Source organism: Hevea brasiliensis, chromosome 18, assembly GCF_030052815.1.
Source record: "Hevea brasiliensis isolate MT/VB/25A 57/8 chromosome 18, ASM3005281v1, whole genome shotgun sequence".
Taxonomy (NCBI): Eukaryota; Viridiplantae; Streptophyta; class Magnoliopsida; order Malpighiales; family Euphorbiaceae; genus Hevea; species Hevea brasiliensis.
Window position 1 is genome coordinate 43,792,167 of NC_079510.1, and position 72,089 is coordinate 43,864,255.

Here is a 72,089-nt window from a genome sequence, read left to right on the forward strand (position 1 = left end):
TACTCCTATCAAGCTGCCCAAATTTCAGTTTGGTCCCTCTCCCATGTTTGTTTCATTTAAATCAAGTTCTAAGCTCACTTAATTACCTAAACATGCATTTAAATGGAAAAATAAAGAGTTTGATATGCTAACCTCACTTAAAGCTTCAAAACCCTAACCTTTGCTCTTCTTTCTTCTTGAAATCTCCTTCTTAAGTAGTAATAACAAGCTTTAGTAGTATTTTTAGGGGAGTTATGAGAATTGAGTGGGAAAATTAAAGCTTGTATGCAAGCTTTAATAGTGGCTTTCCATGGAGGAAAATGAGAGGGGATGGGGGCGGCACAAGGAAGAAGAAATGAGACTTTTCTAATTTTTTTTTTCTTTTGTTTCCTTTTGTTTATTTTGCTTTGGAAGACCATAAATATCAATTTAATAAATATTTAACAAATTTGTTTATGACATCATTAGTGATGTCATCAACTTTGACTTTTCCATCCTTTTTCTCTTTTTTTTTTCTATTTATTTTTCTATTAGTTCTTTAATTTAATTGTCGATTTCGAAATTTTCTTTTCTCCGATTTTATTTGACAGTTAGGTCAGGAGTCAGCTCTCGGGGTCAATTGACCAAATTGCCCCTCGCCGGTTCATCCCGGTTTGCAAATAATCCCATATTTCTTCCGGCTCCCTGACCTAATTATTTGACTGGCTTAACAGTTCTTTTTCGTGATTTTCTCTTTTCCACTGTGTTCATAAGGGTCCTAAGGACCGCAGCGTCGCTTTTTACGGTTCGAAATTTGAGTTTAAAACGACTTCGCAGTCGTTCCCGAGGAGGTCACTCATCGCTGTGACTCTCGGCTCGTTAAACCTCTTATGTTCTGTTTTTCTTATTTATAGTCAACTAATTAAACATTACTAATTATTTGTGTTTATGGCTTCTCAAGTTGTCTTAAGTGTGGCCCTAATCCCATTAATTGTCCGGACCGACACCGGTCACCGGAATAGTGAAATATACTAGGCTATACAACGGGGGTGTTACAGTTAGCATTTATCCGTCCACTGAAATTGTTAGTAGTATGCCCTAGAGCATATCATTTAGTATGTATCTTGTACATATTTTATTGATAAAAGGTATTTTCACTTTTCCGTTTACATAATATATTTATGTGTAATAGAAAAAGTTCACTGATATTTTGTTAGAAATATTATTCTTAAGTTGTTAAGAATATGAGTGATAATATTTCTAGCACAAAGTATCATAAATAGGTTCACAATCGAGGATACTTCATAATAAGGACATAACTTATCCAGAAAGATTGTATTCATGTTTGTTTCCAAGTTATTTATATGAGATATAAATAAGATGGAATGGTGAGTTTCATGCCATATAACAAACATGATAGGCACTTATACATGATAAGTAGGCCGAACTAGTGACACTCATGATAAGCACGTGGAGTTTACTCTTGTCAATGTTTTGTCATAAATCATATCAGTGCATATAATCTTTAGACCTGAGATAGCACAGTTATCTTATATATAGGTAGTTTGAGTTTGATACTGCTTTCATACTTATACTGTGTATGGGTATATGGGCATGTGTTGGCTCCTACTAGTTATATATGGAGGTAGGTGTTGATCAAGATGGAATCTGTTCCTCTAAGTAAATAGAGATAAAATCCTATGTTCATTTAATTGTTCTTGATGTTTCAAGTTCCTAGCCAGGACAGATAGATTTATTCAAAAAGATTTTCTGATGAGAAAATCCTTTTAATCAAGAACTGAAATTAAAAGAGAACATAATATTCATAGCAAATGGGGTTTGACATAAACCATGACTTCAGCTTGAGTTGGGATTTTGTAACAGAGAGATTCTAGTGCATGATAACATATGATTATAGGTTCATTTAAGGTAAACCTTATTACTAATTGGGTGTCCATGGCATGCTATGCTAGGTGTTAACCATGGTCTATGAGGTGCATAAAATGATTTAGAGAAATCATTTATGGTAAGAAAGAGTTCTGATGATATTAAGAGTTGATATCATGTCTCATTGCCAATTAGTGATGAGCCTAGTAAGTCACACACATACACAAGTTATCACCTATTTAAATATGATTTAATTAATTAATTAAAGAGTTTAATTAATTAATTAAATAGGTTTGATTTGCAATTAGATTGCAAAGTCTCTAGCATGACTTGAAACTAAATCTAAATTATTGGATGCATAGTATAAGTTAAATTTATATTTAAAGTGTTTAAATATAAATTTAATTAATAAGAAATTAATTAATAGAGATTAATTAATTAATTAATTTATATTTGATATAAATTAATTAGAAGAAGAGAAATAATTATTTTGGGTTAAGAACTCAAAATTAAGACACAGGGGCATTTTGGTTATTTCGTAGTGTGACACGTGGCACCATGAGATGGTGACACATGGCATTACACATAAGCTTACCAAATGTTTTTTAATCATGTAAGATGATTAAAATTAATATTAAATATAGGTTTGACACTTGGCACAATGTGATTGGGTTACTTAAACCTAGAGCTAATCAAAGGGTGACATGTGGCAAGGGTTTAATGTGTTAACCTAGCTATATAAGTGTTGTTATGAGAAAATAAAATACAACCAGTAGCCACACTCCTTTGTCACGCCATTTTGAAGCTCTCTCTCTCTTCCTATTCATCTCTCATCAATTCAAAGAGATTAGCCATCAATCTCTTGAATTAAAAATACTAGAAATTGTTTCTAGTGTCCTATTTACATCTCTATTATCTTAAAAGGCAGAACTTGAATTTCTAATTAATAGAAAAAGCTTTAGAAGCTGTTCAAGGGCTGCCATAGGTGTTCTTGGTGTGGACAAGCTAGAGGGACAACATTTAGTGTCCTGAAGACGAATTTCAAAGGCGCAAATACGCTGTAGTGCATCAAGAGGTTAGTGTAATCATTCTTGATTTAATATAGGGTTCTAAAATTAATCTAATTAATTTTAAAATCTTAAATGGTAAATGCAGATAAAAAAAAACATATTAAAAGAAAATCTTAAATGGCAAATACAGATAAAAAAAATATATTAAAAGAGTTTTAATATGTTGTTTATCATTGAAATCAAATAGTTAAAAATAAATCTTGCATGATGCATGTGACCCTAGGTGAAAATTTTTGAATTCAATGGTATAAACTTGTGTTTTTCACGCTTCCGTTCCTTCAATTGGTATCAGAGCCACTATATTTGCTATTTAGATTATTGATTATATGATTTAATTGTGTGTTTTGATCATGAGATGATTTATCCATTGCTGGTTGCAATGGAGGTGTGGCTGCATGCTTGAAAAAACACCATCAATGGTTCGCATGGTTTGGCTTCCATGGGTAATTCAAGGTTTGACTTTTAATTATGAAATTATTGTATGATCTAAGGCCTATTATTTGACTAATTAAAGTGTTTAATTAGTAGTTTTAATCACACAATTAAATTATGATTCAAATCAGAATTTTAAAAATTGTTTGAATGAGATTCAAATCTGAATTTTAAAAGTTGTTTGAATGTGATTCAAATCTAAATTTTTAAAGTTGTTTGAATCATATTCAAATCTGAATTTTTAAAGTTGTTTGAATAATATTCAGATCTGATTTTTTTAAAAATATTTGAATGTGATTCTAATCTGATTTTTTAAAAAATGTTTGAATGTGATTCAAATATGAATTTATAAGATTGTTGGAATGTGATTCAAATCTGAATTTTTAAATTTATTTGAATAAGATTCAAATCTGAATTTTTAAATTTATTTGAATCATATTCAAATCTGGATTTTTAAGTTGAATATGAGATATTCAATTTAATTTAAGTATGTATGTTTTATTTAATTGTTAAATAGTGATATGCATGATGGATGATCATGGACTATAAAAGACCAATGTGATTGGATTTATTCTTTTATGTTTCTTTGGTATTGTAAATTAATTAATTTATTTTGGGCATGTATTATTAAGTTTGTAATAATTTTTGGGTTATAATTTCATTTATTTAAGTTCTTGTAAATTCGCCTTAATATGCCAAGGATTACTATGTAATGTTGGATTGCAAGAAGTTGAAGGAGGTCAAGAGCATTGGTGGGACCAGTGGGAGGAATTCAAGATCAAGTGTTGATTATGTACTCCTTCAGCAACTCTTATAAAATGAATGAATAAAATGCACCTAGGAATGCCCTAATTCAATTCTTGGTGGCTCAGAATTGAATCCTGTAACACCCTCATTATAGCAATTCCGTACATTCTACTGTTCCAGTGACCGGTGTCGGTCCGGACAGCTAGAACGTCTGGAAAAATAATTAGACTAGAGTGAGGAGTCATAAATAACTCAAATATTAATAAGAAAAATTTAGAAAAAAATTTTAAAAATAAAATACAACCAAGTTAAATGAGCCGGTGCCCTAGCGATGGGTAACCCAGTGGGAAGTTGCGGTTCTCGCAACTAGGAGCCCTAGACCTGGGAGAAAATTCATAAAATAATTTTTGAGACTCCAGAGAAGAGTCATTGAGGGTTCTATAGCATTAGAATGCCAAGAAAAGGTTTAGAAAAATTTTTCAATCGGTACAGACAATTTTAGTCTGTTAAGCCAAACGGAGGGCATTTTGGTCATTTCGTCTTCAGAGATGATTTTTGACCGACTTGTCCAGTTAAGTAAATAATTATTATGATCTAAAATATGAATAAATATTGCTAAAAATTGAATTAGAAATGAGTAGAAAAGAAAAGAAAAGAAAAATAAAAGAAATTAGGAATTATGACATCATATGATGTCATTAAACACTCTCCACCCAATCACTATTTGACAAGCAAATTAAAAAGGATTAAAATGACATAAAATGAGATAAAGAATGAAACAATTCCAGCAGCCCCTTCTTCCTATTCCCGCACCAAAGAGAAAAAAAAAAAGGAAGACTACCATTAAAGCTCCAAATGAGCTTGATTCCCTAGCCAACTACACCATAAAACCTCACCCTCTCTTCACAAAAAATTTCCCTTACCACTAGAGCTAAATTTGGGCAGCCATTAGAAGAGGAGAGAGTGAAGGAAAGTGAAGGGTAAAAATTCATCCAAGAGGTTAGTGCTAATTTTCTTGCTTCCATTCTTTTCTAAGCATGAATTTAAGTTGAGTTAAGTTGAAAATTTGATGAAAAATGAATTAAAGATGCATGAACTTGCCCCATGAAATTTTGGCAGCCTTAGGGTACCTAGGGTTTCAACAATTTGATTGCATAATAGTTATGTATGGCTGCCATTAAACATGATTTTGGTGTTTTAATTCATGGATTGTATGTATATAGAGAATTGAAATTGATGGAGTTAGGGTTAGGGTTTGAGTATAAAATGAAGACTTTGAACATGTAATGATGAAAGTGAGTTTTAATGGTCAATTAGTGACCATTTGGTTATTGGAAAACAAGAAATTGAGTATGTTTAGCGATGGGATTTAGGTTTAGTGTGGCTGCCCTAGGTGACCTGCAGAATTGGATATGAGTCCAGCAGGTTTGGCCAGCCATAACATGAATTGTAGAGGTTCAATTGGTGTTTGGCCAATTGGACATGAAACTAGACACATAATGGCACAACTTTTGTGAAGAAACCATGCTCATAAGACCAAACCAAGTAGACCAAAAGGTTGCCCCAATTCGGGTGACCTGCAGTCTGTTTCTGCAGAATGACCAAATGTACAGTGATTGTTCATTTGGCCATAACTCAGCGTAGAATGGTCCAATTAACCTGAAATTTTACCCACAACAAGCTGAGATATAGACCAACAACTTTCATGAAGAAACCTAACCAAAATTATGACCAGAACCTATCCAACAAGTGAGTTAAAGTCATTGTTCACTGCACTATAGATATGGTCAGTCCAGAAAAATTTCAATCCGGCCAGTTATGGTTTTTGGACCATAACTTGAGCTACAAAACTCCAAATGTAGTGATTCAAAAAAACAATTCAACTAGACAAAATAAGGAACAACTTTCATGTTGATCATTTTGCCAAATTCCCACTGCAAAATTGACCAATGAAATAGTAAACACAAGGCATGAAAACTGAAAATTCTGCCCAATTAACATTAAGCTTGGAAATAGTATTGGCAACCAATACCAACAAATTTTGAATGCAAAATGTGGTATCTTTGAGAACTTAGGTTCAATAAATTTATTATGTAATAAAAAGTCAACAATTTGAGTGAATAGTAATATAAATAGTAATACAAAGACACAAAGTATAATAACTAAATTAGTAGAGGAAATTAAGGTATGAAATTTGGAATCCATGAAACATTCATGGATTACTTGAAATAGAAATAGTAATTCACCTAAATGACTTAATGAACATTTAAGTTATGTGAGTATATAGTTAAGATTTATTCCCATTACTAGTAGGTCTAATAAAACATAAATAATACCACTTGAATATGAAATGACATTAACCTAGATGGATTGTTGAGTATAAATGGGATGAGGTTCACATTAGGATTTATGTTTCCATTACAAATAAGATAATAACACCTTGTATGAGTTATGATTTCATATAAATATTGTAATGAATAAATGAATCATATGAAAATATGAATGGAACATTAGTTTTCTTTATAAGAGAAAGGAAAAATATTTTGAGTACAATAGTATATGAACACCATTGTTGTGAATTGTGATCAGTAGGAATGATGTAAGGAATGTATGAATATTATGATGAATGTATAAATTATGAAATTTATCATGAAATAATAAAGTCATAAAACACAATATATTAATATTTAATGATATTATGTGCCCTTCTATTGCCTAGACATGTGTGTCAGATTGGATAGTTTGGCATGCCAATAGGGTATTGTTTTAGCAGTACTGCAAAAGGCTTTATGCCCGTATTCATGGCTTTATGCCAACATTCATGGCTTTTATGCTCGATTATGTGTTATCATGGCTTTTTAGCCATACTGACTGCATACGTGGTTGACGTTCCACGTCCCATGGTATGACAGCCCGAGGCACCGCGGTGTCCAGTGCCAACGACCCGTTATCCAGTTTAGTCAGCCTGTCATAAGTTGCTTGGGCAGTGAAATTTATTGAAATAAGTTAAGAATATTAGCAATTAAAAATATTAGAAATTAAATAAAATAAATGAGTAAGATGACCTAAAATAAATTAGAATAGTTATTTATTAGAAAGAATCGAAATGAACTGGACCGATATTAAAATTTACTTATTATGAGATAATCTGAGACAACCTAGCAAGTATTGAGAAAATGCTAAAAGATTAGAAAAGAGAATTATAACATAAATAAATATTGCAAATGTGACTTATATAATAATATAAGCATAAATTTATTATTTTATATCATTTTTCTTTGTATATTATTACTGTACATTGGCGAAATAAACACTTCCAAAGAAGACTAAATTAGGATAAAACGTATTAAATTTTAGAAACCGCATGTGAAGTATAAATAAATCTTAATTATCTAAATTTTGTTTTTATTTGTATATTATTTCCTTATTATATTATTGCACCACTAAGCAGCAATGCTTAGCGCGATGGAATTGTTTCCTCGCGTAGGTACTGAAGGTAAAGCCCAGATAAAAATATTAAACAGAGATTTTGGAGTTTTGATCTGCAGAAGTGTCTGAAGTATTCAAGGTTGTCACCTCCTCAGCAATGCATATAGATAGGGCCCATATAGATTATATTTTATATTTTGTATAAAATGCTTAGATATTGTATTGTGATTTATATTATGAACAGGTAATTAATAGGAATGCGATGTAAATTAATTAATTAGCTTTTTCATATGTAATTAATTTATATATCATGTAAATTATAAAATTTTGTAATTATTTTCTAAATTATGTAAATTAAGGAAATTTGAAAATTTTGCTTATGTAATTTGAGAATGTTTACATATGAATTGAGTATGAATGGAAATGTATGGAAATGATTATGAAATTGAAATGTATGAATGAGATTTGAAATATGAGAAAATTATGAGAATGATTGATGAGATAATTATGATTAGCATGGATAAGATTTTATTTTGAAAATATTATTGAATTTCAAACAGGTGAATATTGAAATATACCAAACGATAATAAAATAGGGGAAACTCCGCTGGTTTCTCCGTCGAAAAATAATTGATATTAAATTAAACGAATTCAAAATTATTAAAAAAAATAAAGTAAGATAAGTTAGGGTGCTCCAGCACCGATTGTAGCACGCCTTGCTCGGCTACACTGTAGTCGGGTGAGGGGTGTTACAAATCCCATAGAAAGTCCATGATCATTCCATATTTACTACTTATCCATGAATGCATGAGATGTATGGGAATGTATGCAATTATATGATATATACATGCTAAATGGATAATGTGCAAAGTGAGACCTTAACAGTAATTAGGATGACTATAAAATCTTCCAAACAAATGATTAAGTTGCAAATGCTATAATTAAAGTAATTATAACATGGTCCCTCCATTGGGGCAAATATTTTAAGAAATTTTAAATAGTTGCATAAGATGCAATTAATTTAAGAGATTTTCTTAAGAATAATTGTTAAGTATGAGATATTGTAAATATGTAAATGGTTTGGTGGCCAATATTGATGTACCTGAGGACATTAAAATTATTTGCATAATTACTGCCTCAATGGGATCAACTTAACTAATGCAAGATAAGTCAATAATAGATGTACCTGAGATTTTGAGCATTAGGGGCTAGGTAAAGGATTGAACCTCACATGAGATGTGATGGGCAAGGAATTGCTCACTTATAGTTTATTGTAATTCCAATAACGGATGTACCTGAGGATGATCAATAGAATTATAAGAATTCAATCACCCACTAGAAATCCATCCAACTAGGATTTCCGTTTTATACTTTGGAAGTGTAGGATTCGCTAAGTTAGTGGGAGGAACAATTTGATTAAAATACCATAATCATTTTGGTTAATTACTTGATACATTTACTAATTAATCTAGTTATTTTCTGCAATTAATTTTCTGATAATAATGAGCACAGAACAACCAATACCATCCAATATACTTACAAGCATACTTGATCGCAATAGGTTGACAGGACCTAATCTCTCTGATTGGCTAAGAAATTTGAAACTTATCCTGAACCTTGAACATATAGGATATGTTCTAGATTCAAATGTTCCTAGTCCCTTACCTCCAGAGGCCATTCAAGAGGAACATGAAACTTTGGACAAGTGGAAGGAGCATGATATGAGAGCTAAGTGTTACATGTTTGCTTCCATGAGTAATGAGTTACAGATGCAGCATGAGAACATGCAGGGTGCGAGTGAGATCCTCCTTCACCTACAAGAGTTATATGGTGAGCACAGTAGGAATGCTAGGTATGAGATATCTAGACAGTTGTTCCGCATGAGGATGTCTGAGGGACAGAAGATTGGGGACCATGTCCACAAGATGATTCGGCTGGTTGAGCAGTTAGAACATCTTGACTTCAACATGGATTTCCAACTATAGATGGATTTGATCCTTCAGTCCCTTCCTGAGTCTTTTGGGAATTTTGTGACAAATTTTCATATGACTAAATAGGAATGCACCTTAGCTGGTTTACTCAACATGCTGGTTATTGCCCAAAAGAATATGTCGGGCAATAAAGGAAAAGAGGTAGCTTTGATTGCATCTTCTTCTACTGGAAAGTCCAACAAGAAGAAGGGCAATAAGAAAAAGAAACCTCAGATTCCTGGTCCTTCCAAGAAGATAGCCAAACAGAAAAACAAAGATCAAAGTTGACAAAGGTAAAGGAAAGTGTTTCCACTATCAGCAGGAAAGTGTTTCCACTGCCAACTGGAAAATGTTTCCACTATCCAGAGTATAGCAATATAAAAGAATGCAATGCCATGATGAAAATCAACTCAAAATTCAAAATATATTTGGCACTTAAGATTAGGTCATGTTGTAGAAGATAGGATTGCAAAATTAGAGAAAATGGGGATTTTATTCTCATTGGGCTCTGAGCCTACTCCAACTTGTGAATCTTGCCTTCAGGGCAAAATGACTAGATCACCCTTTGTTGGACAAGGGCTAAGGGCTAAAAATATTTTGGAGCTAATACATAGTGATGTATGTGATCCATTTAAGAAAATGGTTAAAGGCGATTTTCATTACTTTATTACCTTTACTGATGATAAATCAAGGTTTGGGTATTTGTATTTGATGAAATACAAACATGAATCCTTTGAAAAGTTCAAAGAATTTAAATCTGAAGTAGAAAATCAAACAGGAAAGAGTATTAAAGCTCTTCGATTAGATCGTGGAGGAGAAAATTTAAGTACTGAATTTGATGAATACTTGAGAGAGCATGGCATTGTTTCCAACTGACTCCTCTAGGAACACCACAATTGAATGGTGTATTTGAAAGGAGAAATCATACCCTATTGGATATGGTATGTAGTATGATGAGTTATACTGATATGCCAATCTCCTTTTGGGGATTTGCATTAGAATCAGCTTTGTATATTCTGAATAGGATTCCATCAAAATCAGTTTCTTCCACACCTTATGAGATATGGCATGGAAGAAAACCAAGTCTTAAGCATGTTAAGATTTGGGGTTGTCCAGCTTATATCAAAAAGCTGAACACTGATAAATTGGAAACCAGATCAGAAAAGGGTCGATTTGTTAGATATCCAAAAGATAGTTTTGGATATTATTTTTATTTGCCTACATCACAAAAGGTTATGGTGAGTAGAAATGCCACATTTCTTGAACAACAATTTGTCCAAGAAGGAGGCAAAGGAAGGCAAATAGAGTTAGAATTAGAGAATTCTGACCAACCAACAGATCAGATGGATATAGATCCATCTAGTCAACCTACACCCATTGATGAAACATCTACAGCTGTTCCTCGTAGAACAACCAAGGTATCTCACCCACCAGTGAGATATGATTTCCTTCATGAAGAAGAACAAGAGTTGTCTACTTATGAAGAAGTAAATCATGGAGATGATCCACTCACCTATGAAGAAGCTATATCAGATATAGACTCTTCAAAATGGATTGATGCTATGAAATCCGAGATTGATTCTATGTATAAGAATCAAGTTTGGGATCTTGTTGACCCACCTGAAGGTATTGTATCTATAGGGAACAAATGGATTTTCAAGAAGAAAATTGGTTCTGGTGGAAAGGTAGAGACCTATAAGGCAAGGCTAGTAGCGAAAGGGTTTCGCCAAAGGCAAGGAATCGACTATGAGGAGACTTTCTCGCTTGTTGCCATGCTTAAATCAATTAGGATTCTATTAGCAATAGCTGCATACTATGATTATGAGATTTGGCAAATGGATTTCAAAATAACTTTTCTCAATGGATACATTGAAGAAAACATTTTTATGGACCAATCTAGGGGTTTTGAATCCCAAGATGGTTCCAAGTTATGCAAGCTAAAGCAATTCATTTATGGGTTGAAGCAAGCTTTAAGGAGTTGAAACATCCATTTTGATGAAGCCATTAAATCCTTTGGTTTTATCAAAAATGAGGATGAGCCATGTGTATATAAGAAGGTTAGTGACAGTGCTATCACTTTCCTTGTCTTATATGTGGATGACATACTGTTGATGGGTAATGACACAGGTATGTTGACAACTGTAAAGATATGGTTGTCAAATACATTCTCCATGAAAGACTTAGGGGAGACGACCTATATTCTTATGATTCGCATCTATAAAGATAGAGCGAAAAGAATAATTGGTTTATCCCAAAGTCTATACTTGGAGAAGGTGTTAAAGAGGTTTAACATGCTTGATTCCAAGAGAGGATTGTTACCAGTGAGACATGGTATCCATCTTTCTAAAGAGATGTCTCCAAAGACACCTGAAGAAATAGATAAAATAGCCAGGATTCCATATGCTTTGGCTATTGGAAGTTTAATGTGTGCAATATTGTGTACTAGGCCGGATATCGCATATGCTGTTAGTTTGACTAGCAGGTATCAATCCAATCCAGGTTTGGAACACTGGATAGCTGAGAAGAATATCCTTAAGTACTTGAGAAGAACTAAGGATTTATTCTTGATCTATGGAAGTGGAGACTTGCAATTGGATGATTATACTGATTCTGATTTCCAATCAGATATCGATGATAGAAAGTCTACATCTGGATATGTGTTCATTTATAATGGAGGTGCAGTCAGTTGGAAGAGTTCCAAACAGAGCACGACAGCAGATTCCACTACAGAGGCTGAGTATATTGCTGTATCAGATGCTGCAAAGGAAGCTGTTTGGATAAAGAAGTTCCTGATAGAACTTGCAGTAGTTCCTTCCATTGAGTCAATAGTTCCACTACACTGTGACAATAATGGAGCAGTCATACAGGCTAAGGAACCAAGGTCTCACCAAAAATCCAAACACATAGAAAGGCGCTACCACATTATCAGAGAAATAATTGGGCGAGGGGATGTAGCCATGCAGAAAATAGCATCAGCTGATCCATTCACTAAGCCTATGTCACAGACTTAGCTAGACCGACATCTTGAGAAGATAGGTCTAAGATATTGTAATGAATGGCTCTAGTGCTAGTGGGAGATTGTTAGTAGTATGCCCTAGAGCATATCATTTAGTATGTATCTTGTACATATTTTATTAATAAAAGGCATTTCCACTTTTCTGTTTACATAATATATTTATGTGTAATAGAAAAGGTCCATTGATATTTTGTTAGAAATATTATTCTTAAGTTGTTAAGAATATGAGTGACAATATTTCTAGCACAAAGTATCATAAATAGGTTCACAATCGAGGATACTTCATAATAAGGACATGACTTATCCAGAAAGATTGTATTTATGTTTGTTCCCAAGTTATTTATATGAGATATAAATAAGATGGAATGGTGAGTCTCATGCCATATAACAAACATGATAGGCACTTATATATGATAAGTAGGCCAAACCAGTGACACTTATGACAAGCACATGGAGTTTAATCTTGTCAATGTTTTGTCATAAATCATATCAGTGCATATAATCTTTAAACCTGAGATAGCACAGTTATCTTGTATATATGTAGTTTGAGTTTAATACTGCTTTCATACTTATACTGTGTATGGGTATATGGGCATGTGTTGGCTCCTACTAGTTATATATGGAGGTAGGTATTGATCAAGATGGAATCTATTCCTCTAAGTAAATAGAGATAAAATCCTATGTTCATTTAATTGTTCTTGATGTTTCAAGTTCCTGGCCAGGACAGATAGATTTATTCATAAAAGAGTTTCTGATGAGAAAATCCTTTTAATTAAGAACTGGAATTAAAAGAGAACATAATATTCATAGCAAATGTGGTTTGACATAAACCATGACTCCAGCTTGAGTTGGGATTTTGTAACAGAGAGATTCTAGTGCATGGTAACATATGATTATAGGTTCATTTAAGGTAAACCTTATTACTAATTGGGTGTCCATGGCATGCTATGCTAGGTGTTAACTATGGTCTATGAGGTGCATAAAATGATTTAGAGAAATCATTTATGGTAAGAAAGAGTTCTGATGATATTAAGAGTTGATATCATGTCTCATTGCCAATTAGTGATGAGCCTAGTAAGTCATACACATACACAAGTTATCACCTATTTAAATATAATTTAATTAATTAATTAAATAGGTTTGATTGACTAATTAAATAGGTTTGATTTGCAATTAGATTGCAAAGTCCCTAGCATGACTTGAAACCAAATCTAGATTATTGGATGTATAGTATAAGTTAAATTTATATTTAAAGTGTTTAAATATGAATTTAATTAATGAAAAATTAATTAATAGAGATTAATTAATTAATTTATATTTGATATAAATTAATTAGAAGAAGAAAAATAATTATTTTGGGTTAAGAACTCAAAATTAAGACACATGAGTATTTTGGTCATTTCGCAGTGTGACACGTGGCACCATGAGATGGTGACACATGGAATTACACATAAGCTTGTTAAATGTTTTTTAATCATGTAAGATGATTAAAATTAAGATTAAATATAGGTTTGACACTTGGCACAATGTGATTGGGTCACTTAAACCTAGAGCTAATCAAAGGGTGACATGTGGTAAGGGTTTAATGTGTTAACCTAGCTATATAAGTGTTGTTATGAGAAAATAAAATACAAATAGTAGCCACACTCCTTTGTCATGCCATTTTGAAGCTCTCCCTCTCTTCCTATTCATCTCTCATCAATTCAAAGAGATTAGCTATCAATCTCTTGAATTAAAAATACTAGAAATTGTTTCTAGTGTCCTGTTTACATCTCTAATCTCTTAAAAGGCAGAACTTGAATTTCTAATTAATAAAAAAAGCTTTTGAAGCTGTTCAAGGGCTGCCATAGGTATCCTTGGTGTGGACAAGCTAGAGGGACAACATTTGGTGTCCTGAAGATGAATCTCAAAGGCGCAAATACGCTGCAGTGCATCAAGAGGTTAGTGTAATCATTCTTGATTTAATTTAGGGTTCTAAAATTAATCTGATTAATTTTAAAATCTTAAATGGCAAATACAGATAAAAAAACATATTAAAAGAGTTTTAATATGTTGTTTATCATTGAAATCAAATAGTTAAAAATAAATCTTGCATGATGCATGTGACCCTAGGTGAAAATTTTTGAATTCAATGGTATAAACTTGTGTTTTTCATGCTTTTGTTCCTTCAGAAATTTCACATCTTTTCTAAGTAGCTTGGTCAATGGAGATGCCAACATGGAGAATCCCTTCACAAATCGACGGTAGTATCCAGATAAACCCAGAAAACTGCGAATCTCCGTGATGTTTCTGGTGGCCTCCAATTAAGGACAGCTTCAATCTTACTTGGATCTACCTTGATGCCCTCTTCTGATACTACATACTCTAAGAAAGATATTTCCTTCAGCCAAAATTCACACTTCAACTATTTGGCATATAGTTGTTTTTCCCTCAAAGTCTGCAGTACGATCCGTAGATGTCTATCATGCTCTTCTGCATTCCTCGAATAGACCAATATATCATCAATAAATACCACAACAAACTAGTCGAGGTATAGTCTGAAGATAGTGTTCATCAGATCCATAAAAGTAGCCAGAGCATTAGTTAACCCGAATGGCATGACCAAGAACTCATAATGGCCATAGCGGATTCTGAAGGCAGTTTTAGAAATACTCTGCTCTTGTACTTTGAGCTGATAATAACCCAATCTCAGGTCAATTTTGGAGAACACAACTGCACCCCTTAACTGATCAAATAAGTCATCAATGGCGGGCAATGGATATCTATTCTTTATTATCACCTTATTCAACTGCCGATAGTCAATGCATAAGCGGAGAGTGCCATATTTCTTCTTAACAAACAACACTGGCGCTCCCCAAGGTGACACACTAGGGCAGATAAAGCCCTTGTCAAGTAATTCTTGCAACTGTACTTTCAACTCTTTCAATTCTGCTGGTGCCATTCTATATGGCGTTATGGAGATTGGGTCTACACCAGGCATAATATCAATCTCAAACTGCACCTCTCTTTCTGGAGGTAATCCTGGCAATTCATCAGAAAACACATCCGGAAAATCACATACCGTAGGGATGTCCCTTAGTGCTGGACTCCCCACTTGGGTGTCTATCACATGTGCCAAGTATGCTTCACACTCCTTTCTGATCATCCTTCTGGCTAGTGCAGCCAAAATGATGTTTGATGGCAGTAAATGCCTTTCCCTATGTATTACCACATCATTGTACAAAGGGAGACCAAAAGTGACTGTCTTCAGTCTACAGTCAATCATGGCGTGATGTCTGGCTAACCAATCCATGCCCAAGATGATATCATACTCTCTGAAGGGCATTTCAATCAAATCTGACAAGAAAACATGTCCTTGGATCACCAAAGGACAGTCTCTATAAATTCTGTTGACTCGAACCTCTTATCCTAACGGACTAGTTACTAGCACTTCAAAACCCATTTGCACACATGTAACAGCAAGTGAACTGACTATGCTAGCACTAACATATGAATGGGTTGAACCCGAATCAAACAACACAAGTACATCTTGATCAGAGATAGAGAATGTATCAGCTACCACATCAGAAGTCTCAGCCTCTTCTCGCTGTCTCATTGTGTAGACTCTGACTGATGCACTTCCTTGTGCTGACTGAGCAACTGCGCCCTGACTGCTAGAAGCAGTGCCTCTACCTCTGCCTCTTCCTCTGCCAACAGACTGTGAACCTCTGGGAGCAGGACTCTGAATAGATCCCTCGGCAGTAGTAGGAGCTGGACCATATCTCGGAGCATTAGTGCAGTCTTTAGCTATATGGCCCTTGCCTCCACAATTAAAGCAGGCTCCAGTGGCCCAATAACATTCCCCCCCATGAATCTTGCTACAAGTCTCACGGTAGGCGGGAATGTGAACCCTCGCCATTCTTGACCAGACCTAGGGGGTCTCTGTCCAGAAAATCTGCCCTAATTAAATCTTCCACCTCGACCCCTGCTAGGTTCACTAAATTTCTTCTTCTTTCTAGAGGTACCACCAGAACTCGGCTCTACTGACTTTTCCCACTTGTCTTTCTCTGATTTCTCAGCTTTCTCTGATTTTTCTTTTATTGGGGTCGCCTCTGATTCAATCCTTTCTAGCTCAAGTGCTTGAGACATGAGTTCTGAAAAATTGCTGTGCCTGAATCCCACTACTTGCATTCTCAAACTGAGCTTCAAACCAGTCTCAAATCTTTTGCATCTTGCCTTGTTGGAAATAAGGAGACTCCCTGCATAGTGACTTAAGAGGGAGAACTCCCTCTCATACTCTGCCACTGTTTTGTTGCCTTGTTTTAGACTCAGAAACTCTTGTAACTTCTGATCCACATATGCGTCTGGGATGTATTTCATGCGAACTCTCGATGAAGTCATCCTGTGTCAAGATCTTAGTGGTTCACCAGCCGTGTGGGGATGGTCTTCCACCAATCATACGCATCCCTTTGCAGTAGAGACATAGAGTATTCAAACTTCAGTTCATCTTGACAATGCAGCTTCTTAAATACTCTATCCATCCTTTCAAGCCATTGTTCTGCCTCTAAAGGGTCCACTGTACCCTTAAATTCAGTAGCCCCATACTTCAATAACTTATCATACTGTCTAGCTAGAGGCAGTAGTTGTGCCACAAGTGTCTGGGGTGGAGCTTGATTAGTCATACCCCCAGCCATTTGTTGAAACATCGCAGCCATATCTGCTGGTAAAGTGTGGAATCGGCATTGCTGGGTGGCCACGATCCATCGACATTTTGCAAAGCTGGGGCTCTTGTGCCTCAGCTTCAACAGATTGCTCAACTGAGCGATCCCCTTCTTCCATTTCAATCTAAAGTTAGAGTATCTCCTGAACAAATAACACATGGAGATTTCCCTCCGTTAGTTCATATTTATAATGTAATGCACTGTATATAAAAAATATGGACATTGAGCAGTTGTACTTAACAAGGAAAAACACAAATTCTCAAGTTAAAACATACTTCAAAAATTTTTGCTTTGATACCACTATAACATGTCACACCTTACCCCTCTGTAAGGCATAACATGATCCCATAGAATACCTAATGAACTATCGAACTTCACCTACCGATAACTCATTAACTAGCCTACAAGGGATTTTAAAACAATTTTCTTATTTTTAACAATTTGCTAAACATTGCCATTTCAAATATACACAATAACTTTCAACAATTTAATTCAAAATATCATAAATAATGTCACAAATAAACTTTCAACAATTCAAAGCAAAAGTTAAATACATATTTCATTCACTTTATCAATGAATTTTAAAGCATAGTGACGTTGTGCACAAGCGAATCGCCTCTTGGCCTTGACTCTATTCTTCGGGTTCTTTCCCGGTGTTCTTTTCAACTGAGACACATAATTTTACAGTGTTTCAGTACCATAACTTAGCATAAATCCAAAAATAAATTTAACTTCATTTTTACCTAGCTCTAATGTGCTAAACTTGGCGTTCTTTAAATTTTTGTGTTTCGAATTACTATTCACTGCACTATTCAAGTCAAGTTGTTGACTTTCTAAGGCTTAATAGGTATGGGAATTCCAACTTCACCCACATACCACATTTTGGTCACTAAATTTGTTGGTTTTGGTTGTTTATTCAAATTCTAAGTCTTTTAGGTAAATTTGATAATTTTCAGTTTTGGAGTCTAAGGTTGCATTGTTCCATTGGTCACCTTTCTGTTAGAATTCAGCAAAAATTCCTTCATAGAAAAATTTCCTATTGTCTTAAGTTTATTCTCCTTTTTGAATCACTCCAATTGGAGTTTTGTAGCACAAATTATAGCCATTTGAACCATGGCTGCCAGATTGGACTCAACCCAGTTTTCTGGGCAATTTTTGGTTCTGGCAGTTTTAGATCACCAAATTTGGGTGTCCAAATGACTTGGTTACTGGCATAATTTGGGTTGGTGTTCTTTATAAAAGTTTTAGGTCTATATCTAAACTATCTACTGGTAAAATTTCAGGTCATTTAGACCTACCTAGCTCAAGTTATGACCAAATGAACAAACACTGTTCATTTGGTCAGTTTGTACAGGGCAGACTGTGATTTTCCAAGTTTGGTCAATTTGTTCACTAGGTTTTGGTCACTTTTTGGGCATGCTTCCTAAATGAAAATTGTGTCATTTAGTGTCTATTTTCATTCCCAATTGGTCTCATACCTATTGGACTTGTAAAATTTCATTTTTGGTCCCTTAAAGGTAACTTGGTCATGCTGCCAGTAGCATGACCATACTCAATCCGAATTTGCTTTTGATTCAAACACTCCTAACACACCTCATTAGGTCACAATTGACCATTTCTCTCCTTAAACTAGGTCCAAGACATCATTTGCAAGTTTCTCACATTTTTGTCTCTAACTCTAAGTGTCCCAAAATCCTAACTTACTAAATTGTTGCATTTAACCACATTTAAGCATTCCAATCTCATTAGCACATCCATACAAGCTTGCCTACCATTTAAATTCAATCAAAACTCAAAAATATGCATAGTAACCCTAGCTGGCCGAAATTCAGTTTGATCCCTCAACAATGTTTTTATTTCATTTTAAGTTTATTTCTAAGTTAATTAGGTTATAAACACAAGTAATAAACTCATTTTGCAACTTAAATCACTAACCTTTGTGTAGCAACTTCTAACTCCCCTTTTCTCCAATTTTCTTTCTTTTTCTTGCTCCTCTATACTCTTCAAGATGCAAAGATGAGGTTTAAGTGGAGAATTTAAGGGGAATCATATTTAATTTAGGGTTTCAAAAGCTTAGGGAGGTTTATCAATAGTGGAGAATGAAATAAGAGAGAGGGAAGTGAGAGAATGGGTTTCAGCCAAATGAAGAAGATGAAGGAAAATGAAATTTTTTTTTTATTTCTTTATTTTATGTATTTATCCTCTAATTGACTTAGTCAAATTATTAAGTAAATAAAAATTTATTTATGACTTCATATGTGATGTCACCTTGATGATGTCATTACCTTTTTTACTTTTCTTTTTCTTTTTTTTTCTATTTATTTTTCTATTAGTTCTTTAATTTAATTCCCGACTCTGAAATTTTCTTTTCTCCGATTTTATTTGCAGTTAGGTCAGGAGTTAGCTCTCGGGGTCAATTGACCAAATTGCCCCTCACCGGTTCAACCTGGTTTGCAAATAATTCAATATTTCTTCTAGCTCCCTGACCTAATTATTTGATTGACTTAATAATTCTTTTTCATAATTTTCTCTTTTCCACTGTGTTTGTAATGGTCTTAAGGACCGCAGTGTCACATTTTACTGTTCGAAATTTGAGTTTAAAATGACTTCGCAGTCCTTCCCGAGAAGGTCACCCATCGCTGTGACTCTCGGCTTGTTTAACTTCTTATGTTCTATTTTTCTTATTTATACTTAACTAATTGGCAATTACTAATTATTTGTGTTTATAGCTTATCTAATTGTCTTAAGTGTGGTTCTAATCCCCTTAAATGTCCGGACCGACACCGGTTACCGAAACAGTGAAATATACCAGGCTATACAAATAGGGGTGTTATATTCAAGGCAAGGAGGTGACTCCACACCCTCTCCTCCTCAGCCATCTCCTATCGCCCAAGAACCAGGCAAAACCAGCCACAACTCACACCCCAACCACAATAACCATAACCCTAACCCTAGCTACAAGTCGCACCACAACCACCACAATCCAAGTTTTCCATCGCCTAGCCATTCAGAGACAATACCCACCGAGACTTGTGTGTCCGGCTGAACAACAGAAGGATTATCTCCACCAAGTACATGGACTTTGAGCTGTTGGAGCAAATCGACCTACGAGAGGAGATTGACGGGCTGCTAGATAGCATTGGTTGGACTAGATTTACCCAACTACAATTCCCAGCCTACCATGACACCACCCCGGAGTTCCTAGGGAGTTTCAAGGCCACCCTATGGCCCACAGATCGGGAAGACAGGGGAAGGATCGAATTCAAGCTTCTTGGCATTGATTACGTTATGAACATGGATGAGTTCAATGCGGTGTTTAGCTTTGATAGCGTTGGATTCTAAGAGATTCCGCAAAATCGAATGATCTATAACAGTGTGGACTTTTGGTAATCCATTGCACCAAACACCAACATTTACAACTCCAGCAAATCTAAATCCACCAACATCACCAGTTCCGCCCTGAGATACATGCACTGACTCTCCGCACACACTATAATGGGCCGTGGGGACAGCCTGAGTGTAGTAAACGCTAATGAACTCTTTTTCCTATGGTGTATGGTCACTAGGCAGTGCTGCAGTATCGACTTCTTCTTCTGTTACCACCTTCGCTGCCTATGTCACTAGCCTACAGGGCAAATAGTGCTTGGTGGCCTCATCACAGCCCTCGCACTCCATTTCGACTTCGTCCCGAGGCATCACAGGCTACACTCTATTGGTGGTATAAGCAGAATCGACCAAACCATCTGCATATCCATGGGGATATGCAAGAAGGTTGGGAACACCTGCTTCTGGATCGATGTAGAAGGAAATGTCATTCCCAGAAGAGACGAAGCACAACTAGAGCCTACTGAACCATCAGAGCCACAGGAGGAAGCCCAAGAGCCACTCCACCATGAGTCCCTAGCCAGAGTGCCTCCCTACACTCCACCCCTGACAGACCCCATCCTTGCATACCTTCAGCAAATGAAGACCACCATAAACAACAGGATGTAAGCACTCGAGGATGGTCTCTAGAAGGCCCACAACAAGCTCGACATGGGCATCGAGAGACTCGATGGAGAGGGACCATCATCACCATCAGAGACTTTTTAGAGCTAGGACTTTAGGATAAGATTTTTCATGTAAAAATTTATATGCCCTAATCCTACTCAGTGTTCACAGGTCTCTATTACTTGCTTTTTGTCCAAACTTTAAATTTCTTAATACATAATATGCTTTTTGGTAATTCTGCGTGCTATCCCTTGATTTTGCATATTGTGTTGACATTGAGGACAATGCCAGATTTGAGTTTGGGGGTACGGATGCATTTCATGCATTGCATCTCATTGCTTAATTATATCCATATCATACTTGTGTATCAAAAATTCAGAAAATTTTACAAATTTTGAATTTTTGAACCGGTTTTTAATTTAGAACTATAACCTCAAAAATTAACGAGCTAATAATTGGACTCCACGGGATGAGGAATGAATGTATCTGGATAGGTAAAAAGGCTTTAATCTGTTGTCTGTAAAATAACTTAATCACCTTAGTGGAGCTAGACTAGTTGAACCCCTTCATAGCTATTAATTTGTCACATTGAACTTACAAAGTTAGGAGAAAATTTTTTAAAGACAAACAAACGGAAAATTGCCTCACCAACTCTAGAACATGTCTCTTGGACCTATCGAGGCGAAATCTTAGCATATATTTGAAAAAGAGATGATTAAGGCATTCTTTGATATACCCTCACTAAGCCTTAGCCAGTCCTAATTAAAATATATATCCCTTGTAGCCAATTTGAAACCTATATTTATCCCTTAAAATTTATTGTTTATCTATATTATTTACCTAGCCTCTAGCCTAAACACGTACCATACCCTTTTGAGGAAGCTAAATGCATAAATAAAAGTATATTAAGTGTAAAAAAAAAAAGAAAATGAAGAGAGGATGTAGAACTGAAGAAAGAGTGCAAGTGTGCAATTGAAATCAAAGAAAATTTTACCTTTCCAACCAACAAAAGCAATGAGTTTAGAGGAGAGGAAAAAAGGGACATAAAAAAAAAAGAGGTCCCAAGATAAGTATCATGGAAGCATGCTTGACACTATAAAAAACCAAAAGCCCTTCCTTTCCATACAAAATCAATAGAATAAACTTAGTATACTTGGTATTTTATGCATACATGCTATTCTCATATTTGCATTCCCTAAAAATCTTTCATTGGCAATCAAGTCATTATCCTCTAGCCGTATTACAACCCTTTAAAGACTTTTGATCTTTTGAAAATTGTATGCTACATTAGTGGAGATAGAAAATTGAGATATGCCTATGGAGTTGGAATTGAGTTATTCCATCACAATCATCCATAATAGAGGCAAATTTGGGGGAGTAAGTGTTTTTCAAGTCGATCCTGACAAAATAGATTATTTGTGACTCATTAATAACCTTGCATAGAGGAATAACTAGTTGAAACTCCATGAAAGGTGTGAAGGTTTAAGCAGGTAGCCATTGAAGCCCTTATGCCTTGAAGGAAGGGAATTGATATGAAGGTTGAAGGAGTTCAATTATGTGTATATTGAGTCTATGGTTGTGTTTCTAAGTTTTCCCCTAAAAAGTATTCTAAAAAGAGTTTTGATTTGCTTAAGGACAAGCAAAAGCTTGAGTTTGGGCGTATTTGATATACTTGTATTATATAGATGTTTTTAAGTACATTTGTATAATATTTCATAGCATTTAGAATAGTAATCTCATGCATAACCATTAATCTCATTAACTTCTATAAATTCCATTGCCAAGCTCTTAATTCCATATTTTCTGCATCATTTCAGGTGTTTGGGTGAAGTCTCAGGGCATAGGAGTGCGGAAGGAAACTTGGAACGACCAAAGGATTGAGAAAAGCTGCTGATACACATTACATGGGTCGTGCAAGCAAAGCCATAAACCTGTGTAACCCACTGCCAGAAGAAAGCCAGAAAGCCAAGGAAGAAACAAAAGTACACGGGTCGTGTAACCAAACTTGTGTAAGCTATATAGACCCGTGTAAGTCTCTGCCGGGCTAGGCTTGAAGAATTTTCTAAGAACAGAAGAACACGGGTTGTGTAACCAGACCTATGTAACTAGCGTGGACCTGTGTAAACTCCTGTGCCAATGTAAGACGCAACCATTCAGCTCTAGTAAGTTACACGGCCCTGGGCCGTGTAGTGATACATGGGCCGTGTATCATACGGTAGCCAATTTCCTGATCCAAATTCTAGCTCTTGTTTACACACTCCAAATGGACTCCTAATGCTTTTGGGATTCCAAAGACCTAACCCTATATCAACTATTATAAATAGAAGCAGAAAATGACAACAGGGGAGCTCTCTTTCTAGTTTAACACTTTTGCAGAGCTTTTTGGAGAGTTTCAGAAGTTTCACTTTTTTTCATACTTGCATTCTCCACAACCGTCTTGAAGAGTGGAACATCAGCACTGAAGGGAAATCCTCAGCCGAAGTTCCACAAAGATCAAGATTGCAATCATTCCTCTTCGGTTCTTTTGTTTTATTTCTCTAAGCGAACTATTTATGTTCTTTTATTTTATTTTCTCTATATTGGTTAAACTCACCATGAGTGAGTAATTTCTTTATTCTAGAGTTAGGAGAGTAACACTTGTAATTGTTATTATGGATAAATATTGAGTTTTATTTATTGGATTTGAGTTTAGTTCTTTGATTCAATTTCTTGTGATCTTAATGCATGTGACACCCCTTACCCGTCTACAGTGTAGCCGAGCAAGATATGCCACACAGTGTATCGGAACACCCTATTTTAATTCAATCATTTTTATTCTTCCTAATTTATTTTTTTTTCATAGTTATGGAGTACAATTTGTGAAATATAATTCATTTCAGTCATTTATTGAAATCATAAATTTATTTGAGGTTTCGCAAATTTTATAGAAAATCCGGTGGAGTACCGGCTAAAAATGGAGAAAACAGTTCTTCGTAACCTGTGAAAAACACTTCCAATATTTTCAATCAATCCAAAACTCCATTTCATCAACAAAATCTTAATATTTTTCAATAACATTTCCATTTCTCAATCATTCATTTCATATGATATTCATGCAAATATCATCAATAAATATTCACTTTTTCATTCATAAACATAATTTTCACTATTTACATTAATAACAAAATACATTACATGAGTCTCAATTTCATAAGATAAAATAAAAGTTAATTACAAAATATCAAAACACAACCTAGTGTCCTACCAATGCACTGATGACGGTGAGGTGACACGGATACTATGCAGAGCTGCAGAAGGTCTCACCCAGTCTGTGGTCTACTGGGCTCTCGGTCGGTCTCTCCAGAACCTACGCGTGGCAAAAAGTAACGCGCTAAGCAATAATGCTTAGCGGTGCCAATAATAAAATAAAGTGAAATAACAGTAAATAAATATGCAGTGCATGTCCTGATCTCTTATGCAGACAATTTTTCGATCATAATTGGTAATCTTATTTATTTTGTACTTGTTATATTCATAATTTCATTAAATTTATCCACTTTCATTTTTGGTTGCCTAACCTATACTGGACGACTGGACAGGATAAACAGGTAAACTGGCACTGGGTATCAAGTACCTCGAGCCATCACACCATCGGTCACATATGTATCTCCCGGTGTGCAACAGAATAGCTAATAGGCTGTAATAACATTAGGCACAAGGCCAAGTATCAATACAATGTCAGAATGGCTAAAAGCCATGAAATCACATAATGGTATAATGCCATGTACAGTACTGCTAACTGAACCCTATTGGCATGCCAACCTATCCAAACCAATCTTACTAGGTATACTAGGGCATGTTACACTTTTAAACTTTACAATTCTTGAAATTTAAGTTTAGGTGTTACTATTCATTTCATTGGTCAACTAAAATGTTGATTTTTGCATAGAAAATAGGTACATTGGTTCTAATACTCCCAACATACCACATTTTGCATTCTAAAATTATTGGTATTGGTTGCTAATACCATTTCTAAGCTTAGTGTTAGTTATTCACAATTTTCAGATTTCAAGCCTTATGTTTACTGTTCCATTAGTTATTTGTACAATAGAAATTTGGCAAAGTTGTCTTCATGAAAGTTGTTTCTTATTTTTTATAGTTATATTTTCTTTTTTGAATCACTCCATTTAGAGTTTTGTAGCTCAAGTTATGGCCTAAACACCATAACTGGCCGGATTGGACAGAATCTAAAATTCTGGGCAAAACTGGTTCTGCCAGATTTGGTAACCTAAGTTTAGTTGGCAATATGATTAGGTTATGGTCAGAATTTTGATTTGTGTTCTTCATGAAAGTTGTAGGTCTATGTCTCAGCTTTCTGCTGGTAAAATTTCAGGTCAATTGGACCTTTCTAAACTGAGTTATGACCAAATGAATAAGCACTATTCATTTGGTCATTTTGCCCAGGCAGAATGCAAGTCACCCGGATTAGGGCAATTTTTAGGTCAACTTAGTTTGGTTTTCTGGGCAAGGTTCCTTCACCAAAATTATGCCATTATGTGTCTAGTTTCATGTCCAATTAGCCTTTCACCAATTGAACCTCTACAACTCCAGTTATTGCTGCCCAAACCTACTGGACTCATGGTCAATCCTGCAGGTCAGCCAAGGCAGCAACACTAACTTCAATTCCCACTACACAAACCACTTCATTTCTCATTCAAACATAACCAAATGGTCACTAATTGACCATTAAAACTTACTTTCACCATTGCATGATCAAAGTCTCAATTTCATACTCAAACCATAACTCCAATTTCCACTTCATGGCATACACACACCAAACTCATACCAAATCACTTTATCCATCATCTATACTCATCAATAACATAATTAAGCCACTTAATTTCATCAAAAACCAACAATCCTGAAACTTTCTCATGGCTGTCAAATTTAGAGATTTCATTTACTCAAGTTTTTCTTTTAATTTCACACAATTTCTACTTGATTTAGCATGCTTACAAGATTAAAGAAAGAAAAGAAATTATTTAGTGCACTAACCTTGAATTGGATACTCTTTGGGCTTGTTACAACTTCAATTTTTCTTCAAATTTTTGCTGCCTAAAGCTTCCTCAAGGTGCTAGGTTAATTTTTTGTGAAGGCTAGGGTTTTTATGGTAGAATTGCATGGGATATAAGCTTTGAGAAAGCTTTAATGGTGGAAAAGGTTTAGGGAAGGGTCTCGGCTGGATGAAACAAGGGAGGAAGACAACTGATTTTTTTCAAATTTTATCTCCTTTTAATTGTTTTAATGTGTGCTTGTTGAATTCTAATTGGCCCACAAATTTTATTGCATCATGCTTGCATATACATGATGTCATAATTGGGTATTTGATTCTATTTTCTTTTTCTTTCTTTTCTACTCAATTTCAATTTAATTTTTAGCAATATTTATTTATATTTTATGTCATAATAATTATTTACTTAACTGGACAAGCCGGCTAAAAATCATCTCTGAAGACGAAATGACCAAAATGCCATTCGTTTGGCTTAACAGACTAAAATTGTCTGTACCGATTGAAAAATTTTTCTAAGCATTTTCTTGGCATTCTAATGCTATAGGAACTTCAATTACCCTTCTCAGGAGTCCCAAAAATTATTTTATGAATTTTTCCCCAGGTCTAGGGCTCCTAGTTGTGAGAATCGCCACTTCCTCCTAGGTTACCCATCGCTTGGGCACCGGCTCATTTAACTTGGTTGTATTTTATTTCTAAAATTTTATTTCTAAATTTTTCTTATTAATATTTGAGTTAATTATGGCTCCTCTCTTTAGTTTAAATATTTTTCCGGATGTTCTAGCTGTCCGGACCGACACTGATCAGCGGAACAGTAGAATATACGGAGTTGCTACAGGGAGGGTGTTACAATGCATGCTATGTATTGGTACCCACTTAGTATTGATTGCAAATATTAAATGAAGGACTGAAAGGTAAAGATTAATATTAGAAAATCGAGATTTTGAACGTAGGAAATCTAACCTAGAGATAGGCTGATGACTTTTGTGGAGTTCCAAAATTAATCATAGATCTTAAAAGATTTTAATTAATTTAATCACCACGAAAGTAGGGTTTAGGTTAATTAAAATACACCATGAGTGCCTTGAGAGAGGATTCAGGATATCTTAGGATTAATTTTCATCAAGGCAACTATTCTCAATCCGATGAATAGACAAGATTAAAATCCATAGTATGATTGCAGAAAGAAATCCTAATTCTGAAATTGCTTTTATAAATAGTTTAATTCAAAATTTACTTTCAATGTCTAAACTAGGTTTAACTCATTCTCTATCTATATTCGATCGTCTAAATAGTCAAAATTGCTGTGTAGCCTGGTACTTGCTAATTAATTCCTCGTGGGAATGATACTTTACTCACTACTTTATTACTTATTAGCGATCCGTGCACTTGCGGTGGTTGAAAAACCAGCAAACAAAAAGCCCATAACACCAGGGTTAGAATAAAATATTTACATATAAAATAATTATTTGAAAATTAAGGATGTTATATTAGTATTTTTTAAGTAATAATAATCAGATTTGGGATGAACTTAGGTAATTAAAGATAAGTTTTAATTAAGTTTGAAATAAATTCAAGTGTTAAAAATATTATTCGAGTTCGGATTTGAGTAGGGTAATTTTTAATGATATTTTACTCATTGCCATTCCGTGGTTTGAATAGTATATAATTAGATTTAAGTTTAGTTATTTGAGAAATAATACTTGTGTTGGGTTTAAATTTTATGTATTGGAAACTTGTTACTAAATCTTGTATAAATAAATAATTTAATACAAAAATATATTTTTATGATAATAGTTAAATTTTTCTAAATTATATTTTAAATAAAGAGAATTTAAGTATTTTATGAAATTATTAATTTTAAAATATAAATTATTAATAAAAATTTTTATATAGATTATTAATTAAAATAAATAAAGCTAATTAAGTTTAAAATGGGTATAGATAATTTTGAATAAATTTTAATGAAGCTTGGAGTGAATTCAATTATTATACATTTTAATTGAGTTGAAATTACAGATATCTTACTCATTATAATTCCCTTCTTCCCTCACCCAACCCATGGCACAACCACCATGAATTCCACCATCGAGTGTTGTAGCTTGGTGGTTAACCTGGTCAGACAGTCCTATCCCACCCCTATTTTGACTCCCCTCACTAGCATTGAGCATGATAACTAAATATTATCTCTACTTAGGAGTGCAAGTGGGAGTTGGCGACGGGTTGCCCAATGATTCATTTTACGGGTGCTATTTCAGGTTCGGTAACAGGTTCTTTACTTTGAAATTGGATTAAATTGAGGATATCAACTAATGATTCGAGCCTAAGAAGATTATGACCATTACACTAGGAGGGCCCTCATTTTTCATTAAAAAAAAAAAAAAACCACCATGAACTCCGACAAGCGGATGATTCCATTTAGACAGTAAAGAGAACTAGGAGGAGCGATGATAGCAGCTCGTCCAGAGTGTCGGTAGCCGATTTACAGTAAATGCGGAGTAAAAAATTTTGCTTTATATGGAGAATAAATTTTATGAATTTGTGTTTTGATATTTGGTTGATATGTCATTTTGTTGAATTTGTATTTTGTGATGACAATGATAAACTGAACTGGCCCAAATAATTAAGATGGGGAGAGACAGAATTAAGAGAGAGAGATAGAAAGACAAGTGATAAGAGAGAGACGGAGGGAAAAGCTATACTTATCTTGAACATGATTCAATTGTGGACAAAAGAATTAACCTGTTCAGAAAATTAAATTTATGGATCAAATTGTTTCATTTTTAAATAGAGAGTTAAACCATGATTTTTACGAAATTTCAAGAGTAATTATTTAATTAAAAAAAGACCAATCAAGTCCAAAACAAGGAATGCTTATTTGCCCTGTGATGTAGCTTGCCTTTGTCTCCAATATCAAATATTAAAACCCAACATTCATCGGCCTGGAATGACAAAGAAGAAGGGCTTAATTCAGTGGCTGATGTCATGAAAAATTATGAAGCAGAGATGGGCAGTCTCTCTACGCAATTCTAGTATTTTTTTTTTTTGTTTGGGAAAATGAATTCTGCTAGGGTAGTTCGTAGTTGTGATTAAGCAAATGAGGAGTGTGAACTTTTAATGAAAGAAATACCAAGATTGATACTGAAAGTAATGAAAGTTGCGTCTCAGTAGAAATTTGAGTGCACAAATTGCTCTGTCTGTAAGCAATAGTGTGATAAGTTCATTTGCTTTTCAAATCAAAATTGACTACTCTCTTCAATAAATCCACTATGGGTCCATTGAAGCTTTCCCAAGATTTTTTTTTTTTCAATGAGCACCTCTGTTCTCCACATATTTTATGTTCTTTTCTTTTCTGTTCTGAAGGAAAACAAGAACAAAAAACCCACAAGATATTCACCCGGACAACGACAGGACAGGAAAAGAGACAGACAAAGCTTAATGGTAAGCAGTTTCTTTTGGGTTTGTTTATTATATGATGCAATTTCTTTTTCAAATAAAGATTATTGAAGAAAAATTAAACAGGAATTACTGAGATCATTTGCCTAATTGCATTAACACAAGAAGCAATCACAGTTTTAATTCTTGAAGAACTTGCTTTAAAGTTCAGAAGGGTGATTAATGTTGTATTATGATTTTTGTAATTATAGACCGCGAAAGAAGAGGTGTGGGGTGTGGACCCTGGATCCATATATTTAGCTCAAAAGTGCACATCAAAGATTAAAAAGCACATGCTCAAGGCTTATGCTGTCACATCCAATATCTTCAAAGGGAGCTAGCGATCTCCATGAGAGGACAAGAAAAACTGGCATGGTGGATTCTTGCTTGGACAAGGAGCAGGGTGTCCATCCATGGCTAGGATAAAGACTTTGTTACCATTTTCTTCACACCTCTTCTTGTTATCACGTGCTTCACCTGCAATGCAGGCATAAAAACTTAGTTCAAGCAAAATAAGAGCAAATAAAATGGACAAAAATCAGTAGAAAGAAGTGAGAATAGGCAAGTTAAAAAAGAGAATGTATAGGCAAGTGAACCTCTGTTATAAGTCGGAATTGAGGATTATGGCCACAACCCACAAACACACATTGATCAAAACAACTCATGCTAGCTTGGCATATAAAGCTGCCTGCTACAGTTATTCTTGTGCAAGAGTTGGTGGGTCTACCAAAACATTCATTATCTCTATTTTCTTATTATGATCCATACCAGCAATAAGCCTGCCTCTATCTCTCACAAAGTGTATATGAGTCCATGTCGAAAATGAACTGATGATTTATTCTGTATTACTGATCTTAAGAGTTGATTTTTGGGTTATATGATTAGATTCAATTATCCTCGAGTTGTTAGGTCAACAGCATACACAAGTTCAAGTATAATTTCATCAATCCTTCCTCAACTTATTTCAACTTTATTTCTAGCTTCAATTTGCACCATAACAATATCAAATTTTAATTTAATGCTGCTACAAGTCATTTTGGTTGGATTTTGTTGGAGATCTCGACTTTAGATTTAACACAATAAAAAATTTCTCTCTTCTCCTGTTGTCTCCTCTCTCTTTCTCTCTCTCTCTTCTTTCTTTCTTCTGCCTACTGCATCATCATCCATCCAAAATTAAATTCCTTACAATCAAACACCACAAAAAAAAGAAAAAGAACCACCAAATTTAACAATGAAGCACCAATTCCTATCTTCACCACCTTTAACAACACCTGCGTCTTCCTTCTTCGTCGTCATCTCTACATACCAGCACAACCTCTGCCATGCCATCCCCTTCACATGGTACCACACCTCTCGACTACAGGCCTGCAAACCCAATGCCATAAACCTCCGTCCATTCCCCTCGATCATAGAGCAGCTACCCAATGCTGCAAACCAACACCATGGACCCGTCATTCCCCTTGACGTAACACCTGGAAACTCTTTGAAAAAAAAAAAAAAAAAAAAAAAAACACCAGGAAACTCGAGCAGATCAACGGGACTCTGGATTTACTTAAAGTTTTTGTTTGATTTTCTATTAATTCGTCTTTTAAAAGTTATTGTTGTTGATTATACAGGAATAAGAATAGTATTCATTTCTATCTCTTATTATAAAAAAAAAATTCATAACATTTTTTAAAAATCAGTTCAAGTCGCAATACAAAATAGTCGAATTAATTTTTTAAATAATATTTAAAACTACTTTTTAAAAAATAAAAATATAAATCACAATACTAAGCAATAGGGCAGGTTAAGTGTGAAAGCACAAGCTTGAAATGCTGCGATGATTATAAAATTCACAAGGACAGGTCGTATGCTTTCCGTGAACATTATTGTACAATGATGAACAAGTTCCTTTTCCCTTTCATAAGAAAATAGACAGGTTACTTGCATCTGCATCAACCCTGCCTTTTTCCTAGATATTTTTTCACACTACATATATATCGTCTCTATCATGAATTTATTTTATTTAATTATTTTCATTTTTTTTCTCCTAAATAAGGACACAATGATATGATTTTGGTGCCTTAAACTAATGTTTTCAATCAAATAGAAAATTTGATTCATTTGATTATAACTTTATTTATAATGAGATATATTCTTAATTGTCAATCTTTAATGAAATAAGGCTACGTTTTTATTAAAATTCATTATTCATTTCTAACTTAAAAAAAAAAACACACACACATATGAATTGCAAGCTGTACATAGGAGTAGCTTCTTCTCGTGCAGAGTGAAATGCTTGGGAGCCGCCGTCTTTCTTGTTTCATTAGCCGTCCCCCAGCCAAGCAAATTGCTGTGCTTCTGTGCCTTAATCGCCAAAACATGGACGCGAGGAAAAGTGTACAGCGAGTGCAAGCCCACTATTGTTGACGCAGGGCACAAGCATACAAGCAAAATGCATCGGGGTACTGCCATGAGTCGGTTCAACTTGAATTAAGAAAAAAGAAAGAAAAAAAAATGCAAACAACCAGACAAAAAGATTTGTCCATTTTGACAAACACCCAACAAGAATGCACTAGAGTTGACAAAAGCAAACTCTAATCACTAAACTTCAGCATCCCTGCCCTACTTACCTAATTACGTCAGAGAGGGATCGATCGGAGAGCACCAGCGAGTTTCAAAGTTAAGAATTTTTTTTTGAAAAAAAAATACACACAGGGGCTGCAAAAACCACTGGTCAACGTGCGTGTTTTAACTAGAGTTTTGCAACGTCATTCGGTTCAACAACCGCATGATTAAAATTATAGGATAACTTTCAATGTTTTAACACGCAAAGGCAGCTTCTTTCTTCCTGCGTGGAATTGCAGCATCCTATTCTTGCGTGAAAACAAATTCCTGCTATCAAAAACCCTGCAAATAGGGGATGAAGGCAATTGCATTCCCACTCTGTGCAAGAATATCCCTTCAACAGCTTGAGAAATTTCAACCATTCATTGAAAATAATAAGAGAGCTTACTAAGACACCAAAAAAATATGCCTTTTTTTATTCCAAAGCAAAACTTCTCAGAATACAAATTTATTCCCTGAATACCAACTCTTCAGGTTTCTGACTCAAGCCAGAACAGCGATCTGATAATAGCCAAGCAAACATAACCAAGATGACCAAATTCTACCCTACAATTCACTAAAATTAAAAAATAAAGTAACGGGATAAATAATTCCATTTGTCGGAAATTGATAATGAGGTGGTATCTTCCATTACTTGAAACTCAACTAATGAGAAGAGATCTTAAGATTGAGGGACTTGTTAATCCATGATTTCCAACTCCCACTCCCCTTAGCAATTGCTGAATTTGATCTTGCATCACTGTCCACCTTCACCGGCTGTGGCTTCTTGCATAGCATAAAATTGCGAGAGCCCAGTGATCCTATTGTTTCCCATGGGCTCAGAGCTGCAATAGAATTCAACAAAAATGTTATAATCCCAATATTATTGCAGTTCCAATTATCAAAATTTACAATCCAGTTCAGATAGGTTTTCAACACCCCACAACAAACATAACAAAAAATCATAAGAACAACTAAATTACAACGTAATCTAAAAAAGTTCCAATTTTTGTGGAGATTCTGATTAAAAAATTGACAGTCTCAAATTCGAAAAAAAAAAAAGGGAAAACAAACTACAAGAGGGTTCAGAATTTGCTTACCATCTGACCCAGCATTGGAACAATAAAGAAAGAAATCGTTGAGATTAGAGCCAAGGACTGGAAGCCGACCCTCACGCGCATAAGACTTGAGCGCGGTATCAATAATAGTAGCGACGAGCTCCTCCTCATTCACCACAAATCGGATCGGTCCCGCACTCCCCAATACCGTCACACTGATCAAGAGCCTGTTGCCCTTAGCGGGCTGATTCTTCTTGGGTTTGTAAAGCAACATTTTTTGTTTTTTCAAGCAAATCGAAAAAAAAAATAAACAGATAAAAGAAGATCTCAATGAAGATCAAATAATGGTTAAAAACAGAGAATTTGGATTCTTTCTTTTTTAATTTATCGAAAAGAAAATCTGTAAAACACTGAAATTCGATATGGATTGGCGAGTTCAGGGGTCGACGCCGAGACAGCGATAGTACCAGCCTTCCTTGCAAGATCCAAAAGCGAAAGCGAAGGCAGCAGAGACAACGCCCGCCCTTGATTGGCAAAGGGAGAGCATGTAATTACTAGTGCTTAAGATTTCCACCATTCACAAAGACAACAAAAAGGTCTGGTTTCTTTGGGTGATCTATTTCGCTGATAAGGAAGAAACAGGGGAAGGTTTCCGATAGCTAAGGTTAAGGAGTAGCTTTCCTTTGAGGAAAGGAAACAGAGGAGAGGAGAATTGACAATGGTGATTTGGGCTTTGGATTATTTATATAGAAGAAGGGGTTGAAGATGGGGCTAGGGTTAGGGTTTGTGTGGTTAAATTGGTTTTTGAATTTTTCTTAGCGTGTTCTGTTCTGCTATTATGCGCCGACCTTGAGGAAACGCGTTGCTTTAGGGTTTTCCTCTTGTTTAAATTAAAATTTTTTTAACTGTTTTTATTTAAAAAATAAAAATAATTCTTTTTAAAAAAAAATAATAATTTCATGACAGTTTTTAGTTTGAATTAATTCCTCCATTTTTAATTTATAGTAATTAAATTTTATATAATGATGTAAAAAATAATTAAATAATTTTAATTTTATAAAAATGTGATATTAATTAATTAAATTATCTTTTTTTATCTCATACAGTTATTTTTTATATAAATATTTATTAAATTTAATAAAAATAAAAAATAAAATTAAAAAAATAATTAATCATCTTAAACATATAATAAATAAATTAAAAAAAATAATTAATCAAAATAAAAATATAATAAATAATTTTAAATAAAAGAAAATTTTAAATAGTTTTACTGAATTAGATGCCTTTTGCCTTTGCTTTTGGAGTCCAACGGTGAACTCCAAATTTGCGACTAATCTACAGATTCCCATGTTCAGTGGTTTGTAATTTAAAGAATAAGAATTTTGTTTTCGTATAATAAACATAGAAAGAGAAATCTTATCATATTCAACTCTCTTGGACTGCAAGAAATTCTGCATTAACGTAATATTAAATTTTAAATGGAAAACAGCTAGAACTCTTTTTTTTTTATTATATAGTAAATTATTCCATCAAAATAATATACTTAATTATTAATTTAATATATATATATAGGAAGGAAAATTAAAAATATGAAAATGACACAGTATTAGGAAGAAAATCTGAAGTGGATCGATCTTGGTTACAGCAACAGTGGGCAAGTGGTCCAGATTTATGTTTTTAGCAAATGTGTAGAGTCGCTGGTCGAAGTCCGTGCGGTCGAAGAAGAAGAAAAACAAAACTATGTCGTATCTGAATATCTCATTTCCTGTTATGGGAGTACGTGTTTATTAACATCCTTCTCTTGATAAGGACCACACCAATTATTTGGCACAATTTCGATGGTTGTAGCTTTTTTGCTTCTCTATTATACTTGCCCTGCGCAAATAAGCTTCTATGTTTGGGTTATTATTATTATTTAAAAAAAAGTTAACAAATTGGGTAATAATTAATGAATTCATTGAGATGTATCATTTTTTTTTCCTTAAAAGTTTAAATTTCCAAAAAAGAAAACGCCAATTTGAAATATTCTATTTTCTACATTTTTTTTAAAACTATTCTTTTTTTTTTTGAAAAAAAAACTATTCTATTTCTTACATAGTGAAGAAAAACGATTATCTAATTAAATTTTTTATGATTCACTTTTATGTCATTATAAGCTCCTTTGATGAAAGTTGTAACAAATCAATTTAATTAGACTATACCCAAATTAATTTTTACAGATATAGACTTGCAAAATAAAGAACAATAAATCAGAGGTTCACTAAAAATATGTAAAATTGATTAGAAAAATTATAAAGGTTAAATTGATAGAGGGAACTCCAATAATAATAGGATTTAGAATCCTGAATAATGATATCTTTAGCAGATATAGTTAGTGTTGTACTAGGATATATATATATATATATATATATATATATATATTGATTGCATATTTTAATTTTTCAATGTGATACTACATCAAATATGAAATAAATTATCACAATACTTATCTTATTAATGCATAAATATCCTAGTATAAAAATAGAAGTGAGGGCATAAATTTAAGAGTTAAATCTTCTCATAAACATAACATTTTAGGATAATTGTCAAAAAAAAAACTTTATACTTTTCAAATTTTTGCAGCTCTACTCTGTACTATACAACTCAACTCAACTAAGTTTTTTATCTCAATAATTTGGGGTTTGCTATATGGATTCTCTTTCTCAATTCTAAACGATTTTAGGTTAAATTCTCGAAAATGTGTAATGCTTATAAGTCATATTATATTACTTTCCTCAAAGTCAGTTTAGATCTATTATTTCTTTTCTTTTTATCCTTTAACCTAATGGGCTTTACTTGTCTAATTAGAGCATCCGTATGTTTACGCTTCACACGACCAAACTACCTCAATCTCTTTCTCTCAACTTATCATCAATTGGCACCACTCTTACATTTTCTCTAATACTCTCATTATGGACTTTATCTAGTTTAGTATGACCACTCATCCACCTTAATATTTTCATCTCTGCAACTCTTATCTTGGACACATATAACTCTTTTGGTGTCTAATACTCATTACCATATAACATGGCCAGTCGTATGACTATATGGTAAAATTTTTCTTTCAATTTATTGAGAATTTTGCGATTACTTAAAACTTTTTATACTATGAAAATTATTAATTAATCCTAAAGTTTTTAACTCCTACCAATTTTACCATAACCATTAAGAAAATTGTTATTTCACTAACAGAAACAGCATGTAAACGCTACATAATAATGTAACTTTAATAATATACAATACTTTTCATATTAGTATATTAAAATAATATGTTATTATCAAAAAATATATATTTTCAGTTTCTTTAAGTATCTTAATCCTATATTTTTATTTCATCTGCTAACACTAAAGAACTGTTTAAATGCAACTTCTCAAATATATATTAATACAAGATATTTACATTGAATTAAACATATTTTTTTCTTTTATTTGAAGATATGTCTTCCTCTTTTATGTAGACTACAATTAGGTTATACTTATTGGCGTCTGACATAGTGTTTCTATTAGTGAGATAATAGTTTTTTTAATAGTAGAGTAGAATTAGCAAAAATTAAAAAGTTTAAGATTTAATTAATAATTTTCATACCAAGAGGTAAAATCACAAAAATTTGAAAGATACAAAAAGTTTTTTTTGGCAGTTACCCTAACATTTTCAAATAAATGAAATATTAAAATTTAATATTTTTATTTTTATTTTTTTATATAAATTTCGACTATCAAACGCTCGTTACCGCGCATTTAAGTTTGCTTTAAAAATTGAAATTACATTAATTCAACTTTGGTACTTCATTCATTTTCTTTGTCTGGTATATATTTAAAGAATAATTTAAATTTTTTTATGCTAATTCATTTAATTTACTTCAAATTTAATAAAACCAACATGTAATCATATAACTATATACTTTAAGGCCTCTTCATTTATAGAAAATTGAAATAGTTTTCTGATTTTTTTTTAACTAGAAAACAAAGTTTATATTCATGTAAAAATTAGCTTTTCAAAATTTTAGAATAATTAAAATTTAGAAAATAGTTTTAAATTTTAATTTTCATTTTTTATAATAAAAGTTATATATATATAGTTTTAATTTTTTTACATGAAAAATGATGACTTTTTTATAATTCAATTATACTATAAATTTTCATAATTAAAATTTGAATTATTATTTAAAAAGATATATTTATTTGCAATATAAAAATTAATCATATTATTATAAAATAAATAATATATATTAAAAATGTTGATAATAAAATAAATTTAAAATATATTTTATAATAATTTATATTTTAGTTTTAAAATATATATATGAATAATATGTAATTTTGAAAATTATAAAATTATTTTTATCATTGATAGATAAGCACATTTTTTATATTTTATCTTATTTTCTATAAAAAATAAAAATCTAAAATTCTCTTTAATAAATTCTTAATTTTATTTTTTTATATATATAATTTTAATGTATCTAAAAACAATAACCGTTTCCACTTCCATGTGATTATAAAATAAATAGTTTCGGCCTAAAAGAGTAGAGATTATTGTCCTGTTGGGGGCCCTCCACATGCATTTTCTGTCACCCAGGAAAAGATCCCCACGCAATTCGCCAAGTTTCTGAGTTCTGATCCAACCTAATGACGACAGGCTACATAATATGCGAATAAGATATTTTGTGATTGTTACCTAGATTGATCATCTTCTATCCATCGGTATCTAACAAGTTAAAAGGTTGAGGAGATGTTCTCATGATCTTGGTTTTTTACCTACCTACAGACGCCGACTAATTCATCTTAACTGCGATATTAAAGATAAAAATTAGAATATTATTTTGATAAAATTTAAAATTGAAATTTTAAAATATAAAATTATATAATACTCTTTTTTTTTTTATACTTTCTCATAAAAAAAGTCACCCTTAATTTAAGAGAGAGAAGTGTAATATATAAATAGAAAATTTATAAAATAATCTTAGATGTTTTCTTAATGTGGATATAAAATTTTTGTTGTTTTTTAAATTGAAGAGAATGAGTTTTATATATTAGTAAAAAGGTAAAAATTCCTTTTAAACACTTATAGTCAATTAAGTTCTGAAAATTAAATGGGTCACATAAACCCTTAAATTTTTTTAAAATGGTCATTTAAACCTTTAAAATTTTAAAAATAACTTTAAGAATTTCAAGTGCTTAATATCATTAAGTCTTAGTTAAAGAATTAAAAAAAAGGAAATTTTAACCCTTAAAAATTAATCTGGTGGTTATTTAAGGTCCATTGAATAAATAAATTTAATTTTAATATTTTAATAATTAAGTTTATAAATAAATTATATTAATTTATATTATTAATAAATAAAAAAAAATAATTTTATAAAAGAACACTTTAAAAATTTAGATGTTTCTTTATTTTCTCATCACCAAACACTAAACTTTAACCTCAAAGTCTCATTAATAAATTTTAAAATACAATTAAAAATATATATAGATGTTATTCTATGTGTAAGATAAATACTCTCAATCCGCATTAATACTATCTTTATTACTTTTTATATTTATTTTAATTAATTTTATAAAATAAAAATTTTAAAGTTTTATTTTTTATATTTTTTTTACACTTATAACACAGTCTATCATGATCATTTTATTTTTAAATAATAATAATAACTTAGAATGCGTCATATAATAATAATAATAATAATAATAATAATAATAAATATTCTTAATACTTCAAAATTAATTTATATATAGTAAATATTGTCACTCAGTATCATAAGGACATTGACTAATTTTTATAATCATAAAATTTTATTATTCTTATAATTAAATATTTTTTCTTTCGATTAAGTCCTACTTTTTAAAAAAATAATCATTGCTAATCAACATTAGATTATTTTTTCTTTATTTTCATAAAAAATTAGTTTTTTTTTTTAATTTCTAAAAAAATAATAGTATACTAAAATTACATAAAGAGATAAAAAAAAGACCAAAGATTTTATATGGTATTTTCTTTCCTCACAAAATAAAATAAAAAATTTAATAATATTGGAGATAAAAAAAAAAGCAGAAAATTGGAAAAAAAAATAAAAGAAGGAAAAAAAAATTATGGTCTAGTCAGCAGAGCCCATGAGGCCATGGGGCTCAACGGGCACACTGGCCCGTTATTCTTGCACCACATTGAGATGGAGCTCCTCTGGTCTAAGAACACCAAGTTAACCCAAGGTTTTGCAAGGGTCACAGGATTCAACTCCTGGCTCAGTTTCATAAAATAATAATAATAACAATAAAAACTCCTGGCTCAGAAGGGGTGGGCCAGGAATTAGCCTTCACCTTGGATTGCATTCTCGCGTCACTGTTCTGAGCGTTCGTTGAAAGCTAGAAGCTTAGCAATGAGGACCTAGGGACTGAGGAACAGAAGGCCTTCGCATATTTCTTCGATGTGGGACTCCTGATCCTGTTACAACTTTGAAAGAAGGGCAGAGCAAGCATATTAGCGGTGGCCACGCGGGCATACACGTGCAATCGCGAGAGGCTTTTGTTCTGATTCTTAACATTCTTTTCTAGAAACTATAATTTACACGCGTTGCAATCAACCAATTACATTCCTCAGATTGCCCATTAATTTTTTTCCTTTCCCTTTTTTTTTTTGCCTAATTTATATAATATTGCCTTTTGAAAAATTTTGAGTCATCTGAAATTGTTTCCGTCTCAAGCTTTTGGCAATGGAGAACATTCTTGGTCTTCTTAGGATTCGGGTGAGAAGAGGGGTAAATCTAGCAGTTCGTGATCATGGTGGTAGCGATCCTTATGTGGTCGTCACCTCGGGACACCAGGTCTCCTTCTACTTTTCTCTGATTTTCTTTTCTTTTTTAATTTATCTGCTTTAATTTATGTTTTTAGTCTATTCAATCTCTCTAAGTTGATTTTCTGATTCATCTTTTTTTTTTTTTTTTAAGAAATAATGTTTTAGATTACCCTCTTTAGCTGAATTAAGATAATATATATGTTTTTAGCCTTTGAATCATATTCTCACTCCCTTAGAGTTGCATTTCTTTTGAGGAGAAATTGGGCATCTTTTACCTGTTTTTGTAATGCTCTATTTAATTATGATTGAGGGAAATTGGTTTGGTAATTTATTTTCTTCAATTTTTTTAATATTTTTAATAATAAATTATTCTGTTTTAGATAATTTTTTTCTATAAAAAATGTATTAAATAGTTTTTGGTCTTCAATCTCTGTTGGTTTTTGTTATAATAATCTAATAGATGCTTAAACTTCATAATTTGGCATGTTGGGTTAGATTTGGGGAGGGAAAAGAAGAAGAGGAAGAAAAGAGTTTGCTTTTTTTCATAGATGTCTCCAGAGAAAGGGTAGTATTTTTTAATAGCGAATCATGAAGCTTAAGAGAAATATTGCTTTAGCGGTGGCCATTTTCATTGCCCATCGTAATGTGGAATTTTTTATTTTCTTCAAGGTGAATTTAGAACTAAAAATATTTGGTTGTATGATATTCTTATTGTAACTCTCTTCTGATCCCTTATGTGTTGATGCAGAAACTGAAGACTCGAACGGAGAAAAATAACTCCAACCCTGAATGGAATGATGAATTAACTCTTTCCATCACAGATTTGAATGTTCCAATAAAATTAGTAAGTAATTCCTCTGCATTATTCATTTTGTTATTTATATAAAGTCAAGTAAGAGGCAAGAAGTCCCAACCATTTTCTTGTTAAACCTATTTAACGAAAAAAAAAAAAAGACAGATAAACCTAACGCCTAACTTATGCAAACATTTCTCATTGGTCTAATGACCATAATTTGGTGTCTCTGACTGCATTTTCCTCATCAATGATTAAATAGATTTTTTTGAAAATGGTAGTGTTATTTTTGAATATTAATGAGGAATTGGTCTTAACAGAAGATGGTGAAAAATGATTCATATAGCTAATCTCAATTAATTTGGAATTAAGACTTAGCTACTGCTGTTGCTGCTGTTGGGTGCTGTTATTTTTGAAGCATCTATTAACTTTTCTTGAGCACTAGATGTTCTGGTTTGATTAAATTTGCTTAGGAAATGTCATTTCCTCTTTCTTCCTTGCTTGGAATGGCTACAGAAAAGAGATCTTGAAAGCTTATGTTACAGATTTCTCCAATTGACTAACTCCATCAATTTTTATATTCTTTTGTAGGAAGTTTTTGACAAAGACACATTCACTGAGGATGACAAGATGGGCGATGCAGAAATTGACATCAAACCATATATAGAGATTCTTAAGATGGGCCTGCAAAATCTCCCAAATGGCTGTGTAGTAAAAAAAGTTCCTCCAAAAGTGGACAACTGCCTTGCTGACGAGAGCCATATCATTTGGAACAATGGCGAAATCACCCAGGACATGCATCTCAGATTGAGAAATGTAGAGTGTGGTGAAGTGGAGGTTCAAATTAAGTGGATCAATGTTCCAGGTAGCAAGGGATTGGAAATTGAAGGTAGCAGCTAAACATGTTGATCTGCTCATACTTTATGATGTATGTATATATTCAAGCTTCAGGACCTTGCTTGAAATGAGATTTAGCAACTTTAATAAACACAAAGAGATGTTTAGCTATTTATGCTCCTATGTAATAGTGAGAATCATGTAGTGCATAATGTGTGGGCACATGTGTATTTGGTTCCTATTTACCTCTCAGTTTTTCTGCAACCTTGCGCTGTTTTTCGTGTTGTAACTTCTTTTCAGGTTTTGTTGCCCAAGTTGGGGGTAAGGGTGGCTTATCGGTTTGGTTTAAGCAGGTGATGTTTATGCTAAGTTTTTTCTGAACTTTTAATTAATAATAATTCTCTACTTAAAAAAAAAAAAACTGCCTATGCAATGTGTGTTTTTGCATACCACATCAATAAAACCTCAATGACTTGCAAGAATATGTGCTTTCCATGAAATAGAAAAGTTAGAAGAACACTATGGAACCAGCTGAAGCAATGTGATTGCGCGAATGAGTTGCCTGGTTTCAGTATTCAGGACATGATCCTCTACTGGGAACCATTTTCCTGAGTTTATCATTACATACTCTGCTGGGAATGTGGTGTCTGTGTCTATATGTTCTCTAGATTGTGGAGCTTCTAAAAATTCAGATAAAATGGGCATCTAGGCTTGGGCCAAAAAAATCTTAACCAAATTGGATTCATCCATTATAGTCATGCTGTCTCCTCAGCCATGTTTATTGGGAATTTGGGGCTGCAAGCCAAATGTAAGAATCAATATAATAACTCAAAATCTCATATGCCAAGATCAAGAAAACAAATCAACATCACACATGACGTCCATCCTTTCAAATTTGTTATTTCGACTTGTGTTTTTACTTGCTATGAATGCTATTCCCTTTTTTTTTGGCAACCCTTATAATGAGAACCATGCAAGAATAATAGAATATCCCCTTGTCTTGTTCATATCACACATGGAGAATATCAACTCTGCATGGCCACATCTTATGAAAGAAAATACAGGACATGGCTAGGACAAAAGGAGAGGAAAAAAATCTACAGGCCTTTGGAAGTTTGTATGATAGATATTTTTCTTTTCCAAAGGATGGCTACGAATTGTAGGGTTATAATTTATTTGGTTAATGTTAATACTTTATCTTCCCAACTTACTCTCTTTGTACGAAAAAATCTCTCTTGAAGAAATAAAACTTTTCAAACTAGCTAACTAAGAGCGCCAAGTTCAGCTCAGAATTCATGGCTTCTACTCCAACATCCTCGATATCCCTGCAAAGCAATGCCCCAAGATCGTGCTTCCCATCTTCATCATCACCACCAACAAATTCATTTCAGGCTAATCTTAAATTTTCATTTTCACTGCACTCAACTAAAGTTGCACGCATAAGATCTTCTAGTACTACAAACTACAATGAAGTTGTTATTGATGAAGAAATGGATAGGATCAGGAGGCTTCAAAATGGTTCCGACGTTCGTGGGGTAGCACTGGAAGGCGAGAAGGGTAGGACGGTGGATCTTACTCCTCCGGCGGTGGAAGCCATCGCTGAGAGTTTTGGTGAGTGGGTTATCCGGCGCTTGGAAAAGGAACGAGGACGAGTGGTTGAGGATGTGAGGGTCTCACTTGGTAGGGACCCACGAGAATCAGGAGCTTCTTTGAGTGTAGCTGTGTTTGCAGGCCTTGCTCGTGCTGGTTGTATGGTGTTTGATATGGGACTCGCCACCACTCCAGCTTGTTTCATGAGTACATTGCTACCTCCATTTGCCTTTGATGCATCCATAATGGTAAAGTAGAGAGCACTCAAATTATTCAAATAGAAAAGTTTTTCTGAGTGTATCTATATCAGTTTCAAAGGGAAATATGGCATGCTAAAATGTTGCTTTGCAGATGACAGCGTCGCATTTGCCATATACTCGTAATGGCTTAAAATTTTTCACTAAGAGAGGAGGGCTAACCTCGCCGGAGGTTGAGGAGATATGTGACAAAGCAGCCCGGAAGTTTGCAAATAGGCTTGCAAAAGTGTCGACAATGCTCAACACTCCACCAAAGAAAGTTGATTTCATGAGCACTTACGCCAAGCATCTCCGGGACATCATCAAGGAGAAAGTGAACCATCCCTTGCACTATGACACCCCTCTTGAAGGATTTCAGGTTTATTTTTAATTATTTTTGCCTCTGTTACAATCTGTTTGCTTCCCTATTCTCCAGCAAGAGTGCAAACCCACACCTATCCCATATTGCATTATCCTTTCATCTCTTAGGAATTTTGGGAGTCAGAGCAAAGATGTGGCGCTAGTTAAGCTACTTGGTTGATACGTTGTCTTGTATAGTTATATGTTTTTGACTTCTTGCATCTTATTTACGCTCAAAAAAGACAAAAAGAAAAAAAAAAAAATCATATTTTGGTTTATGGGCCCAACACAAGAAGATCAACATTATAAGACCCATAATTGATCCTTTTTGCATAAGCTTGCTTGTATTAAAATGACCTTAATCATCTTGTTTTGGCATCTAATGTGGGATTTAGTCCATCACCCAGTACTCTCAAATGCAAATGGATTGAATTTTGATCGATATACTCAACTGTTACTTAGCTGTAGCTCGTTTTTGTTAGTCCATGGGTTTTTTTGGGTCTGACATGCTGGGCTCATTCATCATCATCTGCGTTGATGCCCTATTAAATTTTAGACCCAAAAGGAGTCGATGAACATCAGCATAACTCATAAGGCCCATATTATTGGACTTCTTCAGATATATGTATTTGCCTCTACAAGACTACAACTCCCCTTGTTTAATATTCACTTTGGCGTTCTTTACTGATGTGTAATTTAATCCTACCGTCCAATAGGATTCAAATGAACTTATCCAGTCCAGGAATTTGTATATGATCAAGGTTGATTTTACATGTTGCTACAATCATCTCCTAAAATTGCAGATAATTGTAAATGCTGGAAATGGATCAGGAGGATTCTTCACATGGGATGTGCTAGACAAGCTTGGAGCAGATACCTTTGGTTCACTTCACTTAAACCCAGATGGAATGTTCCCCAACCACATTCCTAACCCTGGGGACAAAACAGCCATGGCACTAACTAGAACTGCTGTGCTAGAAAATTCAGCTGACCTTGGAATTGTTTTCGACACAGATGTAGATCGCAGTGGAGTTGTTGATAATAAAGGCAACCCAATCAACGGTGACAAGCTCATTGCTCTTATGTCTGCTATAGTTTTGAAGGAACATCCTGGAACTACAATAGTTACCGATGCCCGAACAAGCATGGCACTTTCAAGATTCATTACCGATAGAGGAGGACAGCATTGCTTATATCGTGTTGGTTATAGAAATGTGATTGATAAAGGTGTCCAGCTTAATAGGGATGGCATTGAAACGCATCTCATGATGGAAACATCAGGACATGGCGCTCTTAAAGAAAATCATTTCCTTGATGATGGTAAGTCTTGTGCATCTTGTTACTTGATTTATATACTTGAATAATGAATTATTTGAGAGAAATACTAATACGATTGACAAATTATTATATTTGTTTCTGTAGAATCTACCTGTAAAAGTTGCATGCGTAATGCACGTACAATTAAAATCTCTCAATTGTATATGATTTATATTATATTATAATTGTTTTTTTTTTTTTTTATAAATTACGGTTTAAAGCAAAGTGTGTAATGTGCGTATAATTGATACAGTTTAAGTACATATGCTATATTATTTACAAGGAATTTCACAGAAATTAGATGTTCAAAATATAATTGCAAATCCAATTAAATAGACCAATATAATGCTAATTTCTTTGATACAATTAGTATTTAATTTAGCTACTTTGAGTTGTAATAATTTTATTCATTACTAACAATTCTATTTTCCAGGGGCTTACATGGTGGTAAAAATTATAATTGAAATGGTGCGTATGAAACTAGACGGATCAGATGCAGGTATTGGCAGTCTCATAAGAGATCTTGAAGAGCCTTTAGAATCGGTAGAGCTAAGGATGAATATAATCTCTGAGCCTAGAGACGCCAAAGCAAGAGCCATTGAGGCAATTGAAAAATTTCGAAGCTGCATTGAGGTACATACAAAGCCATAACAGGAAACCTCTTAATTGGTGAACATTAAAATGGATATCTACATATAGCTTTAAATATTCATGGATAAGGACACACTTTGTAGGAAGGAAAACTCGAAGGTTGGGAATTAGACTCCTGTGGAGACTGTTGGGTAAGCGATGGCTGCCTCGTGGACACAAACGACACTCCAGCTGCTGTGGATGCTTACATGTACAGGTGTAGTAAAAACCAATATGAGAGTTCGCAATCTTCTGGGATTTGCATGTATATATGATTCTTGAATATGTTGTTTCTTCATTAAAAAGTTGTATAAATATTGTTCCAAGAACAGGGCTAAGGTATCTGATAAAAAAAATAGAGAATACGGTTGGGTACACCTGAGGCAGAGCATTCACAATCCAAATATCGCTGTAAATATGCAGTCAATGGTCCCTGGAGGATGCCATTCCATGACAAAAGTTCTTAGAGACAGGTATGTGATATTTCGTTATTTGGGTCTACGCAAATAATTTTTTAATTATGTGAATGCTTATATTATATTGATTGATAATGTTATCAGATTTCTCGAGGCAAGTGGAGTAGACAAAATCTTAGACATCTCTCAGATCGACAAGTATGCTAGGACTGGACTAGTGAAATGAGATGAAGCTTTCATGAATAATTGGAACGGCTTTAATTACAATTTATAGAGAGAATTTATACTACGTACAGTTTCCTATTGAAAATCCATCAACTCTGTAATATACAAACTAATTATAGCATACCCTTCATCTGTAGTTTATTATTTTATATCAAATCAAAGGGTAAATATAAATAATTTATATTTGATTAAAAAATAATTATCATATACTATAAGTGATATATATTTACTTATATTTATATTTATTTATTAATTTATATTCCATCTCTTATTATCAATTAATGATTATCACATGAATTATATACGAGAATAAGTTCAATAATTATTAAATTTATTTTTATATAAAATTAAATTTATAATAGTCATATTATTTTATATTGTTATTCTTATTTTTCAAAGAAAAATATATATTTTAGTTATTAATTACCTATGCTATCAATAAGAATAAACTCAAACTACGGCGAAGAGGTGTATTGAAGTTTTTTTTTTTTTTTTTTTCTAACATCAATCATATGTTTCAAATGATCAACCTTTTATTTTTAAAAATAATTAATTTATTATTTTAATGAATCCTTGATGTGCATTGTGAAGGAGAGAATGGAATTAATTAGTTATAAAAAAATAAGAAATTCTTCTGGAATGAATCGAGGAACAAGAATAAGTAAAAATTAAGCAATACAACACCAAAATCAACTTCAACAAAAAAAAAAGAAAGGATTTCTTTTTGGTATTTTATGATTTAAGATGCAACAGCAATAAAAGACAAAAATAAGAAAAAATTATGGAACGTAAACTTTGATAAGAGTAATCTCGCCACAAAGATTACAATCCCAATGAAGACGCTACCCAAGGAACTCTTGTGATAAATCAAGACTTCGCTACAAACAAATAATATTTGATAAGAAAGAAGAAGCAACACTTGCTATTGATTAAAATTCAGAATCCTTTGAGCTTACAAGAGTTGGTCTTTATATAGATTAATTACAAGCACTATAAAGGAAAATAACAAAGTTACTAAATAGGAAGTTTGAATAGTCTTCTAAATAGGAAATAATATTGAATTTTTGAGAAAAAAAATACTTCAGAAATATGCTCATAAAGTGATGCACGAATTTGAGGAGATTTGGTGACTTTTCAACCTTATTTCCTTCCTTAATTGAAAGATATTTCAATCTCCTTCTGATTTCTTTGACTTGGTCAATTCCAAACAGTAAATAAGGGCCTTTTACACACATAAGGTTTGTTTTCTTCATAATCAGCTCATTATCTTTATTTTAACTTAAGCCTAAACATTTTAGTTTGCACCCATCTCACATGCCCTATGGACTTGCCAAGTCCAGCCCAACTTCTTTAATTTTGAATACAAGAAAGCAAAGTAATGAGCTTACAATGGCACATCATCTCCCCCTTCTTGATTAGGATTTGCCCTCAAATCCAATTCTTCCCCATCCTCAAAATCATCTTCCAAGTAAGGAGAAAGATCCCTCACATTGAAAGTAGAAGAAACATTGTACTCGTCGGGCAAATCCACCTTACAGGCATTGTCATTGATCCTTGCTACCACACGGAATGGACCATCAGCTCTTGGCAATAGCTTGGACTTCCTTTGATTTGAAAATCTCTCTTTCCTCAAGTGAAGCCACACTAGATCACCCGATTCAAACCGTACTTGCTTCCTTTTCTTATTAACAGTTTTGCTGTATTGTTCATTTTTGGCCTCAATGAGCTTTCTAACTTGCTCATGCATAGACTTCACCATCTTTGCCTTCTTTTTCCCGTCAACATTGGCTCTTTCTTGAATAGGAATTGGCATCAAATCCATTGGTGTGATTGGATTGAAGCCATAGATTACTTCAAAAGGAGAGTGCTTAGTTGAGCTGTGCACACTTCGATTGTAGGCAAATTTAACATAGGCCAAGCATTCATCCTAACTCTTCAAATTCTTCTTGATGATAGTTCTTAGCAAGGTAGAGAGAGTTCTATTCACCACCTCCGTTTGCCCATCTGTTTAAGGATGACAGGCTGTGCTAAAGAGGAGGCGAGTTCCAAGCTTCTTCCACAAAGTCTTCCAAAAATAGCTTAGGAACTTAGCATCATGATATGAAACAATGCTTCTTGGAATGCCATGCAATGTAACAATTTCTTTGAAGAAAAGGTTAGCAATAAGAGAAGCATCATTAGTTTTATGGCAAGGAACGAAATGAGCCATTTTAGAAAATCGGTTAATAACAACCAATATGAAATCTTTGCCCCTTTGAGTTCTGGGCAAGCCAAGCACAAAATCCATGCTCATATGTTCCCATGGGTGATTAGGAACTGGAAGAGGCATATACAGCCCTTGTGCCATCTTCTTGCTTTTAGCCTTCTTGCACGCCACACATTTCTCCACTATCTTGTGCACATCTTTTATCATACTTGGCCAATAGAAATGCTCCTTTAAGGCTTCCAAAGTCTTTTCACCGAAATGGCCAGCAAGACCCCCTCCATGTGCTTCCCTTACTAATAATTCTCTGATAGAACAGTTGGGAATACACAACTTTCCCATTTTAAAGAGGTAGCCATCATGTTGGTAGAATCCTTGAAAGACTTTCTCTTTACAAGAATCATAGATAGAAGAAAAGTCCCTATCTGGCTTATATTGCTCAATCATCAATTCAAATCCCAACAACTTAGTATTTAGCAAAGAGATTAAGGCATGCCTCCTGGATAATGCATCAGCCACAATGTTGGAGTGTCCCTTCTTATACTTGATTGCATATGGGAATGATTCAAGAAACTCTACCTATTTGTCATATCGCTTATTCAGCTTGCTTTGTCCTTTTAGGTGCTTCAAGGACTCATGGTCTGCGTGGATAACAAACTCTCTTGGCAAGAGGTAGTGTTGCCAAGTCTCCAAGGCATGAACAAGAGCATAAAACTCTTTATCATAGGTTGAGTAGTTCAAACTAGCTCCATTCAACTTTTCATTGAAATAAGCAATGGGACATCCTTCTTGCATTAGAACAGCCCTGATTCCCACTCTGGAAGCATCACTTTCTACCTCAAAGGTCTTCGAAAAATTCGACAATGCAAGTATTGGAGTAGAGGCCAGTTTTGCTTTGATGAGTTCAAAGCTCTTTTGGGCAGCTTCACTCCAATTAAATTTCTCTTCCTTCTTTAAGCATTTTGTTATGGGGGCCATGATGGTGCTGAAATTCTTTACAAACCTCCTGTAGAAAGAGGCTAGGCCATGAAAGCTTCTCACCTCTGAGATTGTAGTTGGTATTGGCCATTCTTGTATTGCGTGAACCTTTTCTTTGTCCACCTCCACGCCATGTTTGGATACCACAATGCCAAGGAATGTGACTTGATCGTGGAAAAAAGTGTACTTCTTGATGTTCGCATACAACTTTTCTTGAAGTAAAACTTCAAAAATAACCCTTAGATGCTTGAGATGATCTTCAAAACTCCTGCTATAAATTAGAATATCATCAAAATAAACAACCACAAATTTGCCAATGAAGTGGCGAAGTACATGTTTCATGAGTCTCATAAAAGTGTTAAGGGCATTAGAAAGGCCAAAGGCATGACCATCCACTCATTCAACCCAAACTTTGTTTTAAAGGCTATTTTCCATTCATCCCCCTCCTTCATTCGAATTTGATGGTAACCACTTTTCAAATCAACTTTTGGAAAGATAACAGCAGCATGTAACTCATCAAGCATGTCATCAAGTCTAGGGATGGGATAGCGATACTTTACAGTGATTTTGTTGATGGCCCTACTATCAACACACATGCGCATGGAACCATCCTTTTTGGGCACCAACAAAGCTGGAGCAGAGCATGGGCTCATGGACTTACGAACATAGCCCTTTTTCAATAACTCCATGACTTGCTTATGCAACTCCTTAGCCTCTTTGGGATTGCTTCTATAGGCTGGTCTATTTGGTAAAGCCACTCCAGGAATTAAATCAATTTGATGTTCAATGCCACGAAGGGGAGGTAGTCCCTCTGGCAATTCTTCAGGAAAAACATCTTTAAATTCTTCCAATAGTTTGGCCACCATGGGAAGAACTGCAATGTGGTTAGATTCCAGTAAGTCTTTAATAATAAGCACAAAAACAAAATTGTGGTTAGTGATAGCTTTCAAAACGTCCCCCTTGTTGAGGAACAAACTCTCCTTCTTTTGTTTGTTACTAATCAGCTGCTCTTGATGTATTTGTTGGGGACTAAGAGGGGCTAATACAATTCTTTTTCCATCCTTCATAAAAGAACAAGTATTTTTAAAACCATCATGCACAGCCCTTCTATCAAATTGCCATGGTCTCCCTAACAAAAAATGGCTAGCATTCATGGGCATAATGTCACACACAACTTCATTTTTATACTTGCCAATAGAGAAAGGAACAACTACTTGCTTAGTCACCTTAACATCACCATCACCATTCAACCATTGCAATTTATAAGGATGAGGATGCACTAAGGTGGGCAAATTAAGTTTCTCAACTAAGGTAGTAGAAGCAACATTAGTACAACTACCACAATCAATAATGACATTACATACCTTGCTGAGAATAGTGCATCTAGTATGGAAGATGTTCTCTCTTTGCTGTTCCTCTTTTGTTGCATGTGCACTTAGGGTTCTTCTGACCACTAACATCTCCCCAACATCAGCATACTTTACTTCCTCATCACCATATGCTTCATGATTCCCTTCCTCTTCGCAAGTCTCATTTTCACTCTCTAGCTCCCATTGGGCTTCTCTCAACACCATTACTCTCTTATTGGGACATTTTAAAGCAATGTGTCCATGGCTAAGGCACTTGAAGCATTTTATGTCTCTACTTCTTTTGGGAGGGACTGGATCTACTTCCTTCTTCTTGCCCTTGCTTACACCCACTGGTGCTTTAGTAGAGCTCTGCCCTTTGTCATGCTTCTTCATGCCACCTTTATCACTAGTAAGTGGGGTGCTAGTATTAGAAGGTTTTGTGAATGTTTTGGAAGTAGTGCCCTTGTATCCACCTTTTATTGTTTGCCTTTCAACCTTAATGGCAAGTTTGATCACATCCTGCAAAAACACATATGGTTGCAATTAAACAGCATTAGCAATTTCATAATTCAAACCACCAAGAAAATGGGCAATGGTTTGTTCTTGTGGTTCCCTCACATCACATCTCAACATCAGCATCTCAAATTTTTAACATAGTCTTCCACACACATTCACCTTGGCGCAAACTTTGGAGTTTGATATAGAACTACTGTTTGTAATATTCAGGTACAAATCATTTCTCCATGATTCTTTTCATCTCATGCAAAGTTTGTACATCATCAAGCCCATCCTACGTCTTTGAGCCTTTACGTTCTCTCACCATAAGTTTGCATAATCAACAAACTCAATGGCAACAAGTTTGCACTTCTTTGCTTTGATGTATTCTTGATACTCAAAGATTTTGTCAACTCTTTGTACCCATTCTAGGTACTCTTTAGGTGAGCTGGTACCTCGAAAGGTTGGAATCTTCATCTTGATGTTGTCTCTTTAGCCATGTGGATGCCTAGGCAGGTGCTGATCATAAGAAGCATCATCATCATCATCACCATGCCCTTGCTGCCTAGGACCATTGCGCTCTCTTTGTGGCTGGAGTGCAACTACTCTTGCCAAAGCTTGTGTGATCTGAGCAATTTGCTCTTGCATTGCATTCTGCTATCTTTTAAGTCATAGCATATGTGCTTGATCCAATATGAGACCTCTTGGAACTGGTGGAGGCACCTCTCCGTCATCAGACATGTTGCTATCACAATCAAACTCACTAAGTGTTTCACTCGGTTAAAGGACAGGTTGGTTCACTCCCTCACGTGTTTGCACTCCAAAGGCTTCAAAGTGCTGCTTAACTAAAGCTCTGATACCAAACTGATGTACCTTGTAAAGGAGAGAATGAAATTGATTAGTTATAAAAAAATAAGAAATTCTTCTAGAATGAATCAAGGAACAAGAATAAGTAAAAATTAAGCAATATAACACCAAAATCAACTTCAACAAAAAAAAAAGAAAGGATTTCTTTTTGGTTTTTTATGATTGAAGATGCAACAGTAATAAAAGACAAAAATAAGAAAATAACTATGGAATATAAACTTTGATAAGAGTAATCTCGCCACAAAGATTATAATTCCAATGAAGACGCCACACAAGGAACTCTTGTGATAAGTCAAAACTTCGCCACAAACAAATAATGTTTGATAAGAAAGAAGAGGCAATACTTGCTATTGATTAAAATTTAGAATGCTTTGAGCTTATAAGAGTTGGCCTTTATATAGGCTAATTACAAGCACTATAAAGGAAAATAGCAAGGTTACTAAATAGGAAGTTTGAATAGTCTTCTAAATAGGAAATAATATTGAATTTTTGAGAAAAAATACTTTAGAAATCTGCTCGTAGAGTGATGCACGAATTTGAGGAGATTTGGTGACTTTTCAACCTTATTTCCTTCCTTAATTGAAAGATATTTCAATTTCCTTCTGATTTCTTTGACTTGGTCAATTTCAAACAATAAATAGAGGCCTTTTACACACATATGGGTTTGTTTTCTTCATAATCAGCCCATTATCTTTATTTTAACTTAAGCCCAAACATTTTAGTTTGCACCCATCTTACATGTCCCATGGACTTGTCAAGTCCAGCCCAACTTCTTTAATTCTGAATACAAGTAAGCAAAGTAATGAGCTTGATTTTAGACTTAGTCCATGGGCCCTCGTATGTCATGTCATCATGTGGCACATTAATCCTTATTTAATATATATTAAAGATTAAAAATGGTTATTTTTAAAAATTAAAATAATTTAAAAATATAAATCATTTAATTTTCAATAAAGTAATATAATTCAAAGATATATTCAAAATTAAAATTTATTATTTTAATATATAAATAATTTTAAAATTATATAAAAATATAAGGATGTGTTATGTGATGGAGCAAATGGAAGTATTAACCTTCTCATCATGTCTCATGGGTGTGCCAGAATAGACTATGAATTCAATAATTGTTCATCTATCTTTTTGTCCCTTAATTATAAAGTATGATATTCAATATTTAATTATTTTTAAGGAAATTAATATTTAATATAATATTATTTATGCTGTCTCAAATCATATGATTCACACTCTTACAGCTTATTATTTCAAGTAAGAAAGAAAAAAATTGTAATCTAATAATGATTAGGACTAACAATGATTATGGCTCCTTTAATTCATATTAAGTTGATATGAGAAACTGATGCATGTGTCCGCAAGTATATGGGTCGTATCAAGTAATAAAGTGATAAGTCAAGTATTGTTCCTATGAGGATTTACCGTTTAAGTACTAAACTATGAATGAAGCGATTATTTGGGCTAATGATTGATGAATAAATGGTAAATGTAAATGAGCAAAGTAAATTGATAAATCTAATTAGAATGGGTAAAGAGCAAACAAATAAATTCTAAATCTAAATGCAATTGAACTAAATTAATAACGGGTAATTTAAATCAAAGTCTAATTATGATGATAATGATTCCAGAGTTGGGGGAAAAAGCATAAATTAATTGGGATTTATCTTGGGTATTCCAATTTTAAGGGAAAATAGAGTTTGAAGGTGATTGATTCTAAATTCCTTTGATGTCTTTTTCAAGCAAACAAAAGTGTGTTTTAAAATAACTAAACCTACTTTCGTACAATATTTGATTAATTTGAAACCCATTAAGTTTTGTAACCAATCATTAATTCTTCTTAAAACCTTAGTTTATTTCTAAATCTAGGTGATTTTAAGTTTCAATCCTTGATTATTTATCAATGATCTTTACCTTTCGGTTCTTCAATCAAAGATTAACATAATATCCAATGGGTACTAATATTAGGAAAGTAAATCAAGCACACAAGGAAAGAATCAAAACTCATATTTATATAAAATATGGAAATAACTAGTCCAAATCCATAAATTAATCTAAAACATATTTTCCAACTCTGAAATCCCAAGAGTTTACTCACTTTTGTTGGTATTTACAAGAGAGATTGATGGAAAAGTAAAGAAAAACATGATAAGAGGACTAAAAATAGAAAAAACCCAGGTAGAAGAACCAAAACTCTTAGTCCTGGAGCTTCCAGAAATGGCATTATCTCCCTTTCTTTAGAATTGATTGCATCCTCCTCCCTTCTCTTTTTGTAATTTTTCTTTCCTTTTCTTTCTTATTGTTCCCTCTTTTTACTTCTTGTGGCAAAAACTAGAAAATGATGCTTTTATATGGCCCCCAAAAGTTGCCCTAAAAATAGATAAGAGCCAAGGAGTGAATAGAAAATGAGGTATAAAAATATCCAGTTAGCAAAGTTATTCACGTTTTTTCTGCTTAGGGTACTGCTTACCCTAAGCAACTATTTCAGCAATTTTCGGCCTCTGCATGCACTATCTGCTTAAGGTTAAGCAGACTCTCAGCAAATCTCTACAGGTTTGGAATAAAATGAGTTTTTCTGCTCATACTTGACTTCCAGCTTGACCTGAGTTGCACCTTAAGCACTGTCGCTTACCCTAAGCAGGATCTCAAGCAGGACCCTAAGCAAATCTCGATAAGTTTGTGGATAAAAACTTGAATGTGTTACATTTAAGCTGTGCTTGACGTGCGGCTTGACTCAGGCTTAAGGCTAAGCAATTTGGCATACCCTAAGCAACATCATAAGCAAAGTCTCAAGCAAATTGCGGCCAATTTCTACTAATTTTTTTTTGTCATCAAATCAGAAGTCATCATTGAATCCCATTCTCAACTACGTCAGCCTACGTTATTCATTTTTTTTATCACTTAATTTTTTTTTATTTTTTCCGATCATGTGACCTTTTAATTATAGAAATTATTATTTTAAAAATCATTTTAATTAAATTAAAATTATTTTTTTTACTTTTATAATATGTTAAATTACTAAGTTAATGATAAAATTCTCTTTATTATTGTTGATTATGTTTATAGATAACAAGTTCTTTCTCTTTTTTTTTTTAATTTAATGATAAAAATTTACATTTTATTATGGATATGGGAGAATAATTTTAGTATTATATTTAAATTTAAGAGATCAATTTATTATAAAAAACATAATTTTTAAAAATAAAAAATATATATATTTTTTCTTTAATAAAATTTTAATAAAATGGAATAGATTATTAAGCAATTCCGTTAAATTTGAAAATAATTAAAAATATTTTATAAAATATGATAGATAATTTCATAGTGAAAATATATTACGTTGGATGTATCGTAAAAGTTCTCATAGATTTCAACTGTACAAATAATATAATTAAATTACAAGCTTTTTTGTTTTGTTCATCGATTATCTAATAAAAAAATAAAAATATTATTCTAAGAAATAAAAAAAGTCATATATTATTATGGGATTTATTTTGTCGTCATTACACGCAATCAGGAAGCCAACTTCAAACACAGTTTTTTCGTCACATGTAATAATTCAATTCCATTCTCAAATACGGTTTTTTTTTTTTTAATTTGAATATAATGATTTTCCGATCTGCTTTTCTAAACTCAACAATGTAGAGTTTTTTTTCCCAAAAATGTGGAGTTAAAGTAGGAATATTTTTGTAAAAATAAAATAAAATAAATAAATAACAGTTGTGAAATAACGTTAATTTTAGAATGACTAAAAATTATAATTGAGAAGTATTTAATTAACTACCTAATAAATATTGCTGTTTAAATGGCTACTAATTATCAATTATATTATTATTAAGAGTTTTCATATCAGTATAGATTAATATATAAAGATTTTATTTTTACATAAAAAATATTAATGTATTACAATGATAATTATAAAAATGTGAATATAAAAATCCTATAAAAATATAAACACTAGAGTTTTAAGTCTACTTATCTTCTCTACCTAAATTATCTGTAAATATAAGATTTCAATCATCTATATTTATATTTTTTTCTTATAAAACTATATGTTATACTTATTTATAATACTTATTAATGAATTGTTAAATTTATATTTATAATACATATAAATGTACGATAAATATTTAAACTTTTAAACGGATAAAATTATCATTATAAACATTAATTAATATTAATAATCTAAATTAAAATTATAATATTATTATAAATTCAATTCTAATAACAATTCTAACAATAAAAGAAGTCCTATTATATCGACTTATCTTACTTATATAAGAATTTGATCTCTAATTAATTACTTTCATTTAATTTTAATATAATAATAATTTTAATATTATGTTAATATTTAAAGAGAATAAAAAAATTCTTTAATTTCAAAACTTGTGATGCATACATTTTGCATAGTCATTTAGGTCTAATTTCATAACCATTTTATTTGATTATTAGTCATTTTTAGCTAATTTCATTAGTTAATTAGTTAGTTTTTCATAATTGTCGATTTTGGATTAATTTGTAATTTTTACTTTGTTTTGTAGGAAAAATGGTGTTTTTGAAGGACTGAAGAGAAATTTGGCCACTGAGGAGTGACTTCTACAGCCAAAGATGTCAAAAACAAGTTTTCAAGCTGAAATATGCATTGACCAAATTGTGAATAACTTGCCGCATAAGCTATGCAGATCTGCATAAGGAGAAAAATCACTGTTCCAATACCTGCCGAAATGTGCATAAGGAGACTGCATAGCTTATGCACATTCTCGCCTCCCTTATGCACCTTCACGGAATTGTACATAGCCTATGCACCAAGTCATGCAGTTTCGCATAAGTGAACCAGAATCAACCGAAAACTGCATAAGGGACTGCATAACTTATGCAGTCCACTTATGCAGTCCCATAAAGAGTTCATTAATGAGCTGGCAGAAGATTCCCTCAGATAATTCCTCCTAGAACATACAATTTTAGGGCTCCATGTCAGAAAAATGCTATAAATAGTCTCATTTTCCCATTTTAGAGGGGGGGAGCAAAAAAGGAGCAGAAAAGGAAAGGAGAAGAGAGGCAGAATTTAAAGAGTCACTGTCACCTTCCACACCATTTTCAACCAAGATTTGCAGATTTCTTTCTTTCCTTACATTTTTCTACATTTCTAGTGTTTAATTTCTTATTCCTTAGCTTAGATTAAAGCTTTATTTCCATTTAAACTCATCATATCTTGTAAGCATTATGGATAGTGAGTAGTTTTACTTTTGATTCTGGAGTAAGGGTTGTAATATTTGAGATATTTTGTGGATTTTGATTGGGTAATCCATATTTTGTGGTCTTAATGAGTTTTATTCATTTCTTGTGTGCTTAATGACATGCTTAGTGTAGGATCCCATTAAGTGATATTCTTAATCCATGGTTGAAGCACCGAAAGGAGAAGGCCCTGTGATAGATAATCAAGAAATTGGACTTAATTAACTTAGACCTAGAAATAGGCTAAGGATTAAGAGGATTCACAGATTAATTAAAGAACTTAATGGGTCTTAATTAACTCTAAGTCCACGAAAGTAGGATTAGATTGATTAAGGCACTCTTTGTCTCACTCGAAAGGGAATTCAAAGGATTTAAGAATTAATCTCCTTAAAACCCATAAGTTTCATAAGATTGGATAACCAATTTAAAATCCCAAAATAGCTCGAATATGAAATCCCGAACTCCGGAATCACCTTTTTACCATTGCTAATTTTCAATTGAATTTAATTGCTTGCCATTTTAAAATCTTGCCATATTTCAACTTGCTTCTTTCAATTTGATGCAATTTTAGTTTAATTAATACATTGTTGGATAGATTATTAATTTTGATCATATAGATTTCATACTCAAATACCCATCAATTTGTTACCTTAATTTCAAGAATAGTTCAATTTAGTCAATTTTTTATATCAAAAATTCAATCATTAACAAAACTCCTCGTGGGAACGATATCTTTGCTGTATTACTTGTACGACCTGTGCACTTGCGGTTGGGCCACATCAACTTGCAAAACAACATCACGTAACTTGGCTTTTATAAACTTCGGAAAAAAAATCATTTATTATAAGCTTAAAGGAGGCTTTCAAAAACTTAAAGGGGAAAAAATTTTCTTTTCAATGTGATTAAGAATTCTACTTCCACCGGAAAAAGTATGAACTAATTTTAAGTAAGAAAAATTTAATTTACATATAAAAATTTTAAATATATTTAATTAAAATTATATAAAAAAAAGTAAATAATTAAATAATTTTGAACTCATAAACTTAATTTTTTTAAAATGTAAATTTCTATTATATTTAATATTATTTTTTTATAATTTATAAAATCAGAAGCTTTTATCCTTTAAAAAAAAACTCTTTAACAATTTAAATTCTTCAATAATTTTTTTTCAAATAGAGACATCTTTGAATTTTTTTTTTGTTGTATAAATTTATATTAAATTATAGAATTCTATTTATATATGAAAATATAATCATAATAAATTAATAAATAAAAAAATAATCATAAAATTCAATACTATATTATAAAATAACAACATCACATCATAAAAGTTCATCTAATATGTATATATTATTACTATATATAATATAGTACAAGAGTATAATATATTATATTAATTTAATGAAATTTCATTCTACATACGCTTAAAAGAAAACACTTTTAATGATTTTCTATTACATATTGAAAGTTTTGTTTTAAGTCATAAAATATAAGCAGTGATAAATAATTAAATGTATTTGTTTAAAAAAAATAATTATAATTATAAAATTGTGGTCGCTTGTGGTCTATTTTTTTTCACATTCCCAAATTAAGTAGAATCTTATTTATTAATAAATTCTATCAATTTAAATTTATTTTTATACATATATTGCTAAATCATCAGCCCCTAACACCTTATTTGGATTAAATGCAGCTTGATTTATTAATATAATGTATCATATTATATCATATAGTATAATTTTTATTGTTAACATGTTTAAAAAAATAATATAGGATGGTTTAATAACTTTTCTAGTAAAATAATTATGAAAATTATAAAAATATTCTTATTATTATTTTAAATATATAAATGGTTTTGTATAAAATGAAAATATAAAAATTTAAAACCATTTCAAGCCATTGATTTGGTGGTTTGAAAACTTGTGGTAAAATGATAGCGATGAAATCATCATTTTACAATGCAAAACCTCCATTTTAATGAACAATACAAACAAGCAAGGAGTTTAATCATACCACAAAATATGAAATCATGATAAACCATCATCCAAACAAGGGGTAAAGGTTTGCATTATATCTTATATACAATAGATTTTTATTAAAATTTTTTATTTTTTTTTAATTTAATATTTTTTTTTCTAATCTTTTAACTTGAGATAAACTAGCAGTTATTTATTCATATGTATATAACACTATTGTTGCAGTAGAGTTTATTTAATATTTTTATTATTTATTTTTATTAATTATTCATTAATATTATATGTTAAAAAAATTCTTTAAATATTAACTTATTAATGTATATTAAATTTTTAATTTTTATTGTAAATAATATTTCAAAAGTAATTTAAATTAAATTGCAACTTTTTAGATATTCCCTACGTCTGGCAATAGAGATTAGCTAAAGAATTACAAAAGCACAAAAATTCTTATTTTATGAAATTTTATTTAAATTAATTATATCATACCATATTTTAATTTGAATTCATTTAATGTAATGCAATATATTTCTTATAAAAGGAATTTTATGTAAATTTTTTTATCATAATTTTCTCCATTATCTTTGAACTTATAACATAAAAATCAAATTTCATGAATAATTGATTCAACAAGGTTTTTCTATATTTTTAAATTATCTTTATTAATTTAATATTATATGTGAAAATTTTTAATTCATATCTTTTTCTAATTTTATATTTTCTCTTTATCTTTAAAAAATTTTTTTTTTTCAAGGTCAATATATTAATATGAAATAGAAATATCAAATTAATTATTCCAATAGATTTGCTTCAAACACATTAAAAAAATAAACATTAAAATAATAATATTTTGAAAATGTTACATACAATCGTATACCAAATATATGAAAAAGAATTTTGATCAACATAACAATATAATATAAAAAAATCTAAAATATTTATATAATTATATTTTTAATAACATTTTATTATATTATTTAGGGAACTAAAATATTAGTTGTAATGAGAAAAAATATAAAAATCTTCATTTAAAAAAGGAAGATGTAGTAAAATTTTTTGATATTAAATATACTAGTATGTATAAAATTTTGAGTTAGTGCTTGATATATAATTATAAGAAATTATCATATATAGAGAAAATTTATTTTGTGATTTTACAACATTTGAAGATATAGAATAATTTAACTAAAACTATAAAAATATTTATATATTATACTAAAAGTAATTAAATTTTAATATTAATTATTACAAAATTTAATATTTTAAATAAGGTAATTAAATTTAATATTTAATTTTATATTTATCTATAAATAAAATAATTTTATCTTATAAACTATATATTTTATGCATGTGCAACGCATGTACTTCAAATACTAGTATTATAACACTCGCTATTTTTCGGATATCAGAATATCTATCTGTAACGGAATATTTTGGTGAAAATTAAAACTTCACTGACAAGGGAATGGCGGTAACATATGAAAACATGTTCATGTTTGTGTGTTTGAGATGTTCAAAATGTATTTAAAAATGAAAAATATTTTAAAGGTTTTATTTCCTAAAGGTTTTTAAGTGTTTGTTTTGGGCAGAAAGAACTTCGGCAGCCGAAGGATGGACTTTCAACAGCTGAAGTCCTTTTTATGGTTCAAATGCCCATTTTGACAGAACGAACTTTGGCAACTAAAAGCATGGCTTTTGAAAGCCCCTCGACTATCAAGGGTATTAAAGGGACGAAAGCTTGTTTTTCTACCCAAAACAATTGGTTTTTTTCTTCTTTTCTCTCTCTCTCTCAACTTTGGGGCATACAAGGAGCTCTTTGAAGAGATTTCCTTAGGTTTTTTAAGATCTGGAGGTGGATTCTTCCATTTAAAAGATTGGAAGAGTAGATTCAAGCTTTAGGGCTTTGATTCTCTCAACACCAAGCTCTAAGAAAAGATGTAACTTTATTTTCTTCTTGATCTAATAGGTAGATCTAAGAAAGTTAATGAGGGTTTAGGTTTCTATAACTTCAATTTCATGAAAAGTTACTTTTAAGATGAGTTTTGGAAAGTTTATATATGTTAGGGTTAGGGTTTTGTGATTTTGCATTGAAATTGCATGTTTTATGGTTAGCATAGTTATGTTTAAGTATTATGGGCCTTAAATGGCTAGTTCCCCTTAATGCATTGAATAAAATCCATGATTATGTTATGTTGGGTTTGGGAAAAACCTAGGGTTTGAGTTTTTTTTATTAATGTATGTTGTATTAAGCATGTTTTTAAGTTGTTTTAGGCGCTAGAGATGTGTATATGTGATTGTTTTGTGTTTTAGAACTTTGGGACAAGTTTTGAGGTTTTTGGGAGAAGGATTCTATAGGTTTTTTATTTGAGAATTCTGGAAATTCTTAGGTTCGACTGCCAAAAACCAAAGGTTTGGCAACCGAAACATGTAGTTTCTCAGAAAATTTGGAAAATTTCTAGGTTTGGCAGCCGAAGTCCAAGATTTTGGCAATCACAGTTAGCACTGGACAAAAAGAGCTATCTGAAGCTTGAGACTTTGGTAGCCAAGTTTCAAGATTTTGATAGCCAAAGTAGGTTCTGCCTGGCTTTTTTTTCGTTATTTTCTAAGGTTCCAAAACATTATTTCATGGTTCTTAATGGCCTAGAATAAGATATTTATTATGTGTATAGAGTTTTAAACCTTGTATAGCTCTCTGGGGTTCGATTTTATATCATCAGGCTTAACTGACTCGGAAGGTTAAGGATCCGAGAATAGCTACCATTCGTATTAGGTGGTTGATAGGTTACAAGAGATGAGTAATTTTAACCTTGATAAATGTAAACTTTTAAATTTAATTTATGATCATCCTTATGCATCATGTCATATTTATTGAGCCCTAGAGCATATCATTTAGTACGTATCTTGTACATATTTTATTAATAAAAGATAATTTTATTTTTTCCATTTACATAATATATTTATGTGTAATAGAAAAAGTCCATTGATATTTTATTAGAAGTTATATTCTTAAGTTATTAAGAATATGAGTGACAGTATTTCTAGCACAAAGTATCATAAATTGGTTCACAATCGAGGATACTTCACAATAAGGACATGACTTATCCAGAAAGATTGTAATCATGTTTGTTCCCAAGTTATTTATATGAGATGTAAATAAGATGGAATGGTGAGTCTCATGCTATATAACAAATATGATAGGCACTTATGCATGACAAGTAGGCCAAACCAGTGACGTGTATGACAAGCACATGGAGGTTACTCTTGTCAATGCATTGTCATATATCATATCAGTGCATATAATCTTTAGACTTGAGATAGCACAGTTATCTTGTATATAGGTGGTCTGAGTTTGATATTGCTTTCATACTTGTACTGTGTATGGGTAGGGCATGTGTTGGCTCCTACCAGTTATATATGGAGATAGGTGTTGATCAAGATGGAATCTGTTACCCTAAGTAAATAGGGATAAAATCTAATGTTCATTTAATTGTTCTTAATGTTTCAAGTTCCTGGCCAAGACAGACAGATTTAATCTGAAAAGATTTTCTGATGAGAAAATCTTTTTAATCAAGAACTGAAATTAAAAGAGAACATAATATTTATAGCAAATGGGGTTTGACATAAATCATGACTCCAGCTCAAATTTGGATTTTGTAACAGAGAGATTCTAGTGCATGATAACATATGATTATAGGTTCATTTAAGGTATTCCTTATTACTGATTGGGTAGCCATGGCATGCTATGCTAGGTGTTAACCATGGTCTATGAAGTGCCTAAAATAATTTAGAGAAATCATTTATGGTAAGAAAAAGTTCTGATAATATTAAGAGTTGATATCATATCTCATTGCCAATTAGTGATGAGCCTAGTGAGTCACACAAATACACAAGTAATCACCAAGTTAAATGTGATTTAATTGATTAATTAAAGAGTTTAATTGATTAATTAAATAGGTTTAGTTTGTAATTAGATTGCAAAGTCCCTAGTATGGCTTGAAACCAAATCTATATTATTGGATGTATAGTATAAGTTAAATTTATATTTAAAGTGTTTAAATATGAATTTAATTATGAGAAATTAATTAATAGAGATTAATTAATTAATTTATATTTGATATAAATTGATTAAAAGATGAGAAATAATTATTTTGGGTTGAGAATTCAAAATTACAACACAAGAGTAATTTAGTTATTTCATAGGGTGACATGTGGCACAATGAGATGGTGACACATGGCATCATGATTTGTCATTTTTCTTCTTATCATGCAAGATGATCAAAGTCAAGATTAAGTCTAGCTTTGACACTTGGCTTAATGTGATTAGGTCAATTAAAATTAAGATGCAATCAGGTGATGACATGTGGTAAGGGTTTTAAGTAATGACCTAATTATATAAAGTGAAGTTGTGAGAAAATAAAAATCAGCCACTCTTCTTATTTTCCTCAAGTGTGCCGCCACCTCTATGTTCTTCCTCTTCTCATCATCTTCTCTCATCAATTCAAAGAGAATTGCCCATATTCCTTTGAATTAAAATTACTAGAAATTGTTTATAGTGTCCTATACACATCTACAACCTCTCTAAAAGCAAATCCCTAATTTCTAATTGGTTGGCAAGGCTTAAGAAGCTGGTTTAGGGGCTGCCCATTGGTGATTTTGGTATGGACAAGCTAGAGGGACAACTCTTGGGGTCATAGGTGCTTCACAAAGGCACCAATTACATCTACAGTGCATCAAAAGGTTAGTGCACATATTATTTTTTTAATCTAGAGTTCTAATAAATTAATTTATTAATTCAAAAATCTTAAATAGCAAATGTAGATCCTAATACATATGAAAAATATTTTAATATGCAATTGAACATTGAAATCAATTAAGTACATAATGAATGTGGCATAATGCGTGAGACCCTAGAAGAAATTTTCGAATTCAATGTTCTAATCTAATAATTTTCATGCTTCCGCTCATTCAATTGGTATCAAAGCCACTATATTTGCCATTTAGATTGTTTAATATGAGATTTAATTGTGTGATTTGATTAAATTTGATTGATACATTACTGTTTGGTTTACCATGTGTGGCGGCTAAGAGGTGTTTGTGCCCAAAGGTGGCACCATGTTTTGAGTAATCAAGGTTGAGAATGGTTATGGCCTAATTATACTATTGTTGTATATTTTAAAGGTCCATAATCAGTTCTATACTTAATTAAATTGTTTAATTAAGAATTTTAATCACACAATTAAATTTTGATTCATTTGTTTGAATGAGATTCAAATCTGAATTTTTAAATTTGTTTGAATGAGATTCAAATCTGAATTTTTAAATTTGTTTGAATGAGATTCAAATTTGAATTTTTTAATTATTTGAATGAGATTCAAATTTAAATTTTTAAATTTATTTGAATGAGATTCAAATTTGAATTTTTAAATTTGTTTTGAATGATATTCAAATCTGAATTTTTAAATTTGTTTGAATGAGATTCAAATCTGAATTTTTAAATTTGTTTGAATGGGATTCAAATCTGAATTTTTTAGTTGAATATGAGATATTCAATTTAATTTCTTAGAATGTATATTTTATTTAGTTGTTAAATTTTAATATGCATGATAGATGATGATCAACAATAAAAAGACCAATGTGATTGGATTTATTTCTTTTATTTTTCTTTGGGTTGTAAATTAATTAATTTATTCTGATGGCATGTATTATAAAGGTTGTAATATTTTTGGGTTATAATTTCATTTATTTGAGAACTTTAAAGTCCATGTTCTTATAAATTCACCTTGGTATGCCAAGGATTACTTTGTAATTGGATTGCAAGAAGATCAAGGAGGTCAAGAGCATTAGTGGGACCAGTGGGAGGAATTCAAGATTAAGTGTTGATTATGTACTCCTTCAGCAACTCTTGTAATATGAATGAATGAAATGCACCTAGAAATGCCCTGATTCAATTCTTGATGGTTTAGAATTGAATCCCTTAGAAAGTCCATGATCATACCATATTTATTGTTTATCCATGTATGTATGAAATGTATGGGAATGTATGCAAGTATATGATATATGCATGTAAATTGGATAATGAGCAAAGTGAGACCATAATAGTAATTAAGCCAGCCACAAAATCTTCCAACCAAATGATTAAGTTGAAAATGGTATAATTAAAGGTAATTAAATCAAGGGCCCTCCATTGAGGCAATTATTTTAAGAAATTTTAAATACTTGCATATGATGCAATTAATTTAAGAGATTTTCTTAAAAATAATTGTTAAGCATGAGATGTTGTAAATATGTAAATGATTTGGTGGCCAATAATGGATGTGCTTGAGGATATTAAAATTATTTGCATGTTTACTAGCTCAATGGGATCAACTTAACTAATGCAAGATAAGTCAATAATGGATGTGCTTGAGATTTTGAGCATTAGGGGCTAGGTAAATAATTGAACCTCAAATGAGATGTGATGGGCAAGGAGTTGCTCACTTATAGTTTATTGTAATTCCAATAATGGATGTGCCTGAGGATGATCAATAAGAGTATAAAAATTAAATCACCCACTAGAAATCCATCCAATTAGGATTTCCGTTTCCTACTTTAAAAGTGTAGGATTCGCTAAGTTAGTAGGAGGACTAATTTGATTAAAAGACCATAATCATTTTGGTTAATTACATGATACATCTACTAATTAATCTAGTTATTTTCTACATTTATTCTTCTGATAATAATAAGCACACAACAACCACCACCATCCAATATTCTTGCAAGCATACTTGATCACAATAGGTTGACAGGACCTAATTTTTCTGATTGGCTTAGAAATTTGAAACTTGTTCTGAACTTTGAACATATAGGATATGTTCTAGACTCAAATGTTCCTGGTCCCTTACCTCCAGAGGCCACTCAAGAGGAACATGATACTTTGGATAAGTGAAAGGAGCATGATATGAGAGCCAATTGTTACATGCTTGCTTGTATGAGTAATGAGTTACAGAAGTAGCATAAGAACATGCAATATGCAAGTGAGATCTTCCTTCACCTGTAAGAATTGTATGGTGAACATAGTAGGAATGCCATGTATGAGATATCTAGGCAGCTATTTCAAATGAGGATGTCTGAGGGACAGAATGTTGGGGATCATGTCCATAAGATGATTTGGCTTATTAAGCAACTAGAACATCTTGACTTTAACATGGATTTCCAACTGCAAACGGATTTGATCCTTCAGTCTCTTCCTGAGTCATTTGGGAATTTTGTAATAAATTTTCATATGACTAAGCAGGAATACACCTTGGTTGGTTTACTTAACATGCTGGTTATTGCCCAAAAGAATATGTCGGGCAATAAATAAAAAGAGGTAGCTTTGATTGCATCTTCTTATGCTAGAAATTCCAACAAGAAGAAGGGCAATAAGAAAAAGAAACCTCAAGTTCCAAGACCTTTCAAGAAGATAGCCAAACAGAAAGGGAAGACCAAAGTTGATGGAGACAAAAGAAAGTATTTTCATTGTCAGAAGGATGGGTACTGGAAAAGGAACTGGCCAGAGTATAGCGATCTAAATGAATGCAATGCCATAATGAAAATTAACTCAAGTTCAAAATATATTTGGCACTTTAGGTTAGGTCATGTTGCAGAAGATAGGATTGCAAAACTGGAGAAAATTGAGATTTTATCCTCATTGGGTTCTGAACCTACTCCAACTTGTGAATCTTGCCTTCAAGGCAAAATGACTAGATCACCCTTTGTTGAACATAGTGATGCATGTGGTCCATTTAAAGAAATGGCTAGAGGCAGTTTTCATTACTTTATTACCTTTACTGATAATAAATCAAGGTTTGGGTATTTGTATTTGATGAAATACAAACATGAATACTTTAAAAAGTTCAAGGAATTTAAATCTAAAGTAGAAAATCAAACAGGAAAAAATATTAAAGCTCTTCGATTAGATCGTGGAGGTGAATACTTGAGTACTGAATTTGGTGAATACTTGAAAGAGCATGGCATTATTTCCCAGCTGACTCCTCCAGGAACGCCACAGCTGAATGGTGTATCTAAAAGGAGAAATCGTACCTTATTAGATATGGTACGTAGTATGATGAGTTATACTAATATGCCAATCTCCTTTTGGGGATTTGCATTAGAATCAGCTTTACATATTCTGAATAGGATTCCATCAAAATCAGTATCTTCCACACCTTACGAGATGTGGCATGGAAGAAAATCAAGTCTTAAGTATGTTAAGATTTGGGGTTGTCAAATATCAAGAAAGTTGAACATTGATAAATTGGAAACTAGATCAGAAAAGGGTCGATTTGTTGGATATCCAAAAGAGAGTTTTGGATATTTTTTTTATTTGCTTACATCATAAAAGATTTTGGTAAGTAGAGATGCCACATTTCTTGAATAATAGTTTGTTTAAGAATGAGGCAAAGGAAGGCAAATAGAGTTAGAATTGGAGAATTCTGACCAACCAATAGATTAGATGAATATAGATCCATCTAGTCAACCTACACCTATTAATAAAACATCCACAACTATTCCTCGCAGATCAACCAGGATATCTCACCCGCCAGTGAGATATGGTTTTCTTCATGAAGATGAACAAGAGTTGTTTACTCATGAAGAAGTAGATTATGGAGATGATCAACCTACCTATGAAGAAGTCATATCAGATATAGACTGTTCAAAATGGATTAATGCTATGAAATCTGAAATTGATTCCATGTATAAGAATCAAGTTTGGGATCTTGTTGATCCACCTAAAGGTATTGTACCTATAGGGAATAAATGGGTTTTCAAGAAGAAAATTGATTCTGATAGAAAGCTAAAGACCTATAAAGCAAGGCTACTAGTGAAAGGGTTTTGCCAAAGATAAGGAATCGACTATGAAGAGACTTTCTCGCCTGTTGCCATGCTTAAATCAATTAGGATTCTATTAGTAATAGCTGCATACTATGATTATGAGATTTGACAGATAGATGTCAAAACAGCTTTTCTCAATGGATACATTGAAGAAAACATTTTCATGGAACAACCTAGGGGTTTTGAATCCCAAGATGGTTCCAAAGTATGCAATCTAAAGCGATCCATTTATGGGTTGAAACAAGCTTCGAGGAGTTGAAACATCTGTTTTGATGAAGCCATTAAGTTATTTGGTTTTATAAAAAAATGTGGATGAACCATGTGTATATAAGAAAGTTAGTGATAGTGCTATCACTTTCCTTGTCTTATATGTGGATGATATTGTGTTGATAGGTAATGACATAGGTATGTTGACAGCTGTAAAGGTATATTTGTCAAATACATTCTCCATGAAAAACTTAGAGGAGGCAACCTATATTCTTGGAATTTGCATCTATAGAGATAAAGCGAAAAGAATAATTAGTTTATCCCAAAGTCTATACTTGGAAAAGGTGTTAAAGAGGTTTAACATGCTTAATTCCAAGAGAGGATTATTACCAGTGAGACATGGTATCCATCTTTCTAAAGAGATGTCACCAAAGGCACCTGAAGAAAGAGATAACATGGCCAGGATTCCATATGCTTCCGCTATTGGAAGTTTGATGTATGCAATGATGTATACCAGGCCGGATATTGCACATGCTTTTAATTTGACTAGCAGGTTTCAATCCAATCCAGGTTTGGAACACTGGATAGTTGTCAAGAATATCCTTAAGTACTTGAGAAGAACTAATGATTTATTCTTGATTTATGGAGGTGGTGACTTGCAATTGGATGGTTATACTGATTCTGATTTCCAATCAGATATCGATTCTAGAAAGTCTACCTTTGGATTTGTGTTCATTTATAATGGATGTGCAGTCAGTTGAAAGAGTTCCAAAAAGAGTATGACTGCTGATTCCGCTACAGAGGCCTAATACATTGTTGCATCAGATGCTACAAAAGAGGCTGTTTGGATATAAGGAACCCTGGTCTCACTAGAAATCCAAACACATAGAAAGGCGCTACCACATTATTAGAGAAATAGTTGGGCGAGGTGATGTAGCCATGGAGAAAATAGCATCAGCTTAAAATCCAGCTGATCCATTCACGAAGACTAAGTCACAAGCTCAGTTAGATCGACATCTTGAGAAGATGGGTCTAAGGTATTGTAATGAATGGCTCTAGTGCTAATGGGAGATTGTTAGTAGTATGCTCTACAGCATATCATTTAGTATGTATCTTGTACATATTTTATTAATAAAATGCAATTTCACTTTTTCATTTACATAATATATTTATGCGTAATAGAAAAGGTCCATTGATATTTTGTTAGAAATTTTATTCTTAAGTTGTTAAGAATATGAGTGACAGTATTTCTAGCACAAAGTATCATAAATAGTTCACAATCGAGGATACTTCACAATAAGGACATGAATTATCCAGAAAGATTGTAATCATGTTTATTCCCAAGTTATTTATATGAGATGTAAATAAGATGGAATGGTGAGTCTCATGCCATATAACAAACATGATAGGTACTTATGCATGACAAGTAGGCCGAACCAGTGACGCATATGACAAGTACATAGAGTTTACTCTTGTCAATACATTGTCATATATCATAGCAGTGCGTATAATCTTTAGACCTGAGATAGCACAGTTATCTTGTATATAGGTAGTCTGAATTTGATACTGTTTTCATATTTGTACTGTGTATGGGTATATGGGTATGTGTTGGCTCCTACTAGTTATATATAGAGATAGGTGTTGATCAAGATGGAATCTGTTACCCTAAGTAAATAGGGATAAAATCCAATATTCATTTAATTATTCTTGATGTTTCAAGTTCCTGACCAGGACAGACAGATTTAATCCGAAAAGAGTTTTTAATGAGAAAATCTTTTTAATCAAGAACTGAAATTAAAAGAGAACATAATATTTATAGCAAATGGGGTTTGACATAAACTATGACTCCAGCTGAAAATGAGATTTTGTAATAGAGAGATTCTAGTGTATAGTAACATACGATTATAGGTTCATTTAAGGTATTCCTTATTATTGATTGGGTGGCCATGGCATGCTATGCTAGGTGTTAACCATGGTCTATGAGGTGCCTAAAATGATTTAGAGAAATCATTTATAGTAAGAAAAGGTTCTGATGATATTAAGAGTTGATATCATATCTCATTGCCAATTAGTGATGAGCCTAGTGAGTCACACACATATACAAGTAATCATCAAGTTAAATATGATTTAATTAATTAATTAAAGAGTTTAATTGATTAATTAAATAGGTTTGGTTTGCAATTAAATTGCAAAGTCCCTAGCATGGCTTGAAACCAAATCCGGGTTATTGGATGTAGAGTATAAGTTAAATTTATATTTAAAGTGTTTAAATATAAATTTAATTATGAGAAATTAATTAATAGAGATTAATTAATTAATTTATATTTGATATAAATTGATTAGAAGAGGAGAAATAATTATTTTGGGTTGAGAACTCAAAATTACAACACAAGAGTAATTTGGTTATTTCATAGGGTGACATGTGGCACCATGAGATGGTGACACATGGCATCATGGTTTGTCATTTGTCTTCCTATCATGCAAGATAATCAAAGTCAAGATTAAGTCTAGCTTTGACACTTGGCTTAATGTGATTAGGTCAATTAAAATTAAGATGCAATCAGGTGATGACATATGGCAAGGGTTTTAAGTGATGACCTAATTATATAAAGTGATGTTATGAGAAAATAAAAATCAGCCACTCTTCTTATTTTCCTCAAGTGTGCCACCACCTCTATGTTCTTCCTCATCTCTTCATCTTCTCTCATCAATTCAAAGAGAATTGCCCATATTTATTTGAATTAAAATTACTAGAAATTATTTCTAGTGTCCTATACACATCTACAACCTCTCTAATGGCAAATCCCTAATGTTTAATTGGTTGGCAAAGCTTGAGAAGCTGGTTTAGGGGCTGCCCATTGGTGATCTTGGTGTGGACAAGCTAGAGGGACAACTCTTGGGATCCTAGTTGTCCTAAGTGCCCTAGTTGTCCTAGGTGCTTCACAAAGGTGCCAATTACATATACAGTGCATCAAAAAGTTAGTGCACATATTATTCTTTTAATCTAGGGTTCTAATGAATTAATTTGTTAATTAAAAAATCTTAAATGACAAATATAAATCCTAATACATATTAAAAGTGTTTTAATATGCAACTGAATATTGAAATCAATTAAGTACATAATGAATGTGGCATGATGCATGAGACCCTAGAAGAAATTTTTGAATTCAATGTTCTACTCTAATAATTTTCATGCTTCCGCTCCTTCATCTTTTACATGAAGATGTTGCATAGTTGCATAATTGTTATTGTGTATTGATGGATGATGGATGACCCACTGACTCTTCCCATGTTTATAATTATATTATGTTATGGATCCATAAGTAAATCCCATGGAGAGATCTTTACGATGCCTCATC

At 32.6% G+C, this 72,089-nt stretch overlaps 3 protein-coding genes across 3 annotated transcripts; 2 read left to right on the forward strand and 1 right to left on the reverse strand.

Annotated features, from left to right (window-relative positions):
* Positions 1-32,679: 32,679 nt before the first annotated feature.
* On the reverse strand, positions 32,680-34,182 carry LOC110639757 (uncharacterized protein At4g22758). The gene is made up of 2 exons (XM_021790833.2): positions 33,371-34,182; positions 32,680-33,115 (listed from the first exon to the last, which is right to left on the reverse strand). Exons 1-2 carry the CDS (start codon positions 33,600-33,602, stop codon positions 32,937-32,939), a joined length of 411 nt encoding a protein of 136 aa, XP_021646525.1. The 5' UTR covers positions 33,603-34,182; the 3' UTR covers positions 32,680-32,936.
* A 5,487-nt stretch (positions 34,183-39,669) lies between these two features.
* On the forward strand, positions 39,670-42,051 carry LOC110639759 (protein C2-DOMAIN ABA-RELATED 7). Its single transcript, XM_021790834.2, has 3 exons — positions 39,670-40,185; positions 40,906-41,001; positions 41,542-42,051. Exons 1-3 carry the CDS (start codon positions 40,075-40,077, stop codon positions 41,848-41,850), a joined length of 516 nt encoding a protein of 171 aa, XP_021646526.1. The 5' UTR covers positions 39,670-40,074; the 3' UTR covers positions 41,851-42,051.
* An 887-nt stretch (positions 42,052-42,938) lies between these two features.
* Positions 42,939-46,735, forward strand: LOC110639743 (uncharacterized). The gene is made up of 7 exons (XM_021790818.2): positions 42,939-43,625; positions 43,729-43,992; positions 44,777-45,293; positions 45,724-45,923; positions 46,025-46,137; positions 46,253-46,393; positions 46,481-46,735. The coding sequence occupies exons 1-7, from the start codon at positions 43,083-43,085 to the stop codon at positions 46,560-46,562; spliced, it is 1,860 nt and encodes a 619-aa protein (XP_021646510.2). The 5' UTR covers positions 42,939-43,082; the 3' UTR covers positions 46,563-46,735.
* Positions 46,736-72,089: the final 25,354 nt, after the last annotated feature.

Excerpts from the sequence above, each read along its gene's own strand:
- LOC110639757 (XM_021790833.2), bottom strand. The coding sequence starts at position 33,602 with ATGTTGCTTTACAAACCCAAGAAGAATCAGCCCGCTAAGGGCAACAGG. Across the intron at positions 33,116-33,370 it reads TTCCAATGCTGGGTCAGATG|CTCTGAGCCCATGGGAAACA; the intron begins GTAAGCAAATTC and ends ATTCTATTGCAG.
- LOC110639743 (XM_021790818.2), top strand. The coding sequence starts at position 43,083 with ATGGCTTCTACTCCAACATCCTCGATATCCCTGCAAAGCAATGCCCCA. Across the intron at positions 43,993-44,776 it reads CCCCTCTTGAAGGATTTCAG|ATAATTGTAAATGCTGGAAA; the intron begins GTTTATTTTTAA and ends CTAAAATTGCAG. Across the intron at positions 45,924-46,024 it reads AATTTCGAAGCTGCATTGAG|GAAGGAAAACTCGAAGGTTG; the intron begins GTACATACAAAG and ends CACACTTTGTAG.
- LOC110639759 (XM_021790834.2), top strand. The coding sequence starts at position 40,075 with ATGGAGAACATTCTTGGTCTTCTTAGGATTCGGGTGAGAAGAGGGGTA. Across the intron at positions 40,186-40,905 it reads TCGTCACCTCGGGACACCAG|AAACTGAAGACTCGAACGGA; the intron begins GTCTCCTTCTAC and ends GTGTTGATGCAG. Across the intron at positions 41,002-41,541 it reads TGAATGTTCCAATAAAATTA|GAAGTTTTTGACAAAGACAC; the intron begins GTAAGTAATTCC and ends ATTCTTTTGTAG.